Source organism: Larimichthys crocea, chromosome VII (genome assembly GCF_000972845.2).
Source record: "Larimichthys crocea isolate SSNF chromosome VII, L_crocea_2.0, whole genome shotgun sequence".
NCBI lineage: Eukaryota > Metazoa > Chordata > Actinopteri > Sciaenidae > Larimichthys > Larimichthys crocea.
In genome coordinates this window covers 7,020,769-7,078,839 of record NC_040017.1, presented here as the reverse complement: position 1 = coordinate 7,078,839, position 58,071 = coordinate 7,020,769, and the positions used below count along the sequence as shown (strand labels likewise).

At 41.5% G+C, this 58,071-nt stretch overlaps 1 protein-coding gene across 7 annotated transcripts; it reads left to right on the top strand.

The window, feature by feature from the left end:
• Positions 1 to 10,242: 10,242 nt before the first annotated feature.
• pax3b (paired box 3b) lies at positions 10,243 to 36,845 on the top strand. Of its 7 annotated transcripts, none has more exons than XM_019256278.2 (9): positions 10,243 to 10,752; positions 11,238 to 11,473; positions 11,704 to 11,758; positions 12,178 to 12,321; positions 25,505 to 25,704; positions 26,550 to 26,715; positions 27,373 to 27,587; positions 30,249 to 30,528; positions 35,056 to 36,845. In XM_019256278.2, the coding sequence occupies exons 1-9, from the start codon at positions 10,668 to 10,670 to the stop codon at positions 35,088 to 35,090; spliced, it is 1,416 nt and encodes a 471-aa protein (XP_019111823.1). In that variant the 5' UTR covers positions 10,243 to 10,667; the 3' UTR covers positions 35,091 to 36,845. The 7 variants fall into 7 exon arrangements, with proteins under 7 accessions (XP_019111823.1, XP_019111822.1, XP_010729688.1 ...); XM_019256277.2 differs by having other exon boundaries at positions 11,704 to 11,830; XM_010731386.3 differs by having other exon boundaries at positions 11,701 to 11,758.
• Positions 36,846 to 58,071: the final 21,226 nt, after the last annotated feature.

Below are 58,071 nucleotides of genomic sequence, written 5' to 3'. Positions count from 1 at the left end.
TCAGTCAGAGTCCTCAAAGCGGAGTCTTGGAGAAGGAAAAAATGGATAGCCACCTTTACCACCTTACACTATCATCATCAGATAGTACATAAGAACGACAATCCAAGATCCACTCTCACCACTGTGTCTGCCAGACAGTTATATCATCTGAAAGTCAAGTTTCATTGTCTGTGAGGCTTAATGTCCATCAAAGTGGACTGTGATAATGTGTGTGAATGTAAATGTTCATTAACCCCTCTCTAGGTGCTGACCATCCACTTTAGCACATAGATACATCAAGCAGGTGATAAAACCTGTAGGAAAATGAGCCACTGGACATATATCGTACGATAATTACAGCTGTCATGTGTCTTACGGCCTCAACTTCTTGTAAATAGGGACAAATGTGTTCATACTTGAAGTTCAAGTGCCAAATCACAACAGAATATTTCAGGACATTTTCTATATACAATAATAATGCTTTATAATATTATTTACACAGACTTAACAAAACCCACCATGAGCAAACACTTGGCGACGGTGGCAAGGAAAAACTTCCTTTAAGACCCAACCGGTTGAATTAAAAAATAATGATACCTACTGCATAACTAAACTTTAATGGAAATATGACTAATTGCAGTAACAATGATAATCATAATAATAGTATATGTAAGTCAAACCACGATCCACGGGGACCTGCGAGGTGAGAAAACAGAAGAACTCCTGGGAAGAAGCCAAGTTAGCAACATGCATGAACGAGTACAGATGAAGAGGGAAAGAAGAAGAGAGGGGCTCAGTGCATCATGGAAAGTCTCCAGGCATTCTAGTCCTATAGCAGCATAAACCGCTGTAACTATGGTTCAGGTCTCACCTGAGCCAGGACTAGCTCTATCAAAAAGGAACATCTTAAGCCTACTCTTAAACATGTAGTGGCCTCTTGAACACAGACTGGAAGCTTGTTCCACAGGATAGCTGAAGGCTCTGGCTCCAGGTCTACTTTTGGAAACTATAGGAACCACAAGGAAAGTTGAGTATCAGTGATTTAAATGTAATCAGTTTGATAGATATTCAGACTCACAAGATTTTTGTTTTGTATGAGTTTGAACATTTTATACAATTTATACAATGTACACTACCAACAATGTACACTTTGGAGTACATCTGTTTAATGAACTGAGTTAATTTACTGAGCTTTACAAGATTAGAAAAGAGGTCCTGGACAACCACCATGTTGTTGTTTACAGTGTACAAATAAGAGGCTCTACATGATAAAATGTGATTTTCTGGCACCATCCTGGAGCCTCCACACTCCAAACGATTCTGACATGATTTTGACTTTTAGAAGCATTTCCCTTATCAAATCTCTCGTTTTTTTTCTTCTTCTCTCTTATATGGATTGAATCATACACTCAGCTGCCACTGTTCCCCTCTGTCCCTTGTGATGTAAGACAACGCACGCCTGTGTTTGACAGGAAGTTTTGCAGGCGCATTGTGTGATTTCTTTTTAAGATGCAGTTTCTTACAGGAAACAGTGAATCGACGCCCCCCAGTTGACCAAATTAGCGCATCCTGTGGTCTGGCATGGTGTACGTAATTGGGATCAGAGCATTGGGCTGAACACTGAAAACAACAACAACAACACACACACTCACACACACACACACACACACACACACACACACACACACACACACACACACACATTGGACTTTAAGACGACACCCCCCTCCTCCTCTCTCCTCTCTCTCCTTCTTTCTCTCTGGTTTGTGGGATGCTCGGACTCTCCGGATGGATGAGCCCTCCTCGCATCGGAGTCATCACCATTACATCATCTATTCCCACACAGACCGACACTAAATGGGAGCTTTTTCTATTTATTTTTTTTCTATTTAAGCGGGATCCCGAGCAGCAAAGACGCGCACGCTTATCGTGAAAGGGATTATTGAGACACATCAACAATATGCGGGAATGATGATGATGATGATGATGAGGAGGAGGAGGAGGATGATAATGGTGGTGGCGTTTCAATGAACGGGGAGAAGGAGGAGGAGGAGGAGAGGAGGAGGAGAGGAGGAGAGACGTGCACCGTCATCAGCATCTGTCCGCCAGCTCCCTTTGTGTTCACCGGAGAATGTGAATGGCGAAAGATGACATGGCAGAGGTAGATTTGGCATCAAACGGAGCGGAACCCCCCGGTGAGGCCTCCTCGGCGTTTCCCTACGAGGAGTACGAATGCAAAATCTGCTACAATTATTTCGACCTTGACCGACGGGCTCCCAAGATCCTAGAGTGCCTGCACACGTTTTGCGAGGAGTGCCTGAACACGCTTCACCTCCGGGAGGAGCGGCCATGGCGCATCAGCTGCCCCGTCTGTCGCCACCGGACTCCGGTGCCGGATTATCGGATACAAAACCTGCCCAACAACACCAAGGTGACGGAGGATTTTCCCCTCTACATCGACTCAGACCCCCTGCCTCAGGACGCTTTGCCGCCGTACCCACCGCCTCTGCATCCAGCTCTCGTCGCCCTCCGACGGGAGGAGGCGTCGGGTACATCCAGCGCAAGCCAGGCGACCCCGTCCACCACCGTGTCCACGGCCACGACTCTCTCCCAGGACTCGGTTCGCTACGACAGCTGTCAGAGCTGCAAGAGAGTGGCGCTGACCACCGGCTGCGTCTGCGTGATCTTCTCCTTTCTGTCCATGCTGGTGTTGCTGTTCATGGGCCTGATCTTTGTGCACAGTCACAGCATTCCTCCCTCGCCGGCGGGACCAATTTGCCTGTCGGTGGCCAGCATCCTGGCTATGTTCTCGGTGGTCGTCACATGGCTCATCTGCTGGCTCAAATACAGACCGGATCATGAGACAGGCCGCTCCTCCGCCACCAGTAACTCCAGGAGAAACGCCTGATAGGATGCTGCCTCTGACTATTGATGGAGATGTTGTAACTGTGGGTGTTTGTTTATGTACATAATACTGGCAACTGATAACTCCTGCTCCCTTTACTTTTTTCTAGGAATCAATCTCGCCCAATATGGCCTTTTTATCAGTACAGCAAAACACCCAAAGGCCTTCATGTTGTTTGGAGCAATAGGCCAACATGATCCTTGATAATCTTTACCTTAAGTTATGCACTTGAATTAACAGCAGGCCCAGCTGAGTGGGCGTCTTGATGAGTGAACTTGTCCAACACTTAGACCCCTGGTGTTGGTCTAAGCTGTAGTGGGTTTGATGACTGAATGTGAAGTGCTTATTTCTAGGGTTTGACACCCCTCCACCCCAATCTTATCCTGACAAATAATATGCATATCCCACTATGCCACTCACTGTATGATAACTTTCCATAATGATTCACTCTTACAGTATATCTCAACAAAGCACTATTGCATTGTACAGGTATTCAGTGATGTTCACTTCTGAGTTTTCAGGGGACGGAGTTAGGTTTTTATGGGGGCCTGTTCACTATGTTTATGTGAGAGTCCTCTAAAATGTCATTCCGTTAGAAAGAGGGCCACAATCCAAACTGTATATAGTCCACAGAGAAGCGGTGAGTGGTACTGGATGTGTGTGATCAGCTTTTTTTTAAAGACCTTCCTGATCCTTGTGCTTTAACTTATCCTCCAGGATGGTCACCACAAAAAAAAAATGCACCTCTTCTAAGAGACAGCTCGTGATTTTCACCCCGCGTTTGGCTACTTTTTGTGCATGTCAGGCTCTCCCGAGAAAACAAAAAAAGGTTGTTTGAACTTGTTTTCTTTAAACAGAAGGGACAAGGTGTCTTCTGACTTGTGTGCCTGCACCTTGTTGGTGAATGAAGCAAAACTTTTCACTGTAATCATGATCAAAATCAATGCACGAACCCCTCCTCTCCCCTCCCCTCCTCCTGCCACAGACAGCATCCAGCTGGGGTTGTCGGCAGGGATTTCCTCTTTCTGTCACATCATTCACACATTGAAAGTTGAAAACAGGGTTTCCAGCATGGAGCTGCCTCCCACATTGGCACCTTTTCTTTTTTTTTTTTATACTTGTGAAAAATGTGGGTCTTTGCATCTGGCCTCGAAAAGAACGGTCAGAATATACAAGAGTGACTCTTGAGTATGTGTTAAACAGGTATAATCCAGGCTAAAGTGCACCCTCAGCTGCTTCCACGTTCAGGCTCTCTCCTCTTCTTCATTCAAAGCCACATGTGAGAATCTAAAGTGTCTGTTTCTTGTCCAGGCCAGACACGGTGAACAAGATGTAAAAGGATATATTCAGTGTCCCTCTGGTTCCTCTGAGATTGTCAGGAGTCGTAATTACCTCTAGAGCCTCATGAGCTGTGTGGCTGACATGAGAAAGAGGCATATAAGAAAGAAAACAAACAGTATGCGCCGAGAAAGTTTGTGTTCTTCAGTGCCTGCACTAACACAATGCAAATATTTAATTCACCTAAACTAAAACTTGATATAATTCTGAGACTTTCTTTTCCTCAGAAATACATTGCGGGTCTGTATCAAAGCAGGAACACTGAATTAACTTCAATCGAAACAAGCTGACTCCTTATTATGAATATTACTGTGAACCGGTGGTATATTCTGTGTATGTAATTGTTACAATCTATACCATTATTTATTTATGATTCTTGAATATGGCAAAAAAGTGATACCTTACTTGTGGTGCGGTGTAAGACCCTCATATTGACCAGCGTGTGACGGTCCATGAAGCATGTGTATTGCACATCTGTGTTACGTTCTGGCTCCCTGACCTTCCTGTCAGCATTTAGAATTTGACAATGACGATGATGCGGACTCCAAAGTGGTTTAATCTGAGCATTTATTGTCCCTACCTCACTGCACTTGGGGGGAAATAAAGCAAAAAAAAAAGAAGTCCAACATCTTAAAACCCCATCCACCCTATCTGACTCCCATGCTTGCTTCAATCATCCCGCTCAACCTTTATCCCAACTGTCAGATAATGCACTTTCACCCTCTTATTTGACACAAGTAATGGGGTCTACCTTTGACAAATGTAAGCATTATTGTGTTTATTTCAGAGGACCTAGAAGAAAAAGAAAAAAAAAAAACATTGTTGGTTTTTATCCAGAATCTGTGGTTGTCGTTAAAGTACCAAACGTATTTGCACAGAGAAATGTTCCTTATGTGCTGTTTTACATAACATAAACACATTTCAGTAATAAAGGAAACATGAATACCCATCGCACTCGTTCTTTGTCTTACAGTGAAGCCAGCAGCTGATACAATGTCCTGTTACCATGGCTGTGTTGTATCACGCTCAGTCTTACATAATGACTGGTAATGACTTGATGCATTTAGCATCCTGCTGTGCAAAGCCTGTAATCCCTGCAGGGTAACACCCCTCCAACTCCCAGTGTATGAAATATAGAAAACATGCCTCCAAAAGAAAAAAGAAGCAAATTCTCCCATCAATCTGTAGCGTGAACTCCAATACACACTGCTTGGATGGTCACTGAACACCTCTCTCTCCTCAACCAGGAACAGTGAACACAACAGCTGTTTGAGCCATAATTTTTCTATAGCAGCCTCATAACCTAATAATCTTTCCAGCTTCTGTCCTACTGAATATTGCCCTTCCTGCTGTGCATCAAATACGCCCCCTGCTGGAAGATAAAGAATGTTACATGCTATTAAAATTAAAAAAAAAGAAAAGAAAAAAGGAGTGAAGGAAGACCTCCCCCTCCTGTGTCAACTTTCATTTCTCATGTAGGTCTAGTTGTGTAAACTTCTGGTGGCTAAAACTTGATTAAAAGTAAATACATTTTTCAATACGGTCTGGATGCTGATGTGTCGTTCAGTATCACAGACTGTGTGTTTACCTGTTCACACAAGGCTCCCTTTAAAGCTCATATAAACCAAGCCATTCAGCAACAAGATTTCCCCCTCATATACAAACAGAATAGATAAAAGCCAGTGTTGGCTCATCACCATCTAATTAAAGGTTACTATTTAGGACATACGCACTTTACATCAGATATTAACCAAAAGCCCCATGCTCTATAAATCAAAGCTGTCACACACTTTATGGCCTTAAATAATCTTTTTCATCCTTTCTTTCATTAGCACCATGTCAACAAGTCCCTGTTTGCTGATTGGTCGAATTGGTGCAGCAGCACAACACTAAAGTGTATTGTATCCAGCCTATAGCTGTGTTTGTCAATCAGCTACAGTTACACTGATTACTGGGAAACACTTTGGGGCAAATGTTCACAAATTATCCATGAAACAAAATCAGACGATGAATGAGTTCTCATGCCTCTCAATACGTGTTTAGCCAACTATCTGTTCGTTGGACGTGACGCTGCAGTGCTTAACGGAAAACAATATAGTATACCTTACTGCTCTTGGCATAGCAGGCCTGTGTTAATTTATGTTTTATTTCACGTTTTATACTCCTCATTTGACACTAGACACAACTTTAATGTCGACATACACACTGTGCTTGTTCTGTTTTGAGTTTAGAAACGTTTGAGAAACGTTCATTTAAACACTCAACAAGACATTTAAAGTGTATCAGGAGACAGGAAATCAATGTTCTGACTTTAAAACAAATGCATTTTTAGTATTTTTAACAGTATAAAACATGTTAAGCTAAAAATGTTATGTAGTAGAACTGTTAGTACTGTTTTGAAGTACTGGTACTTGTAGTATTTCTATTTTATACTACTTTATAGGCTACTTCCACTACTCCAGAAGAAAATATTATATGTTACATTGCACAGCTATAGTTACTACTTTTTCTATCAAGATTTTAGTTTATAAAACATGTAGGCTATTCTTGTAGATTAAACCATACAGCAATGTATTATGTTGTTAAAATTAGCTCTACCTAAGTTTATGAATCCGTAAACAATAATATTCCAATGGGCCTATGTTATTAAAAATAAATGAACTGTGAAATGTGTCCATTTTACATAATGTCTTTTTCCCGCTTTTTACTTAAAGTACATTTTGCTCCTAATTCTTATGCAGTGCTTTTACTTCATACAAGTACATTTTGCTCCTAATTCTTATGCAGTGCTTTTACTTCATACAATATTTTTGTGTGTTATTGTTGAGTTTACATAATTAAAATATATTAATATGTCTACACGCCTGAATTAACTTATAGGAAAGTTAAATTTCACCATTGTAGATGAAGAATGCAAACTGATAAGCACACTGTAAACTATTATATTATATAAATATATCTATTAGATCATATCAGAGTGGTATAAATAAATGTAATAAAGTATATACTGGACTCTCCTTATGCTCATGGCATAAATCATTATACAATGATTTCATTGACTGGGACCTGTTTTAGCCCCTCTGTCTTTGTATGAATTATTACCGTGATAGGGTGCAATGGTAACTAATTGATTCGACAAATATGTGTTTGTGAATGGCCTCCACGCAGAGCATGTGATGCAACTAATTTATTTCTCATCAAGCCAGATTTCTGACTTTGAATTTCATCCTCCGGTAATGGATTGGACACGGAGATTCAGTGTCGCTTTAAAAGAAAGGGCCGGGGTATGCATCATGACTTTTTCTGTTTTCCATTTGCTCCCTCTGTTTTTTCTCTTTTTTTTTTCTTTTCCTGGCTGTAATATCTAATTTCAATACGATCAGTGACACTCCCAAATCGTCACGTTCTTAAGCGTAAAGAATGATGGTTTCTTCCTTTGAGGACTAAGACAATACAAATGCAAATATGAACTATAACTGCCTATAATATTTCATCTTCATATTCACTCTTTTGCACAAAGTGCTGAAAACATTTACAAGGTCCACGTGTTAACAGTAGCCTATTCATTTATTCGCCTAAAGCCTGTAAAAGCCCATAATAGCCTCATTTGATGATAATTCGGCCTACAGTATAATAAAGCCATTCTTCAACAGGCTGTCTGGTTTGTTACAAATCTAAAATCTGTCAAAAACAAACTCGCATTTCCACCTCTTCTCTTTGAGGCCATGTTATGACAACTTGCAGGATTCATTCATTTCCAAGAGTGATAATAATCTTCTGCCTGAAGATACTGACATCCTCCTTAGCAGGTGAAAGACCCCCCATTAGCCCTGCTTATTTTAACCCCAGCGTCCACCCCATTGTCCACGCGCGTTTTTTGACAGCAGTCAACATTTGAAGTGCGTTTTTTCCCCCCTCTAAAGCCATTAAAAGAGGCGAATGTTAATTGAAACCATCTTAGCCTGTGGGATATCTCTTCCCTGCGTACATTAAGGTGAAAGACAGGGACACCTGTGGGTCCCCCCCGTCGAGTTCTGTTATTGCTCCGTATAGCTCATAGGTGAGTGGGTTGAGACATGAAAGGTGCTGGGGTTTTTCAGCTTTTGCAGGAGTCACACGAAGATTTCAGAGATTTCATTACAGGCACCGATCAGAGGCTGTCACCCATGGACTCTTTCAGGCTCGGGCCTCATAATTGACCAGCTATTTACCAATTTGCCCTGATTGTCTTTGGATACTGTAACTTTTTTGCTTATAGATACATGAGGTAAAACACCTGATCTACGCGTGGAAAGGCTTACTGATCCATCTGCTGTTTTGCCATGTGTCCAAAAAAACAAAAAAAAACAAAACAAGAATTTAAGTTATTATTACGAAAAAATCTTGTCAAATTGTTTTTCTCGTGCATCAATGCAAATGATCAACGTTGATGCTCTAATGGTGAGGACGGAGTTGCCCTTTCTTCAGATGATGGACAGTGAAGGAGCTTCTTATTTCAAACTCAGGAGCGGAACCTTTGCTCTATAGTGATTGATTAGGGACTAAAGGATGCTGTGGCCCATCAGCGCCTGAAAAAAAAGAAGTGATAAGGCCCATAGCTGAACTCTTTTTTTCCTCCTTTTTTTTTTGGATAAGGTGATCATATTAATGATTAGACATTTGAGGATGAAAATAAACCCACTCGTCTTAGTGGCGCAGACTGCCTTTACGGCCTCCCTGGCGTCGTATCCTGCTGTGGCGCACGTCCCCCTTCAGACTGTTCTCGGCTGGCTGGTGCTCACTCTGAAAACCCACAATAAATTCCTTGAGGTGCACACACTTTAGCACCATTTGTATCATATATGAGGCCGCGGGGTGTAAACAAATTAGGGGTCGTGTACGATAACAGGCATTAAACAGTTTGCTTAAAATTACGCACTGACAAGAGAGACATCTCAGTGATTTTTTATTTTTTTTTATTGTCTATGAATTATGCGTAAAGATCTGCAAGATGCAAAAATCATGCGTTCAGGCTTTGACTTATTAGGCCGTTATATTGTTAAATATGCAGGTCTTATAATTAGGCTATATTTGAGGGATTAGATTAAACAAAATTCAGTAATAACTGTAGCCAAAACGAAGAAAATGTCAGGGAAATTGCATTATGTGCGTATATATGCAGTAAAATGACTTATATGTGTAATAAGGTGAGCAAATATGAAGAGCTTTTTGGTCATAATTGAAGGTTTAGGTGTCAAATCATAGATGGAAGAATAAGTAAAATGTAATGTGGCAAAATAATCATAATGCTACACAATACAGCAGTCCATTATTATTATTGTTTACTCTGTATTTTGTGTTTTTGATGGGATTGAGGCTGATTACTAATTGTTTTCTCATATCATTTTGAGGCTGTGCTTGCTGCTGTTGCTGTGCTGAGCTGAAAGTGTTTCATATTTTATCCACCTCCCTCAAATAAGTAATATCCCATAGAAATGCATCTGTTGCGTTAGATTACATTATGTAAATGTATTATGTTTGTCAATCCATGCCAACAGTAAACCACTTGCTTAGTGGCTTACATAACAATTTGATCCTTTGTTTAATAACATTATAAGAGATTAATTGACAGTGATTTAATGGAAAAATCTCACATCAGGACCAAACGCGTGCGTCTGTGCAAATTATTTTGCTGACCTACTATTAACTAAATACACGTCGTCAGTCACAGTTTGATTGCTTCACTTTCCTCCCAGTAGGTAGTTCACTCAACACATAGGCAGATTTGGGGTTGTTTTTTTGTTTTTTTGGTAGTTAAACAGTGCACGCAGTGACTCTGCCATCGTTGTGGATTTTGTGAATCGACTCCCCTGTTCTGTCCGAGCGGAACTGTGACAGCGTCTCTGATAGGACGAAAGTTTTCAGCCGCAGCCAATCCCCGCGCCCCGCTGAGCTCCGGGTGTACCCTCTCCACCAATCACGGCCGCGACGCGCTGACGGGGAGAGTGAAGAGCTCCGCTACTTTTGACTGTCTCCTCTCACTTTGAACCGGTGTCAACAAACAACAACAACAATATTTTCGTCCTAGCTACACCCGACTTGGCAACCACATTACCAAAGAACATCAACACTGGCGAATAAAGCCGAGGAGAGTGACAAACTAACTCTTACTAACACCCAAACGTCAAATTTTCTTCTTTTTTGTCCTCACTTTGGACTCCTCGGAGGGTTTTTTTGGCCGCCCCGGGACATTGGTGCCTGGCCGGTTGAGGCTAACCCTAAACCGAGGCTAACCGAGGCTTAGCCTTCCAGGAACACTTCGTCGCAGTCGGAGAAAAAAAAAAAAGAAGAAAAATAAAAAAGGCGACTTTCAACGACGTCCTCCGTCTGCGGACTCGGTGTCGGTACGGCAGCCTCCCCGTTAGGAGGGGGTTTCTGTTGTCACTGGGGTGGTGGTGGTGGAGGTATGACTGCGTTGGCGGGGTCAATACCCAGGATGATGCGACCCACGCTGGCTCAGAACTACCCCCGCAGCGGTTTCCCTCTGGAAGGTAAAGCACCACACTGACAGACGGGGAGCTTTCTGGATGTGGACGGGTTTCTGTGCTAGTTAGTTAAAAGTCACTGTTTTTTTTATGTAGCCGCAGTCCTGTGCCTAACCTCGGCTTAGAAACACACAGTTTCTGCAGCTATACGAGCTATATAAAGAATAATACGTGGTAACTAAAATGACACATTTCCTGACGTTTTATGTTTGTGTTGGTATTTTATTTGACCGCTCTTTTGCTCGCAAATGCTGGTGTACTTGTAGCAACTTTTTAAACTTATAATTAGGCTATTAACAACATCGTTTGTATTTGTTTTAATGTGATAATTCTCTAACTTTATAGCTGCAACTCATCGTCTAAAATGTTTATTGCCAGCTGTTTTTGAAATATGTTATGTTGTTGGTGGTGGTGTGTCGTTCGGAGTCGGTCTTAAACTTCTCCTCCTCACTTTGGTGACACACTCCTCTCGTTATTTTCATTAAATACAGTGTCTACCCCGCTGGGTCAAGGCCGAGTGAACCAGCTCGGAGGAGTTTTCATAAATGGCAGACCTTTGCCCAACCACATCCGACATAAAATCGTGGAGATGGCCCATCACGGCATCAGGCCGTGTGTCATCTCACGACAGCTCCGGGTCTCACACGGCTGCGTGTCCAAAATCCTGTGCCGGTACCAGGAGACGGGCTCCATCAGACCCGGGGCCATCGGTGGCAGCAAACCCAAGGTATGGAGCAAAGAGATCAGATCAGATCAGATCAGGAGATATCTGCATTGTTGTATAACACACAAATCATTTTTGATAGTGCACTCTATCAATATTCATATTGACAAGAAATAAATAAATAAAATAACCTGTTGATTTTTTTCAGCCTATAAAAGTCAATGTATGCATTGTGCCTCGAGGGCCACAACAAAGTGAATAAACACGGCCACTTTTCTGACCTTTTGAAGCAGGGAACAACGCCGGACGTAGACAAGAGAATAGAAGAATACAAGCGGGAAAACCCGGGTATGTTTAGCTGGGAGATTCGGGATAAATTACTGAAGGATGGGATATGTGACCGCAACAACGTCCCTTCAGGTAAAAAAGGGCAGAAAATTATTATTGTTATTTAATTTATTATTTTCTTGATCCTTTTATATTCTACTATTTTTAAATTTTTAACTAAGTAAAGTATTAAAACTTCACCCAACTTTAAACTGTAAACAAATCAGACAAATCTACCCTTCTTTAATTAATTTAATTTAATTTAATTAAAGTATACTTTTCTAGTCCTTATTTATTTTACATAAATATCCCACTTTTGTAGTGCCAATTGATACTCAATGAATATGATTGTTTTTTTTTTCTTTACACATATTATATATGACTTTTTCCTGTTGTGATTTCCACTCTTTGAGCGAACTTTCTTTTTTCTTTTTTAACAGTGAGCTCCATCAGTCGCATCATGCGGAGTAAGTTCGGTGGGAAAGGCGACGAGGAGGAGGATGAGGATGAAATCGAGAAGAAAGAGTTGGAGGACAACGACCGCAGGGCCAAACACAGCATCGAAGGCATCTTAGGAGACAGATGTGAGTAAGCTGCTCCAGTTCTTGTGGCTGATGTGGAAAGAAAAGAAAAAAAAAATAGTTGGCAGTTTATCTTTTAGCTTCTTTTTTTTTCATAACAGTGACCCACAAACACATCAGAGAAGTCCTGTTTGATGATATAATCTCAGTGAGTCCACATGGGGAGCTTGTTAATTTAGTATTTAATTGCTAAACTATTCAAGATACACTTTGGGAAATATTGTGAAAACCTAACCGGCTCTGTTCACATATATTCTCTAATTCATTTGCAGTGAATTAAATTATCGAGGAACACAACGCTGGTGTTGAGCCTTCACTCCTCCAACCTGTTGATTGCTTTTGAGCACTTTGTAAAGATGGCTTTTATTTAGTCGTATAACTCGCCTCCATGTGAAGTTTTAGCATGCTGTAAACTTGTTGGATGGGGGTGGAGAGTGCGTGTCGTTCTTTGTTAGGAATTCTTTATCGACCATATCTCTGAGGCTAATGCTTTTCCCATGAGGCCATACCGTAAATCAAACAGCAGGTGATGGCTCTGTGCGGGAAAAGAGTGTGTGCATTGTGTGTGTGTGTCTCTTTCTCTCTCTCTGTGTGTGTGTGTGTGTGTGTGTGTGTGTGTGTGTGTGTGTGTGTGTGTGTTGAGCAGTAGTGTGGATGAATAGCAATGTTACAACAAGTCTGCATGGATACTCATATTCCGAAAAGCACAGAGAGCGCATGTAAACAGCGTTATAAAGTCACTCTATTTAAAAGTAATTATAAAATGTAATGTCAAAATTATGGAAACATATTTAACATTTCTCTTGGCCAAGATTTTTGCTCGGCAGGCTGTTTGTTTATAGTTTGGCTACTATTTAATGCAACGAATATTTTTTTTTTTCAAATGGCAGCGCCCACTACAAAAAGTGACCACCTGCACCAGCTATTCAAGTTTAGATTTAGTCTACAGTTCATGTTTTCATTTTAAAAAGTGAAAATAAATAAGTTATTTTAGTTTTTTTTTTGTGGATTTAAATGAGGTAAAATAGCCTGAACTAACCAAATTTTTTTCCTAAGTGATTTGCATAGGAAACAATTATAAAGAAAGTTTATTCATAAACTTGTACGTTATAACTTATAAACTTAATACGTTTATTGCTATTTTTCATTCAGGAAAAAAAACCACTCTCGTTTAAAGACATTTTAAAGTGTTTTTGTGTGGTAAAATATATATAGATAAAATGGCACCGGATATGTTACAGGCCAAGGAATAAAACATGCCATATTTTCTTCATTTCCCTCATCGCAGTTCCGCAGACAGTAGCCTAATTGGAGATTTGGGAGCGGTTTTGGGGCTCATAGCTGTGTAGCTACATCAGGTCTAATTAGCCCGATTTAAATGTCATGACTTTACTTCTTTTTTTTTTTCCCTCGCCTGCGTCATTAGATTGGAAATAGGCCACGTTTGGCTGCTCCTTTAATCTGGCACTTTCCGAATTAATACAAGCCACCATTATGAATAGACATAATGTTTCCCCTTTAAAAGTCTGGATAACAGGCGTCTCTCGGGTGAGTTTGTAGGAAAGATGATGTGCTCTCCATCCTTTACTCGATGAAATATATTTAAATGTAATTATACCTCACGGGCTCAGTGTGTGCCAGCTAAATTGAAACGGCTACGGCTAATTACTGGAGAAAACACTGGCGGTGATGGTAGCTGTGGCAGTTCACTCTCATTTAGCAGATGTGGCGATGTTTGAACTAAATAAATGCATGCTAAATATGGTTTAACACTTAATAAGCTTGCCCATTGTCCACCTATAGCACCAGAGACTAAACGTCCCCCCAGAATGAGTCGTTCAAATGTGTGCTCAGCATCTTACCCTTCCGGTTTAAAACAGTTAAATGTCAACATTTAGCACTTCTGCCTCCTGCATCAGTGAAGCAGGGGAGGAGAGAGATAAAGGGACCTCTAGCTCCGAGGAGACAAAATGTCCCCCAGATGAGTTGATCAAACATTTGTTCAACGGTTTCCAACTCCTCACAAAGACACGCCTCGCGCGCACAACGGGACGCTCAGGGATGAACTTGGGAGACAAAGGCGCGAGAGTCTATTTGGGGCTCACGCTTGGGCTACGCGCGGACAAAAGGCCAGCTTGGAAACAGCTTTGGCCGCCCCGCTAAAGAAGAAGGCAACCTGTTTATAATTCAGCCCGAGAGGGGAAAAAAAAAGAAAGGGGAGAGGAGAGCTTCTCCACAGAAAAGCCCGACAAAACACACTATGAGGCCGCAATGAAGGATGAATTATTCAGGGAGCGCTCCAGCACGGTTTAGAGGGCTCGCTCACCGAGGGAAAATGGCCGTTTTCACCTACAAAATGTTTCCTTTTTGGGGTCGACTTGCCATTCAGAATGACAATTGAGGCCTCTGAAATCCACTCACGTATTGCCTAAGGATGCGTGCTCGCCCCCCTCAGAAACCTGTACACGCAGTTAAACGCGTGTACGCGCACACATACTTTTGCGTTTTTACACTTGCTCCCGCAATTTCAGATGCGCCATTTTTTTCAAAGAAAAAACACAGTGAGTGAGAGCTTGCGCACGTGTTAGACACTTTAAGTTGTAATTTAGAGATATCTGTTCGCGCTTTATGTGAGTTATATTTACATTTTTTGTGAATTTGTTATTTTTTATTGTGGACGTCAGTAATAACTTCCCCGCTGCCTCGTTGTGATTTATCATTTCAGTGCTTTAAAATAGAAACACTGTCCAATTCGGCAGCTTTTGATGAAGCCTCACTGCTGGGTGTGTCGTAATATTCAGACTGTAATTACTCATCAAAACCAAGTGGCTTTCCCCGCCTTGAAGGATGTCGCTAATAATACTGAGACCACTCCAGCTTGGAAACTCATGATCTATTGTTGATTCTTTGAACATTAATAATGTCTCCTAAATGATGTGGATATTGTGCTATGTCACATTTAATGACAGAGGGAGTGTATAAAAGAGTGTTTTCGGTGAATGGGGACCAATGTTCTCCCCGGAGAGCTCCGGTCTGGCCCGGAGCGCAGCTTCACAATGGGGGACCCGGCCACCCGTCAGTGCACGCAGCCCCAGCGCAGCGCACAACTCCAAAAAAACTCAGCCCCCTCTCTCTCTCTCTCATTCCTCCCCCACTCCTCCCCCCCTTCTTCACCACTTGCTCCCCAAATCTCTTCAAGCAGATTAAATCGACTCTTTTATTTCATGTCACTTTCATCTGGAGAGCAACACCGCCCCTCTCCCTCTGTTTCCTCCTCTTGTCTCTCTCAGCCTGCGGCGCACGGCTCGTCTCATATCTGGCCTGCATCCTCCGGAGCGCACAAAGGAAAGTCAGTCCACTTCCATAACGTTTCTAATTAAGTTCTTTATGAACCTTTTGATTGCGAATATATTTTGTTACAATTTCCAAAATGTCAGGACTAAAAATGGATTGCAGTAGCTCCGTCTGATTAGTGAAAGTAGTTTTTTTATTTAATTGAAATTGCATAAGTGAAGTTGGCACCACCTTTATTTTTATACTTGTGAAGCTGTCTGCTTTGGAACACATTTGTTGTAACTTCTCAATAAAAAAGTTAATTAATAATATTAGCAGATGAAATAACACCAAACTAACACATGAATAATAGAACATGTAAATCAAAACTTTTAAGCCACTTTCTGGCCAATTTTCTGATTAGGAGTAGTTTTCTTTAATGCTGGCTGTAAAGCATTGACACTTTATGGTCAATATATGATGGCATTTTATAGGTATTTTAAAAAAGGCACTACACCTTGCGTGCACAGCCTGTTCAGTCAATTAAATATCAGTAATAACTAAAAAATAATCTAACTTTAGACATTTTCTTTCAAATCCACGTGTAATAAGCAAATATGAGTTAAAACAGAAAGAAATTCATACTCAAAAATCCCCCCCACCCCTCTCCGTTTTCTATCAAATCTTTATATATTTGGCAGTAATGTTGACCCTCCAGGCCTGTTACTGGGCTGTACCAAACTCCCAGCGTCATAGTAATTAACCCTGGAGACAAAGTTAATGATTAAAACAGTCACGGTGTCCCCGCCTCCTCCCTCCTCCTGCTTCACATTTTCACAGTGTATCTTTTAGAGTCCATACTTCGTTAGGTGAAATTAGCCAGATAATACAGAGGAGCCTTGTTGAGGGCCGATACATTTCCATTTAGGCCAGCCGCGTGTACACACACACACACACACATGCGTACAACACACACACACACACATTCCACTCTGCAATGCAAACAGTCAAAGGGATAACTTTATTTGGTGAAAGGGGATCCTGGAAAGGGCTAATTGAATAAGCCCGGGATCTTTGAAAAACCCCTACCATGGTGAGCGCAGTCATCATGTCATAATTAGGTTTATTGAGGCGCATTCCTTCAATCTGCCTCCATTCCCCCGGGCTCATTGTATCCAGGGCCCAGGCCAATGGCCAGGGGACAAAAGGGAACCATGAGCAGACAATACATGAAAGAGCCATAAAGATTTAGCTGGCTTTGTCACAGAAACGGAGTGGGACTTTGTTTGTGTAAATAATGCGAGTGAATGAAGAACTTGGGTTGCTCTGCCACTCGGGGTGAAGGATGGCGTGCTGCAAATGTAATATGTGGGCACACACACTGGATCAGTGCCAGGGCAGAGCAGAGGAGGAGGAGGAGTAGGAGGAGGAAAGAGGAAGAGGAGAGGTGGAGGCAGAGAATGGGTTGAGAGCACAGAAGGTTCAGTGTGTTTACTCTAGCGTGTGTGATGAGCAGGGACTTTTTACATAAACTTTAGTCCGTCAGCTGTCATCTTAAACTTATAAAAATCATTTTTTCCTTTTACATAGTTTTCCAGCTGCCCACTATTCTATGTTTTTGCATCTTAAATGAATGCTCAGTTGTGAAATTTGACTTGTTTCCTCACGTATGGTGGCGTGTAAAGCAGCCACTGAAATGCTCAACTGTAGTCAGCAAAGTTAGCAATCACAAAAGACCATTTTTAAACACACAAAAGGAAGTATTGTTTGTGAAACATGATATTTCATTTGAATTATTTAAGTTTAATATAAAGCTAAAAGAGTTAGGTAATAGATTATTTGTTTGGGTAATTTTTTTAAGCAAAAAGAAATCTCTGGTTTTAGCTTCTCCAGTGTGAGGATTTTGTGGTTTATCTGTTAATCATTTTGGATTTTGAACTTGTGGTTGGACAAAACAAGACACATGGGGACACCTTTGTATTTTATTTTATTTCCTAACATGTTGTAGATCAAACAATTAATCGAATAATCAAGAAAATAATCTGCAGATTAGGTGATAATGAAAATAATCTCTAGTTGTAGCTCCAATAAACAGTTTCTGTCCCTGTCAGATCTCACAAAGACATAACCAATAAGCTCTTGATGGATCTTATAATAGCTATTGGCCAGTGGCCTGAGCCAAGTGTCTGGTGAAGAGGGCTCTGTGTGTCCGTTGAAAGAATGAATGTGTCACTCATTGAGTCCCTGGGCACGAGGGCAAAAGGGGGCACGAGGGCCAAGTGGCGAGCACCAAATCACTTTCCTCTTACCCCGGGGCTCTCTCTGCCCCGCTCTCATCCCGCACTCCTCCCTCTCTCGTGAGTTTTTTCTAATAAGCCCATGCACGATGACTATTCAAGCATGAAAACATAGTTATCTGCAAATGAATGGCTGCTCTATGCTTCATTAAAGCCTCTTTTTCCTTTCACACTCTTATTGTGACCCTCTGATATCAATTCAAAGGGCAATTAATGAATGCACACCAACTTTGAAGTCAGGGTGATTTCGCAGAGGAGTGGAGAGGGAGGGGGTGACTTGTGCGTTTGTGTGTGTGTGTATGTGCATGTGTGTGTAGGGGGTAGGGGGTATTTGGGGGTATTCCCCCTTCAAGACCCGCGGTAGCGCCCCGGCCTTCACCCGTGATGGACTAGCCACATTGAGCTGAGAGCGAGCAAGCCCCAAAGACGGTTTGAAGGGAGTGAAAGAGTGAAAAGGCCCCGCGAAGGTCAAGTAGAATGGCTCGCCTTAGAATAAGGCCCCTCTTTATCTGCTGCAAGTATGCACTATAGGCACAACAGCTGGGGGGGGGGGGGGAGAAAGAGGAGGGGTAGAGGTTGTTTTTTAATGTGCATGAGTGTGTTTGTGTGTGTTTCCTGAGAAAGTAAGGAAGAATGCAAGTCTGTGCATTTTCCTCTCACGTATCTGTCTGCGTGTTTGTGAGCATGCTTGTTTTTAACGTGCGTGTGTATGTGCGTGTATTGGGGTTAGGACCGAGTGTCAAAGTTTGCAGAGGCCAGCCAGAGGCCAGCAAACGCACCATCTACGCCACCGATGGGGGGGACAGGCAGCTGTCAATCACCTGACTGATGAAGCCTGACTTTCATTCAGCGCTTTGTTAACTAATTAGCCCAGTAGCTTTTGTGTCACGTCAGGAAAAGAGGCTTAAAATGTGTGTTTACGCTGTAGTAATGCCGCGTGGGAATATCTTTTGTAATAACCGCCGTGTGCAGACACAGATTGAGACTTGTGTTACGAATGTGTGCGATGAAGATGATCAATTTTGTTTAGGATTTTGGAATGAATGTAGCGCTCTGTAGAACATGATTACAGGTATTTCCTTGTTCAAATAGGGATTCACTGCCAAACCAGGAGTTCCTTAGTAATATTTACCATCTGAAAGTTGAGGTAAAAAGTAGGAAAGTCAGATCTAACCTCACATACCCATGTAACATGAATGCAGCATTATACAGTACATTACTGTTATTCTAAATGTCTCACTAGATCTCATTATACTAGCATTTTTGCATTAAGATTTCACAGATTAAATTCCACTGGATCAAATTCCTTACTTTGCAGGGGAAAGTACTTGACATATATCTATAGTCGTATGCGCTTATGGACTTTTTTGTGTTGCTGATGATAGCTTTACATTTTCTGGAAAATTCACATTAGGAAGATTAATAGCTGCTGTAGTCAGGAGGGGCAGCCCGACAGCAGAATTAAGAGAGATGAAACTGTCAAACATCCTCTTTGTCAACTCCAAAAACTGGGAATGACAGCTAACCTGCTAACAGCTCGCCTCCTCCGTTGGACTTCGACGAGTTCCCCACTGACTGGAGTTATGAGTCATTTTCAGAGTTAAAAGACAGAGAAGAACTGCAGGGTCGCAGGGCGATGGAGGGTCACTCTCCCCCAGCGCTACACAGGAAACAGGGTTAGAAACACATTTAGCTACAAATGACAGGTAACCATTTCCTCATCCACTCCCCCCCTCTACATCCTCAATGACTCCCATAACTCTTCATTGAGAGCATCAAGCGCCTTCACTCTTTTTCGTGCCTTTTTTTTTTGCAGCTTAACAAGGCTGTGATTGATGACATCATTGCTCGCATCATCTTTTTTGTGTAATCACAACCCCGTGCTTAAAAAAAAACGCAACAAATACACACACACAGCTCTGGCACACTCTTATTTACAGGGCAGCTGTGAAGGTTGAAACTCCTCCTTAGCAAGTCAAGTGAGTTCGTCCCTACAACCCCCCCTCACCTCCCACACATAAAATACACACACACACAGCATCTTTTTCTTAACCCACCAGAAAGAGTCACAGATGGGTCCATAAGCTGTCAGTAAAGCCATTATCCGGCCCAGCATCTGCCTGTCTTGACTTCTATATACTGTTTAATGCAGTCGGCCAGTCACTTAGTCCCCCAGCTCCTGAATAGGAGCAGCATGGTCGGCCCGCCCAAATAAATGCTGCGTTTGTCTCCTCTGCCTTTTGTTTTGTGTTTTCTGAGAAGGGGTAGGTGGAGAGAAGGGGGGCAACGTGTCAGAGGCTCAATTTACCCTCACTATTAACCAAAACCCCAGAAGAGTTACTGGGATGTCCGAAGAGGGGTGTAAATAGTCCACATATGGTCAATCAATTCCCCAAAGTCTCCAAAATCCAAGTTTGACACATCCCCTTTCACTCCCTTTCTATCTGTCTCTCTCTGTCTCTCTCTCTCTCTCTCTCTCTCTCACACACACACACACACACACACACACACACACACACACACACACACACGCTCAATGCGTACTGTCTCATGTCTCAGTGGACATATTTAAGCCTTTGTGTCCCCATCCGACTGCCACCCTCCCACCTCCTTTAAAAAAAAAAAAATCAGCAGCGCTGAAGTCTTTCCAACAGTCTGTTTCAGCTAAATCCTCTATTCTCCTCCCTCTTCTCCTCCTCGTTTTTCTCTGCTGTGGGATGGCGTTGCACGGTGGGATCCATTTTGGACTTTCTTGGCTCCGAAGAGGTTGTTTTGGCTTGAAGTCCCGTGCACTGTGTGCCTCTCAGAGCTTCAGTTTGGTTAAATTAAACAGTTTTCTTTTCTCCTCTAAACCCCCCAGCCCCCACCACCACCACCACCTCCCAACTGCTCCTCTCTTATTTTGTGGCTTAATGCTCCTCGCCTCCCGGGCGATCTCGTCGAGGCTGCTTTTCCAGGCCTTCTCCTACTCAGATAATTTTACCCTTTTAGGGCTCATATTTTCGCATATTTCGATGAACCGACAAGAGCCAGCACCACGTCTGCAACAAAAAAAACCCAAGACCCCCTCCTCCTTGCTCCTTTAAGCTGAGGTGGAGCAAAAGTATACAGAGAGAAGTCAAGTGTTTACAGGGGCTATAAATACCAGCGTTTTAAGATATAGCATATGTATACGGGCAGCGATATGACGGTTAGAGTGGATAATTTGATTGGCCAAGGCTATTTGACGGTGCCAAATCGATGTGATCAGATCTTAGGGATAGCGAGGCGATGACGGCAAACGGGGCACTCTGAAACCACAGGTTTACGAGGTTGGAAAAGATCCGGGGGAGCAAGGGGGAAAGGTTTCAACCTCTTCTCTCCCCATCTCCTCTTCCCTTTCCCCCTCTTGGTCTCAGTAGGAGAGGTAATATATATCCTGGTGCTGATTTGGCATTGTATTTCAGTGGTACACAGATCATTTTAGAAAGTATTGTGTGTGTGTGTGTGTGTGTGTGTGTGTTTGTGTGTGTGTGTGTGTATTTGCCCCTCACCACACTTAAAAGGCATGTGACCAACTGTTAATGGAGGCTGAAGTAGAGACGCCTCAGGGCTGACAAGCTCGATTAATGTAGCCTTAAAATGCATGTAGAATCAAGGGAAGCCCAGCGCTTGTGTGTACAAGGTCATGTGCTTGGAGCGCGGAAGTCTTTGTGTGTGTGTGTTTGTGTTTATGAGCATGTGTGTTTAAGGTGTGGGGAGTAGTGAGCTTCAGGGGGGTGGCTGCTCTCTGCTTCGTCTTGGCACAAGTTTGCCAACAAAACACCCTCAACGCTCCATGTGTCACCCCCATGAATCTTCATCACCTGACACTTTAATTTGCATTACATTATATTCTAGAGTTTTAGGCATGTGGACATGCGTGACGCTTCTCACACACTCACACAGATGATATTGCAACTGAAAAACCAAAACATCACCAAAACAACTTTTACTTTTTACTCATGTAGCCATCTTATGCATGTCTTTGTAATTTCCATATTTAAAACCAGCAGCAAATTTTCACACAGATTTTGTGTCTACATGAGTCCAAAAATTGATCATTTGGAACACTGGACATTTCAGCCTACAGTAAAAAAAAAAAAAAAAAAAAAAACTTTTTGTGATGAGGACTGCTCACAAAAGTGAAGTTTGTGTTCACTTTGTACAAAAATTCAGCCTAAGGTGTCGTGGTTTCAGTGATCTTAGCAAAAGAAGTGAATAAATACTCGTTACATCTTATTTTCAACCCTCACAGTAAACCGTATTTTCCTGGACAAGGCACAAACACACCTGATGGCTGCAGCCATCGCAGCACTGAAGACAAATTTATGAACTAAGAAAAGAGACAAACAGGTTAAGACAGTTAGCAAAGAGAGAAGACGGGGGAAATCAATGGGAGGGAGGTTTCACCACAACTAGTGTGTGTGCATTGAAGAGGGCCCACAAACCGTGGATGTACTACGCTTCTACCAACAATAACAACAACAAAAAACACAACACCGATGCCCAGTGAGACTATCCCCATGGGTACATTTACATCGGCAACAGCCCCTTGTTGCCACTGCCCTTCTCACCCCCTCAGGTGCTCTTACAGTTCCCTCTGGAGGGAAGGTTTTTTTTTTTTTTTTTTCTAGAATGCCCCCGGCTGTGCCCCCATCTACTCCCCCCTCCACACCACCTCCTCCTCCTCCTCCCAAGCCCTCTGCGGAGCCTCTTTATGTCCCCCCTCCAGCTCCCCCGTGGGGCAGGTGACAGCCCTCCACTGTGAAGGGCCGAGGGAGCCATGACGGATTCCACAGATGGAGCGTGGAAATCGCCGGCAAAGACCTCAGCTCTGTGGTGCAACAAAGAGCCAGAGAGCCCGAGAGAGAAATATGGGTGGAAAGGGGAAAGAGAGATGGGGAGAAGGGAGACAAAAGAGAGGCTGCTAGAGAGAGAGAGAGAGAGAGAGAGAGAGAGAGAGGGTGAGAAGGAGGGAGGATGACGGAGAGAGAAGAGGGAGGAGAAGGTGGTGCTTGTTTAAGGAAGGGCGGCGTGCCGAAGTGCAAAAAGTGTGTTTGTTGGGGGGAATTAGGACTTTGCTACTGTTTGAAGTAAAACACGTGCAAGCCTGGTGTTTTCTTCTTACTTTTTTTTGGCCATTTATATCACCTGTCGTTGTACGTGTCAGCCGTGTGCTGTTCCGTACGACACATTTGCTCTCATTATGTCGAAGTGACCCGGCTTCCCAGCAGACATCGTTATCATCTCGTCCAATCGTCTTATCTTCCGATGTAGCAAATTCAACCAAAGTGAAGGGAAACAAATGAGCCTGCTTGAGCCCTCTGTAAAGGATCTGATTCAGGATTGTGTCACGACTAGACTTCCCGAGACTTCAGAGGTGCCACTCTGTCGCTTCTTTTGAAAAGTTCTCGAAACCCTGGTAGCAGTCATAACTGATAGGTAATTCCAAAGTGATTAAGGATTTTCCCGGCCGCCTCAGCTTTCCCAGGGCCCAAATCCCTGTGAAATGCAGAGGAACGTGCATGCTAGTCCAGAGAGGGGAGGGTGAGGTTGGGGGGGGGGCATTCCTTGCGGCCCTCCTCCATGCAAGAACTGGAGGGGGAGGCTACAAAAGGCCTCATCTCTTGTTTTTCAGCCATCCTGTCCAAAACTCCAGAGCCCCCACCCTCCAGACCCCCGAATTCTTTCCCCCACCATCTATAACACAAGTCCTGTAACCCCTCATGAAATGTTGGCGAGTTTGTTGCAAAGTCGGACAAGTTGTGGTGGCCGCGCTGAAGACAAAAAGTTTGTAACCACAGTGTCCATTTTGATTTTCTTAATGTGGATCCATTTTAGCTAGCCTAAAATCGATCGTTCCGGTTAAAATTCTAAACATGCAGGTTACTGACGAGCTGTTAATCTACGAGTGCAAGATTGCAATATATTCAGCAGAGGCTTAAGCCAATGTCTCCATTTCTCCCACTCCCCCTTTGAAAATATTTTACTTATTGCCTCCCTCATGCTTGAATGTTTCTCCACCAATTTGCTCCTAATGCATGTTAAGTTGACTCCCACTGCTATTGGTGAAAATCGCCAAAGGGGGAGAGAGGATCAGTTTCACATGAGGGGCCCTGAGCTATTTGGATTCTCTTGTATTTTATTGTTGCTTCTGAGGGGGAACTAATACAGTGTTGCACACAAAACTTCCCCTATGCTGAGGGGGAATTAATTAAGTGTAACACAAAAAGTGGGCGCTCTGGCCTTGGTGAACTTAGAAGGGGAGCCAATGGAGTGTTTGAAGTAGTGAGTTAAAAACCCAGCAGCCGGCTCATGGCTCACAATAGTATTAATGCGGATCTGAGACAGAGATGAAAAGTGGAAAGACAAAAACTGTCAGGGCGCATGATGTCACTGCAGCTCAGTCAGGCTGATGATTGCACTTGTTGACGGGTGAAAAATATAGTTATGTATTTCTCAGATTTATGATTTCAATTCAGATAAAACAGAAAGATTTGCTCAATCAGTTCGTCGATTGATAGTAAAATTACAATAAAAATAACTAATAAAAGTTTATGTCATTTATCAAGAAAATGGGCCACAAATTCTGTTTACAACTTCTCAAAGGTGATGATTTGCTGTTTTTCTCCGTTTGACATAATTTATTACATTTGGGGGTTTCGACTATTGATCAAGACAAAAGAAGCAATGTGAAGACGTCGCATCCAACTCTGGGAATTTTTCACGGGGCATTTTTATTGACAAAACAATCCAAAAGAAATTTGATTTGATAATTAAAGCCATATATTCAGTTTCATTTCAACAGTTTTAATTAACTTTTTACCCCGAAAGCTTATTTTGTGTCAGTGTCAGACATGAGGGGAGATGGAGATCGGCCAGGAGGTGAAACACTAGAATGAACACTAGACTGCTTTGGTTCAAGTAACTTAAGACTTGACCTGAGTTATAATATTTTTTTGTTTATCATTGAACACATTTTTAATGCTCTTTAGAGCATCGACTTGATGACTGACTCACTGAGGTATCTGATTATCAGCTGCTACTGAAACCGTTGCAGTGTGCTGGTGAAGAGACAGAGAGATCGTATACTCAACAGTTTGAGCAACTGCTCCTGGCTGTCCAGGATACTGTCTACACACACATACACACACACACACACACACTCAAAGAATGCGCCCTGGATCCAAATTAGCCTTTTGTGTGGCTTTTAGTCCACCAGTCCCCCTGTGGTGCCCTGGGAATATTGTCCAGTGGGATTATTCCTCAGGCTCAGGATATTCCTTCTGAATGGAGGTCTGTTTGGTCACAAGACCATGAGGAAGACGGATGCCTGATGGTGCATGTGGTGTGTGTAAAGAAATGAAAATCCCCACCTTCTATAAGTAGTCATGTGAGCACTATAAGTAAACAACGACAAAGAGTGAAGCAGTTGATACCACAGAATTAATGAAAACCCATTTAAAGCACCTCCAAGACCAAGACTCCAAGTGGTGGTCTGTAGGTTTCAAAGGTCAGGCCAAGCTGAGTGTGTGTGTGTGCATGTGTGTCTATCGGGAAGAAACTTAACTGATATTTCTCTCACGTTTAAACAGCGAGTCACTCAGATGAGGGTTCGGACGTGGAGTCGGAGCCTGACCTGCCACTCAAGAGGAAGCAGCGGCGCAGTCGGACCACCTTCACGGCAGAGCAGCTGGAGGAGCTAGAGAGGGCCTTCGAGAGGACCCACTACCCCGACATCTACACCAGGGAGGAGCTCGCCCAGAGGGCCAAACTCACCGAGGCCAGGGTTCAGGTACGAGAGGGCACATGCACATGCTGTATATCCAGTGTGGAAAATGTGCTTTTTAAGAACTGAGGAGAGATAAAAACAGATTGTAGCTTGTTAAACACAGGAACTCATACAATGGATTTAAGCTTAAGGCTTATAAATTTTACCTCACAGAGAACCATGAAATCCTTCAACAGAAGTTAAAATATGAAAATGTTTACAAGATGGCAGCAACACACACTCACATCTGTCTGACCTAACACACCAATGTGCACTTGATGACTTGTCCTTACCCTAAACATCCCTCTGTCTCTCTCACACACACTTTTAAACATAAACCCTGTGGTTTTATACACTCCCTGGCCATTTAAAAGCAACCTGCAGATCTCTGTTTTTCTCCATACAAGAGCGCGCGCACACACACACACACACACACACACACACACACACACACACACACACACACACACACACACACACACGCAAACTCCCAGGGGCCCAATCTGGACTTTCCTATTTCTGATCTGGAGTCCAGTAAATTCTCCTCCATAGGCTCCATATGGGAAGTGTAAGCAAGCCCAGCATGAACCCTCGTCCATATGGACACGGCATGTCACTCACTCGCCACGATACCCATCCAACACACACACACACACACACACTCTCTCTCGTTCTGTTTCAGCTTCACACTCAGAGAAGTTATTGTTTTGTTTACAGTAAAAATGTGTTTGCTATTCAGACAAATGCAGCAACAGTGGTTCTTGTCAATAGCTGCGATTTATTTCATTTTTTACCACATGACACACACACACACACACACACACACACACACACACACACACTGATCAAACAGGTCTTTTTCCTTCTAGGTTTGGTTCAGCAACAGGCGGGCGAGGTGGAGGAAGCAAGCAGGAGCTAATCAACTGATGGCATTTAATCACCTGATCCCAGGGGCTTTCCCACCTTCAGCCATGTCCAGCATCCCCCCCTACCAGCTCTCTGACAGCACCTACCCCCCCTCATCTATAGCACAAGGTAAGATATCAGACTGACTCTTGTATATTGTGGAAAAGTGTTCACGTTTGAGCGTATGGTTAAACAAACTTTAGTTTAGGAAAATGGAAGACAGCTTTGTTCTTACATTAATTACTCTAATCTTACTCTGTTGATTATTTTAATTTGGTTTGAATCCAAAGCCCAATTTAGGTAGCAATAATTAACCAGACAAAGACATTTAATCATTCGACAGTTCTAAAATTGTACTTTTTATCTTCTCAGTGTCTGATTACTTTTTTAAATCAATCAGTATTATATTAAACAAAGTATATTTTGACAGAGGTATTATTTTTTATTGCACCACCACTGTGAGCCTGATCACTTTGGATTGTTTCATAAATTAAAACAACCATTTATTAGAAAGACTAATTAGAATTAATTGTATTAAAAAAAAAAAACAACTAAAATTTCCAGCTATTTACTCTTTGTACATTGTGAACAGACATGTTTTCAAATTGAAGTTTATTATTGAGTCCAGTGAAAATTTAGCACAGTAATAAAAGCTCCTCTACAGTGGGATGTTTTGCTTTTAATTGCACTTCCACTGATCCCAGCACCGACCACTCAGCAGTCATCTTTCACAACTTTTAACCGACAATCCTTAAAAGTGTGCGTTCTCCGCCATGCCTCCTGTAGTGTCGGAGCCCCCCAGCACGGTGCACCGGCCCCAGCCTCTCCCTCCTTCCTCAGGCCACCAAGCCTCCGGCGGTGGAGGGCAGGGAGAAGGAGGATCCGCCTACTGCCTCGCCTCCGGACGCCACACCTTCTCAGGCTACTCGGACAGCTTTGTGACCCCCGGGGGACCAACCAATCCCATGAACCCCGCCATAGGAAACGGACTCTCCCCGCAGGTGAGACTACGGCCTAAAAATACGTGTATCTGAGCTGCTGTCAGTCATATTCAATAGACTATGATAAAACAAATCAATTAGTGAGGTGAGGGAACTTGATTGGTTCCATAAAAACACTAATATTTCTTCATTCTCAGTTGAAAACCGATATTACATACAACTATAACTGTTGCAGTGTATTTATTTGACAGGTGTGTTTGAAGCTGTAAATGCTTCTAGACACAAAGATAGTTTTACTTGCATGGATAATACCCATAACACGCCACACCAGAGCTGCTGGGCAGAATTAGATCTGAACATGATTTCAAAGAGTTGAACCCAGGTGAGATACGCTTGATTTACCCTGTCAGACACAGGGCTTTAAAACGAAAACACCTCTTTTCACGCAATATATCTCACCAGGTGTGGAACACATAAAACGCAGACGATCATCCACTTGTCTGCTAGATGCCATAACCGGTGCGCTGTACAGCCACACTCCGCTGCAGCACTGAAGGGTGGGTCACTCGCTCTTGGAGGAAGAAAAATAAAAAAGTCAGATGACTCTACAAGGACAGAGGACAATTGAGTGTGTGACAGATAGGAAGTGAAAAGACAATTACAGCCAATTATCCAGGCATGAAGGCCCAATGTCTCTGCACCTAGACGGAGGGTACGACAGAGTCAGAGACCCTAACAGGCAGAAAATGAGATTTCAGCCTGACGCAGTCTGACTCCTCAGAGAAAAGCAGTGTGAAGACACTCGCAGCACTACACACACGCCCATGGTCCACGTAATTACAAGGACACACGCACACACACACAGTACACTACACACAGTGTAGATAATTGATCGACTCCATGACATTTTGAGGATCAGCTGAGGATTTTGCAACATCTTTTACACAAATATTACACGACATGGTTGAGCAGCATGGCTAAGTCTACTTCTCAACATTCTGTTCAGATCAGAAGATTGATTGCTGCATTTTTTTTATTATTATTATTTCAAAGACAGCAGGGAACACGCAGCTATTTTTATTCAAAATATGTTGGTGCTACCTAATTTTAGGCCATTTCTTTGTAAATGTTTGTGTGTGTTGTGAGAGGATCCCTCCCTCTGAGTCTGATGTTTTTACTTTTACACACTAAATAAGCCCCATACATGCTTTCAGACATGCAGAGCATGCATAAAACATGAACCTACTTTACAGACAATGCTGTCCTGCATCCTCATCGTCCTGTATATGCGCACAAACACTGCTACACACTCCTATCCTGTAGCCTCAAGGGAAGCTTCTCATGATTGCATTCTTAAAATGTTTGCCTCGACATTCCTCCATGTGAAAGCAAAGGTTCTAATTTATTTGTATATATTTCATACAGCAGGGAAGGAATGTCCCGTCTCAGATGTTTCCCCCAATCCCGACATTCTTCCCCAGCTAACTCCTGGACGCTCTGATTTAGGCCGCTGGCAACAGCAGCGTTCCGATATGAAATACCCCCGGATGGGCCAGCCAGCAGCCATGTCGTGAGGCAGGGAGAGGCTCAGGAGAGAGGGATGATGTGTAGGGGGTTTGGTTAAAAGAAATAAAAAGACCGAAGATAAAGTCACCAAACTAGAATCCATCAGTATAAAGTGCATGTGTCCTGGCTCCCTGTGGCTTGTTTAAGTCGAAGCGTATCCTTACTCTCTTTCTGTTTAAACCAAACTCTCTGAACGCAGGTTAATTTTTTAGGAAAATGTTAGCGGGCATGGGAGGAAACACAACTCCCCACTCCAAATCAACATGGACTCCTCCATTCACCTCCCCTACTTGGGAAATGATTTAAGCAGGACCATGTGTGTGTGTGGATGTAGAATAATATGTCACTTAGAGGGCCAAGAGGACCCAAAGAGCAGCGTACCTGCTTCTTATTAGGACAACTCGAAGAGCCTTGAGGCCTTTGCTCTGTTGAGAAGGAGGCGGTGGGATATGATACATTTAGAGGTAGCAGGTTCAGTTAGAGTTACTTTCATAAGTGATAAAGGCAGTCTCAATTTCTTATTAACGGTTTACTGAGCGCTTTGATGATGGACAGGTAAATCTAGCGAGTGTTGAAGGGGGGATGTCGGTGGTATCGGGTCTGTTTTGAAACCAGTTGAAACACTTTGCCCCACGGCTCTTTTCCGTCCTTTGCTGGCCAAGGAATATTCCCCCAGATTTGATTATCTGGTCGCTAATAAAGACCAGGTCAAGAGCAAACAGATTTCTCAAAACAGCAAATCTATTCTGAGGTCGAACAGAACAGAGCTCGCACAGACCTTTGCTTTTGTGTTATCTTTGTCTCCATATCTTTCTCGGAGATAAGTTGTTATCTCGTGCCATGGGTTTTTGGAGCAGTGTCAAAAAGGAATTTTAGAATAAGTGGAGCCGTGGATCTGAGACAAATTGCTTAATTCTTCCTTTCTGGTGCTATCTCTGTCTGGGACTGGCTTGCTGGGAGCCTTTTGATGTCCGCGACAGGGGGATTTCCTGTGTGTGTGTGTCTGAGTGTGTGTTTGTCTCGGTTTCCGTGTTGATATGTATTACACACACGCCTGTGCTTGTATGCTGGAAATTAGAGATATTTAATGCACTATAAAGTCCTCACGGAAACAAAAGAAAACACCAACATTTATTTAACTTTCCTTTCAATTAGGTGATGGGTCTGCTGAACCCGGGCGGCGTACCACATCAGCCCCAAAGCGACTACGCCATCTCCCCTCTGACGGGCGGCCTCGAGCCCCCCGCTGGCATGGCGGCCAGCTGCAGCCAGCGCATGGATCACATCAAAGGCCTGGAGGGTCTCACCAGCGTCCCCTCCATGTCGGCTCTGCCCTCCCTGCCTAGCTCTCAGTCCTACTGCACCCCCTCCTACAGCTCACCGGGCTATACCGTCGACCATGTGGCGTCCTACCAGTACGGCCAGTACGGACAAAGTAAGGTCAATAGACTTCACCTTTTTATCCTCATCTTTTCATTCCATACGCAGACAAATGAACAAATATCATACAGTACGTAGTAATAATAATCTTTGCCTCCACATTTAGTTATTATATAAAACTACAGGCAGCTTAACAGAGATAATAAAAAAACAGAAATCAGCAAAAGGAATCATAAAACTAAACACGAAAATATATAGGAAGCTCTTTTAACAGAATAAATATGACTCATGAGTATGTTTTCATTAGTATATATTCGCCAGGAAATAAGAATCATTATGTTTTTGTTGCCTTAGAATCAGTTTTTTGTATCTACAGAGGGAGGGGTTGCTTTCTACAGAGTCCGCCATGTCGAACAGCAAGAAAGGACAAATCAAACACATATTTTTCGTGAGTGTCACAGCAACCGTAGTTTCTCTTTCATGCTGGGATGGAAGGGTGAGGTGAGGTGATGTGTATTTAGTTGTAGCCGTGATCTACATGATTCACTGCCAGATGACACCAAATCCTACACACTGCTCCTTTAAAGCAAGCATATATATATGAATATATATAAAATTGTGTTTTATAAATATGCTGTATACATCATATAGCAGTCTAAGCTTCTCCATTTATAATATTTGTCTTTAAGCCTCCGACTGCAAGCCCTCAACTACTTGACATTTTCACATTTTCAGTGATGGAAGTGAGCAATAACAGACTACAAAAATACCCCAATGTCTTCAAAGTACAGACGTATTATCACCCCATTATGTACTTAAAGTATCAAAAGTAAGTACTTGCTATGCAGAACTACTTATATCAGTGTTATATCAGCTTAATATTATCATATTATCATATACCAGCTTATTATTATTTCATATTATTGTATCATTATTGTTGCATTAACATGTAAGCAGTACGCTCGACATGAGCTATAGAGGGAAATTAGCTTCTAGCTAGTGCAATAAATGTATTGTGCTTTGTAAATATTAAATTAACAATAAAATCAATATTTTTGTAGCTGGTTGAGGTGGAGCACATTTCACCTTGTATAGTTTAAGCTATAAAAATGTGTCATATTTCAAGTTTTTGTTTTGTACATAAAGTCTTCAAAGTAACTAGAAACTATAGCTGTCAAGTAAGTATAGTAATTCGTAGCATAAAACAGAGATACTCAAGTACCTCAAAGCTGAGATATCCTCATCCTGATGTTATTTCTTAAATCATATTGAATATCAAAGGGCTGGTTGAGAATCAAATCTGTCTGAGTAGATGCAGTCTGAACATGTTAGGGTCATAACTGTGATCAGATACATCACAACTGGTCTCACTGGGGTTTTTTTTGCAGTCTGATAGTTGTTCATGCAAAACTGAACAAACTCACCTTGCTTGTGTGTTAGAAAGCTAAATGGGCCAGAGCAGGAGAACGCATGACATATAAAGCTTACGATTGTTATGGTTAGCAGATTCTGATGCGTATCATCAAACTCAAAACTGTAAAAAAATCACGGCACCCAGGTAGCTCACCCCTGTACAAAGGCTCAGTCTTTGCTGTAGCGAAAATTTTCCCGTCATTCTTCAGCTGTGCACTTTAAAAAAGCTTTAAAAGTCCAAAAAATAGCTTTAAAAAACTGTATTTTAGAAATTATCGTCTCAGTGTTTAGAAAACATGTGACCAGAAAACAACAGGACTGTTTTTTTGATCCTTGATGACCTTTAGCAATTTGACAACTTTTCCAAGTACAAACCACTGACTGGTTTTCACAGTGGTCTTTCAATTATTTTCAGTGAAAGAATTAAAATTAAAACATCTGAACCAAGTCAGTCACACAGTCAGTATGAATATCGGGCATTCTGGTAGTCCAGCGGTCTAAGACACATAACTTGCAGCCCACAAATTCCATGCTTTGATTCGAGGGATGGAAAAAAAAAAAGCAGCAGACAACACACAGGTCACTGTAGCTGCTTGTTAAGGGCAGCTTACATTTTTACGGGTCCAATCATGCGGTCTCAAGTGTTGGGGTTAATTGTGCAGATCTGATTCCATCTATGAAGCGATCAGCCCGGCGCTGATACTGAAATCTGCGGTTAGGTGCACTGCAGAGTCAGCTCCCATCAGGGTTAAGTGTAGCTCCAGTAGTGTCTGATAGCCCTCCTCAGACTGTTTGCCCTCAGAGAATACCTATCTGTCCAGCAGTGAGAGGGTCTTTTCACTTCACATTACCGTTACCTGAAGGGTTAAAATCAACTTCAAACAAATCTCTGTCGAACTCTGGAAGGCAACGTCGTTTTTTCGTCACAGCATGATTACAGCGGCCGCCGTTTCCAATTTTGGGTCCACAGGGGGTTGACCAATCAGGTTCATCCACTGACCTTGTGGCAACCTCGATACAACCCGGGCCCTTCAAAGAGCGTGGCAACGGTCCAACGAGTCTGACTGCATGTAGCCCTGCGAGGCGGCAGGTATCAAATGAATATCTGACTTAATATCCGAGAGCAGCAAATGTCTAATGAAATATCTCGGTCAAATATCTTAAAGTGAACAGAATAAAGAATTAGGGCGACGCACGTGAAAAACCTCCAGCATGTGGCACGGTGCATGTACGCACACAAGCTCAAAGGCAAACCACCGGGACAGCATGCGCACCCGCATACACCTCCACAGCGTTACGGGCCCGAGCAGTCCATCTTGATGTGATTAATCAGTGCGACTGGATAGCCGGTGTGCGGTTGGGTTTGGAGCTGCGGAGGAAAGGTCCTTTCAGGGGGTGGACGGATCCTAATAGCCTCTGGCAGGGAGGCTATTAGAAACAGGTGCTAGGACTGAGGTCAGCTGGGGAAGCAGTGTTGAATAGTGCTGCTCCACGTTCCTTGTGTAAGAGGCCGGTCCACACTGCTGCACATTTTGACAACACGTAGCTCTTACTGGACTGCCTCACGGAAACTACGGTGGTAATCCATGAAATGCTTGTTTGTTTTTTATTTCGGTAATGTCTCCGTTGCTAAGCGGGAAAAGTTGCGGTGTTTTTTGAATGGCACTTTGCAGAACTCACCTGCCAGTCAGTTTACCCAATGCTGCGGTTTCTTCGATTCTTATGTTGATGAAGTTTCTTTACCATAAGCCATCAGCCATGGCGCCAAACGAAGCTTACACTAACAAGTCTTTCAGAAACAAGAGACATAAAACACATCAACCAAGATTAATGTTAGAGAGTAGCATAATGTGAATATTTAAAAAGCGTTTATTGTTTGGGGTCCTGGAGACCTTGGCCTGTCTTTAACAGCTCTAAGCTACACAACCTTTCCTAACTGCTTCCATGACTTTAAAGCGATGACGGCCACTACAGAAAATATGCAAACGCATTACTTCTGTTTTGGGTCTCCAGACTCCATCTGTAAAACATGATTACATAGAACGGATTTTCATCTACTCTGTGTCTGTGAATGTGTTGACTGGAGTTTTTACACAACACTACTCCTCCATAACCCAAAACACCTTTTCAATTTTCTTATTGGAGCTTTAAAAACAGTTTGACCTTCAGTTTGACCTCTCTGCATATTATGTAGAGTATCATACTTCCTGTCGTGTGATCAATATATATTCATGCACAGCCCATATAACATATAAAACATAGAATATTTTGGTTTATTTGGTGTAATCTCTTCATGGTCATTTTTAGATTTTGTCACCTTCATAAATTCACTGGCAAAGGAGTCATTACTTTTCTTCACATTAATATTTTCAGAAGAAGAAGAAAACAAATATTTTAACTAGCTAATTAATGAAGAGATTTTGCATTTATTATTGTTTACATCTTAATTTTATTCTTTGCATTGTTATTTTCGCACATACACCAGTGCAAATCATTGAGGCCCATGTCAACAAATACAGGGTTTAATCAGTGAAATGCATTTAAAATGAGGGTCTTAATTTTGAGCAGTTTGTAGAGTTACATTCTAATTTATTAGATTGCAGTATTTTTGGACTAAACAGTTAGAAATCTGCTCCCGTAAGGCCAATAAATAAATAAAATACAAATTATTCAGAACATTTTTGCATTGCTAGCAGTGTGGAGGAGTCTTAAAACCAGCATATGTGAACAGTTAACTGAATACATGAAGTATAACAAATCCACATAAATAAAACATTTTAAAGACTTTTTACAGTTACAATATTGCAGGGACGGTAACTTAAACACTATGTAGCATGTACATTAAATCATCCATTTCATATATCCTTCATCATTTCAGTATAATTTATGTTTTTTTTTTCTCCTTTGCTGCGAGTGTGACAAATCCTGTAGTTCTATTGATTTGAAGCATCCTCACGTCTGTTCACACAGCCCCCCCACCCCCAAAAAAATCCACTGTTAGCACATGCTATGCTAACAATAGCCACATGTTAGCATAATGGCACGCTAAAGCACATGTCCAAAATTTACTGCGGCCACATATCTCTTCTGTCAATCTTTCCACTTTATTTTTCAAAGCCCTTTTTGCAATGGTAATAATTTAACAAAATCTTTTTTTTTGTTGTTGAAGGTGCCCTTCCTTATCTGAGGCCTGAAATCACCTGATTACAAACTCCAGACGTCACAGAGGAACATTTGCGTGTACAGCAGCGGTGGAAATCTTTTTTAATAACTGGACCAAAATTGTGTTACCATTTACCAGGACACATTCTCTACTGCAGGATGTTACATTATTGATTCTTGATGGAAGAAATGGACAAAATAAAAAAGAAGGGACCACAAGAAGGAATACCAGACCAAAAACTGTTTGACTGTGAACGTTGCTGCATCAGTATTGCAGACGACTGGCAGAGATGTCAGCGCTTAATGTGGTTAGCTCAGTGGAGTTCTGCCTACAGTGCCGTGAAGAGGCACTTTCCACAGTGACCAAACACCATTTGTGGAGTCCAACCCAAATCTTATCGTCATGGACTACAATTCCTTCGAGCTGATGCTTAAAGGAGCATGTTTACATATCTTAGGGCCACATGAGTACATATGAAATTCCATGTATTTCCAAATTAATCCCCAAATTGTATCCGCTGAACGGGGGAAAAGAAAAGGGCTTTGTTGATTTTATTGCATTTATTTGAGATCTCTGCATCCCACACATGGAGAGAAATTCCAGAGGCAGAGAAAACAAACGTGAGCATACGAATCTGTGGATTTTATTCTATCAGAAACTCTAATGTACACCACAGCTGTACTGCAGAGAAAGGTCATTCAAACATTCCTCCTACCTCCCCCCTCTGTCTCTCTCCTCCAGCCTTTCTGTCTTACTCCCTCTGTCTCATTGATGTTTTGGACGGTGAGGCAGAGATCCCGAGCCTTTTGTAGTTTTAGAGAGGAACTCGGAGGAGGTCAGGAGGTGACTTTAGGGAAAGTGACAGATGAGAGAGCAGCAGAGGAGGGCGGCGGCAAAGTGGCTTTAGGAGAAGGGAGGGTGGAGGGGGGGAGAGTGGATAGGCAAGATCGATCACAGGGTTTAAAAAAAAAAAAAAAAAACTTTAAAGATCCTCTCCCTGCGAGAAAAAGCGACCAGGTCACAAGTCACGACCGAAAGACACTTGAGAAACCAAGAGACAGAGAGAGTTTAGACTAAAGACAGCCATTCTCCCAGCTGACCAGAAGTGCAATATCATGTATCTTAAGAGTCAACCTCATAATTAAAACAATAAAAAAGAAAATCAAATGTGCCTCTTAAAGTCTTACGAAACACTTTGGGTTCATACTCTGGATCTAGTTTGGGACTTTGTAAAGGAACAACACATGTGCCTTTGAAGGCTTTTGGGTCTACAACAAATTGAAACATTGCTAATATTGCTGTAACAGGATACTTAGGGGACCACATTTGTAAGGACTTAAGTCAGTGTAGCGTCATTAAGAAAAGAATGAATCAAGGGAATGCCAATGTAAACAGAAAATTACCAGGAATGACAAAGCCAAAACTGTATTTTACTTTATTTCATTTTTTCCTGTTGCTCGGGACCTGTTGTTTTATTTTTTATTTTTTTCATTCTTTTGTTTCCATTTTGCATACACAGGAAATATCGATGATAACACATTCCGGACATATTTATTGTCACAACTGTGTGTCAACAGCATCATTGTAAAACTTCCCACAATGTACAAGTGAGTGACAAAAACTTTATCCACGAAACTCCGGCTCAGAATAACAAGAGTGCCTTCAGAAAGCGCTCATGTTTTGTACATGTGTCTATGTTAGAATGAACCAGTCCTTTCATTCCTCTGATATATTTTTTTGTATTATTGGACAAAGCGATATGACGTAACGTCATGTGTACAAGCGCATTATCACTTCTATTTATAATAAAATAAAAAATTCTGAAAATAGCTTGCTGTCTTATTCCGTCTTTGTCCGAGCTGATGGTAATTTTAAATGGAGTCTTTGTGTTTATTTGTCGCCACAACTTGACGTGGGGAGTGGGGGGGAAGAAAGCAAGCGATTGTGATTGACTCTGTAGAAGAATACAAGTGCACTCGGAGACAAATGTGTACTTTTGAAGGCGCTCATGTGAACCCTCCAACCAAAATAGACTCGGCCAAATGGGGATCACCAGACATTAGATTTGACACTGAACACAACAGGCTTTCTCACGGATGGCCGTAAATGCTCAGACATCTGCATTGGTGTGTATTAATACCCCCGCTGCCTCACCCCCTTCCACCCCTCCACCCGCTACTGTAACAAACTGACTTTTGTTTAACAACCTTTCGGATGAAGAGAACAAGCCTTAAAGCATTTTTTTTTTCTCTTTTTTTGGACAAACAGCACACCCGGCTCCCCTCTAAAAACCTCTGCAACCCATCCACCCTGCTTACATACACACACAGGGCCCACTCTGTGTATGTGTGTGTGTGCCACATGCATTCATACATTATGTTCATGTTCACATATAGTGTTGTTTCTGTGTGTGTGTTCATGCAGCCTGAGGGTATTAAGCCTAATTATAACATTCTTCTGATTAATCGTGTCTGCTCTCAGACCTCGGAGGGGTGGCGCTGTGCGCAGCTTGTGCAGCGGGGAGACCACACACTCTATAAATAAAGTCTAAGTCAATAACAACGTTAAGAATCACTCATAGTCTTGTCAGCTCTGTTTGCTAAGCCTGAATAATTCAACCAATGAGAGGACACTGGGACGCATACGCGCCAACAAACACACACACACACACGCACGCACGTTCTGGAAAAGTACAAGCAGTGGCGCTCTAATCACCTGCGGATACACACTTTGGCGTACAGATGTGCGTACACTACATGTAGTGGGTACATTTGGGCGCATGCACACACACTGTTTGCTTTCTTAATCAGTCCATACCATTAAAGATGAAGACAAATCACACCTGCAAAATTCCAAAGCTAAGACATTACTTTTATTAATGAACTCTCCCCTGCACTGAAAAGGCTATTATTTCTTTAATACACCCCAGAGTGTAGTTAAATGGAACTATTTTAATGGTATTTCATACTGCCAGATAATGACAGATTTTCAGATTGCTGGACCTTTGCCCGGCAGCAGAACTGCAAACAGAACATTGCTCCACGTGTACAGCTAAATTGAAAAAAAAAAATCCAAATGAAATAAGCAGATTTTTTTTTTTTTTTTTACTAAAATTATTTTCCCCCTGTTTTAAAGTGGAAAACCCCCTCAGGGTTCCAAAAATATAAATATAAGCCACTTGCATTGGTCAGGTGTGCTTGTTAGCCTAAGTATTAAAAGATCCTTGTCCTGTTTTAATTTGTTTGTTTCATAGCAGTAAACAAAATATCCCTCATTTGTCTGTTGGCAGTGTTGCAGAGGAGTTGTCAGCTCTGAGCTACATTGCAGTTATTTACCAATGTGTTAATTAATTTTATGGTCTGCATAGTGTGAGTCGATGCTTTTTAAGACTCTCCTGCTGAGACAAATAAGCTCCCGCCGCGCTCCCTCAGACTTCTGAGTGAATTAAATGTAATAAAACAGAAGAAGAAGAAAAACTCATGTATAAAAACTCACTCTGTGTCTTTGTTGCTCTCTCTCTCTCTCTCTCTCTCACACACACACACACACACACATTGAGGGACATACTCATAGCCTTGTATAACCATGTGATTCAGTAACTCACATCTTAGACAACCCCCTGGGTTAAAGAATTTGTTTTTTTCCTCAGTGTTGTGATCTAACATGACCTCCAGATCACGCCGGCAGCTGCTTCTGTCATTCTCACGATGTTAAATGTGCATATGTGTGTGTGAACCCATTTTGATGTCTACGCCTCTACCATGTGTGCTGCCGCTCTTTTTTTTTTGAGTGGGCGCAGTAAATAATTTAAAAATAATTACATAATAAGAGAGAAACCTGTTCGCACGTCGAATCGGTGGTTTAGTACAGGAGGTTTTCAGTTTGAATCTGATGACCAGCTGGCTGATGTTTGCATGTTTCTCCCCGTGTCTGAGTGCCCCAGATGTGCTGGTTTCTTTCTAACGGTCCAAAGACATGCAGGGACTACAGTAGGTAAAATGGAAACTCCGTCCATATGTGAATGTGTTTGTCATGTGTTTAACGAGCAGTAAAAATGGATGAATGAACGTTTGAAAAGAGCCATTATCTATGATATAAATGAGCTTTTATTAAATTTGCTAAGGCAAAGAAAAAAATGTGACTTGAGCCTAACTAACGGGCCATGGTCTACTTGTATCCAGTCCAACCATAGTTGGCTGACAAATATGTAAATACTTACACAAATGTTTATTTAGAAATTATTTTCCCCTCTCTTAGAGTGACAGAACCACCAGTAAACCACTCAGAATTCACACAATACTACACTACACAGACAAACAAAAAAGCATTTAGAGATTTGAATTCATTGTTCAACACTTTAGTAACAGATACATTGCAGTCTTAAAATGTCCATTAATAGATTTTAAATTTTTTTCAGTGTTTGCCTTATTATTAATGTACATTAGCCCCAACAGTACATAACTATCAGCGCGTCACTCGTCGGAACATCCGATCTGTCCTGTTTGTTCTGCACAGGAGGTAACCAGGTGGAAGGAAATGTTTTTCGGGGTGTCTCCTACATACCCCCAGCCTGCCATACAACCCCTGTACACACACTTAACCCCTGACACTCCCCAGCGTTCACACACTCTGTCATCACAGGTCCTGGCTGCTGCTGACCTGAGCACTAACACATGCTGGGGACAACTTAACCTCTGGACCTCCAGACGGAAAAACACATCGACAGAGTAGAGGGAGGGCATCCGAGCGGGAGAGATGGAGGGGGGCGACAGGGGCAGACAGAGAAGGATGAGAGATGAGTGTGTGTGTGTGTGTGTGTATTTATGAGACTGTCAGATGAGACACGACTGTAAATTGATCCATTTCCAAATTACTGGACTCATTTGTTCACGTCTATACAATATATCTCTTTTGTCACGTGCAAAGCTTGAACATGCCAAATGCGGAGGTTAATATGTTTTCATGTCAACTCACATGGCTTTCTTTAGGCTGACTGTATTGCTGGGAAACTGGGAAACCTTTACTTGTAAGAGGAATAGAAAAATAGATGGTGGTTGGATTACAAACTTTTACACAGGACACCAAACTTTGTTTTAATTCTTGTACTTTTTCAAGACCAGCCAAGACCTGTTAGCTTGTTTTATCATAAAGACTGGAAACAGAGAGAAACAACTAGCCTAGCCTAGATATAGTCTGCCACGCGACAACACAGGAATTATCCTTTTTACAGTTTGTGTTTGTATGGTTCAAACTAGTGACCTAATGTGTTCATTTGAGAGATTTAGATGTGTTGGTAGGTGTATTATGTTATGGCTTATTTATTTATTTATTTTTATTAGAACTATACATTTAATTTAAAAATATAGACTATAGCAGCTTTAGAAACGCTGCCTTCTTGTTGTGCTGCTGGCCTTCTCAAACTTCTATTGTCAACTGTAAATTCAGCCATATTTTCTGGCTCAGTATTTGGAACATACTGAATATATGAATGGACAGTTCAGAAGTGATCCATGATGTAGGTATAGCTTGACAATTTTCTAAAGATGTTTTGGTACCTTTTTTTCCATCATGAAACCTCCACTGTTGGAATCCACCGCCACAAACTGAGTCCAGGCTGACCACAGTTGCTGCTCTATGCGAAGGAGGAAACTACAGACCTTTTACAGCCATGTTCAAGCCAACATGGGGTAAGTGTTTGATACTCAAATGACAGATCTTGTGCGGAGTATCACTTTAAGGGTAATCCAAGAGTCTGTTTTGACAGCGGTGGAGTCGAGCAAAAAATACCAACAGAAAAGCAGGACTGACTTAGTCCATTTTTTTTTTTTTTTTTTTTAATGGAATCACATGATGAGAGAGGAACGACGCGAGGGAAGGGCGAGAGCGCAGAGGACAACAATATGTACAGTGTTTTTTATGTGTGTCAGTGGAAGCGATATACAGAATGTGAGTTCAAGCTTGCATGTGTTTCTCTGTAAAAGCCAATTGGCATATAGATAGTGACGCAGATCAAAGGGAAAGGGCTGAAGGAATGAAGTCAGACTGTAGTTCCTAGGAAATGAGGGCTAGAAAAACAAGAGCAATGCACTGATGTGCAAAGCAGTGCAAAGCACTGCATCAATATAAGCGCTTTAGCACACTGGCACTTTACATTGGGGCCTTACTTTGCCTAGAGAAAATCACATGCCCTGTTTGTGAGTGTGTCAGTGCTTTGGGCACTGAAATTATCAGAGGCTAAACAGTGATTCAGGACCTCCCGTGTGCAGCACTATATTTGACTTAGAGGAAAAATATTAATATCATGATACAATAACATGCCACAAATAATTTTGATGCGACCAGGTGATGTTATTGAGCGTTGATTGCAAGCACAAACAGGAAAGCACTGAAAACACTAGAAGTTAAAACAGACTTCCTGGCAGCGCTTATTTCTTTCTTTCTAATCTCTCTCGACAGTCATCTGGACCAACATCCAGACATCTGTCGGCAAAAGCCTGCTCATGTGGATTTGCTATAAGACGACTTTACCCATGGCTTCTACTTATAGACTTTTCACTCATCCTAAAAGGAAAATATCTGTTATTCTACTCCATCCCCCACTGATAATAGCCATTCAATAATGTCTTTTGCTGTTAGTCAGACTCTGCTGGATATAAACGCTTCTAGGTCACAGGAAGTGATGCGTTTTATGTTTGAGATTTGTTGGGATTTCATGAACTGTAACAGTCTTCTTGCCAAGAGTTTAGATGGAAAGGTCGATAATGCATATGTAATTATAGTCAATAGCTGGTTAGCTTAGCTTGGCATGAAGATTGGAAACCGAGGGGCAACAGCTAGCTTGCCTCTGACCAAAGAAAGAACGCAAATTCCAGAAATTTTAAACTATTCCTTTAAAAGACCAGATTTTATAAGTACTGAAAGCTGTTAAACGGTCCGGAATGTTGCACTTACCTTCCACAAGAGTCAAAAATTTCATTATAAATTAATGCAAATAATTAACCAAATGCAGAGAAAAAAAATGCCAACTAAGAATTACACAAAATCCCTTATGCACACCATGCATGCACTTCTTCTGGGCTTTGTTGTTTGCAGGCAAATCAGCAGCAAAAACATTCCGGTTATCAATAGAAGCTGTTTTTTTTATTTCATTTTCATCCAAAAGTCTAATCACTTGACAGTTTTGTCTAAGTTTTTTTTTTTTAAAAGTTTGTCCAAATTACCGCTCACCACTTTGAATGTTCAGTTTGTTTAATGATGTTTTGATGATTTCCAGTTTAACTTGGGTTTATATTTGGTACTAGAAATGCAGGGCAAATCTGATCCCTTATGGGTTACCATATCAAATTGTCACTGGTTTTTGCTGGCAGCCACTTTCAGACTAGTATCTGTCCATATAACTATGACAATATGGCTTTATTGCCTAAAGGGTGTGGAGAGGGCTTGAAGTGCACGGATACCAGTCTTCTTTAGGACTCACATTGTGATTTTATTGAGAGAATCATCTGAGACACATGTATAAAAAGACAATAACAAACCTCCATCGTGTAACAGTCTTTAAATGAGAAAAACAAGGTTGTCTGGATCACTTTAACCCAAATACAATGCATACTGGGAAGCACAGTATATGATAATAATCTAACAAGTGAATCATCAGTTGGACAGTAAGTCTACTCATCACTTTAAGTTACAAAGTGAACTCACACTGAGATAATAATAAGGGAACAGTTTATTTGATAGGCTATAACTAATGCAATTTTACAGTGTAGAGGGATCTATTATAAAGATAACATGGAGTCAGCTTTGAAAGTTGATTTTCTTGAACTCCACAACAAAAGAGTGCAAGTTGGAAGAACTTTATGGCTTTGCAACTGATCGTAAACAACAGTGTTACCAAGACTCACTCTAGGACTAGTATGGATCATTTGTTTTGTCAAAATTTCTGCTTTCAATGCTGATTCACATCCTCATACCTTAATGATGGAATAGGTTGATTGCCAGTGACTCTTAAAAAGACATGTGACCACTGGAGAGCAGCAGCAACAGGCATACCGCACCCTAAAAAGCCCAACTTCACATTCGTTGTTCTAAAATTTGTTTCCAAACTGAGTGAACAAATTGTTTTGAAAAAAGTTGAGTTAACACTAAATTTCAAGTTTACGCATAAGTAGTGCAATCAACTGAATGCTTTGGGATGAGAAAACTTCAAAAAGTGCTTTGGGTATCTGCTGAGGCAACTAAGGCCACCGTGCCTTCGTTGATGGAATGGTTAATATAACAATCACAGGTTTGGCTAGATTCAGGCGACAAAACTACGTTAGGTTTTATTAGGGTTAGAGTTAGTATGCATTTTGTATACCATTTTCTGAAACATTCATATTTTGTGATATTTTCAAAATATATGTGAGATACTTCATGTAGTACTCTGCAGTACCTCCAGCATGGTAGAGGTTTAAATACTAGGGTGCGATTAAAAAACAGACATATTTAGGTCTCTTACTTGTGGGTACATATAGAATTCATTCTTAGCCAAACCATATATATCTTTAGTATTCTGAAAACTCTATATCTTCTCATCCTTCTTTTTTAATCTATGTTCATGTCAAAGAATATAAATTGGCATTTTTACAGTGTGGTCACTGCATCAGGAGAAAATTTAAATAAAAGCACAGTTTGACTGACGTAATTTGGGAAATGTAATCCTAAAAAACACAGCAAAACACATACAAAATTGTATCCTGTATAAATGAAGCTGTTGAGACATAGTACCTCTCTGTACAGCGTGTTACAGGCCACAGGTTGCCATGCTCTCACATCAGCAGAAAACATGAATCCAGTCCAGTTGTCACTCTCCATTCCTAATTAATGCATCATGTATGTGCCTTTGTCTTTTCATGGAGTCTGCGTTGTTGCTGTATGATTGACAGGGGAGAGCCCATGAGTGCATATCTGAGACTTTATGAATGTCTCGCGGCTGCAGATTGTGCAACAGAATCGCCTACAAGTTACACAGCCAATGCAGTGAGGTTTGGCCAGTAGTCTGAGGACAAACTGGCAACCATGTATTTGTGGTTACGTCATGCTGGCGAGTGTGAAAGCTGAAAAGACAAGGGAAAGAAAGTGAGTGATCACGATGCAGAGTGAATTAAGGGGAAGAGAAAGGAAAAAACAACACACAGGGGAAAGTTGGTTGTAGTTTGCACACACATCCTTCCATGAGGGCGTGGCACAGAGGGTTTGTGGAACTTGAGGTAAAATTGGCAATCCCTGAGAGAACGTGAAGGGAGAGAAAAAGACAAAGATGGCTTTGCAGGGTAACTTCCAGATCAAGAACAAGCAGGGATTTCATAATGCAGATGGACAGAGGCAGATGTAAATGATGGCCAACATTTTTTTTGAAGGATTGTACCTACTCAGAGAAATATAGCGTCTCTGCACAGCTTGTCTGTCGGTGGGAGAGCGCTGGGAGCTGGGAGGTATGCAGAGTGTTTTTTGGAGAGGTATGTGATGTAAAACGGTGGAAGTGGGATAGCAGCTGAGGCTGTCCAGTGCCCATGAATCAGACTGAGGCACCGTGAAGCAGCGGCCCTCATAGGAGCCAGATGGGCCCTTGGCTCAACACTGGCAGGGATGAAGGAACACACACACACACACACACACACACACACACACACACACACACACACACACACACACACACACACACACACAGGCATGGGAACAAACAGGCTCTTATATGCTGGAGATACAAACCTGGAAATGCAGTTGAAAGCAAATACATGCATATACGCATAAATGTTTTCATGGTAAAATAGAAAAATCATGGCATATAGAGGTCCAAAACTGCCAAAAAAAAACAGGCAAATATTATCAGATACGTCAAAAATATGATTAGTTTATTAGTTTAATAATTAAAACGGAGAGTAATATAAAGATTTATACTTTATACTTTAATGTTAAATCATTTGGTAAAACTGAAACAGTTTTTTATTAAATAAGTGGATCAAATTTTTACTTCGTTAAATTTATTTTATTTTAGGGTTAGTTTTAGTTTTGCATTTATTTTTCACTGGCTATATTTTTATTTCGGTCTTGGCAATTTAATAATTAATCGTTTTTGTTTGTTTGTTTGTTTTGTTACACACAAATAAATAAAGTAAATAAATGCTTATTACAACAAGATGGGTGTTAACACATATGGAAACATTTGGTCCAGTGTGTGTGTTATATCATTAATGAAACATGAACAATCAAGAGAGCTGTGTGACTAGCTAACTAGCTACAGCTAACCGTAACATATAACAACATCATAACAACAGCAGCAGCCAGCGCCTGTGATGTTATTCATCATCTGTGGAGTTTATAGCTTTCACTGTGCTAACAGAAGTCAAAGCATTTTAGCCGATGAGCTAAACACAAACAAAATTTGATTTATTGTGGTCAGGATCATGGTGTCTTAAGTTTTGTTCAACTTCTAGATTTTTATTTTGCATTAAGTTTACATTTTTTGTGTCTTTGAAAAAAAAAACTGAAATAACAAAAGCTTTAATTTTCCCGAGCAGCCATAAGTTGGTTCACATGAAAGAAAAAATAGGGACAAAGACAAAAGGAGGCGACGGTGAGGTAACTGCAACAGATACTCTGCCCTCAGATCATCTGAGCAGGTCAGTGTTTCAATGGGGCTTGAAAAGTGTGTGTTTGCTCCAATGAATGGTTTCCTAAAGCCCATCATCCCTGTCTGCTTGACTTAAGTTAGACAGACTGTGACTGATTTCAACCCATAGTGAACCCATATGATCCGAGTTTACAGGCCACAAAAGAGATGAGCCGAGGAAAAAGAGCTGTGTTTTATGGACTCGGATAATTATCGAGCTTTATGTGACGGTTCTGCTGAGCGATTCCTATAAAATATACACATTGTAATGCTTGTTTACTTCCTCATTTTTACACACTTATTTTTAATCTTTACAAAAAAAGTTTAAACCTTGAATACATAAAGACATAAATTCTTTGAATGGCTGTTAAAATAAAATAAAATCCATTTTCCCCAAATCAGCTCAAACAAATATGCATTGCAATAATATATACTGGATATCTACTGCATATATATTTGTTATTATTTGGAAGGTGTCAGTAAAAGTCTTTTTCTGTGAGGTCTTTCAGATTCCAAAATATCCATACATGCCGACCACAGTTTGTATGCAAGGAATAATCTCTCCATAAACATCTGTGGCTGCTTGTGATCATGTTCATAAACATTTCCATGATTTTATCCACTGACCAGGCCTCAGAAAAAAATCTATGGGCCAGTCCAGACTTTCATACACTGTGACTGACTGCTAATTATAATCTCCCAGAAGATAATCTGCTTTGAAATATTGCTGTATTGACATCTATCGAATGGCTGTGTTGGGACTTGGTTTTTGTGGTGTCATATATCCAATAAATCTAATCCTCATGAAGGCAGAACAAAGGGCGATAATTATGAACAGATAGAAAGCGAAACTTTCACATGGAAGAGGCCCAGTCACACTGAACAGAGGCTCAGCCTCCAAAACTGTCCACAATACATAAATCTAAAAGTCTACAAACAAATTTTAATCCCATGGCTTCATTAAGTTTGAGACAGAAACAGAAAGAAAATACAGGAAGGTTCAGCTCAGACATACCAAACAAGGATGTGTTACAGAAATTATGAACACGTGTTGAATGGAAACACACACGGCAACAACAACAGAATATTCAAACTCTTCCCTCACTGAGGTTTTTTCAGTTTAGATCAAAGTCTGTCTTTTCTCTCATTTCAAAAGGAGTTTCCATATTGTGCTGCCTTCAAGTACAGCTGTGTTCACTGTACACACATAACTAAAGGAAATCGAACCAGGACAAATGTTTCCTATGAGCTTTCATTATTGTCTCAATGAGTTTTTATGAGGAGATTATTTACAAGCTTCCATTTTTTTCTCTTTTTAAAAATTCAAAAATCAAAATCAAATCTTTAATCAAATTTATTTAACATGTACAGTTGTATTTTTGTTTTCACGATGTGCTGCATGTTCATCATACACATAGCTTCATAGCCTATACATCAGGAGCAACATGCAAGACAAGGAGGAATAAAGAGTTCCATTCGTTCTACTTTTTCCACCCAAATTTGTTCATTTAAAAAAAAAATGAAATTCCAATGTTTCATTCGTGCACGGTGGAAATGTAAAATAACAACAACAACAAATCTATATATATATTCACATGGCATCAAATATGAATTAAATGTTCATTTAGTGCCAGAATGTGAAACATACTGTATTCCCTTTAAAACTGTGCAATAGAAAACACATAAAGACCTTGAAGGCAGCATTATTCTCAGGCGCCTGTTTCCTGCTCTGGTGACTTTTCTGCGCTCAACAGCATACACTGCTGAACACAGACCTCTGCTGGCCACTAGTTGTAAACAACAGTCTGGTTCACTTGAATTACAATAACCAACACACACACTGTAGCTCTTCTAGGATTCAGATCAACACTGCACACAAATTACCGCAGACCAGCTACATGGACATCATGAGACAATAGTGGTGAAAACTGAAACTCATGCCTGAGTATCTTCCTGAGTGATTGACAGGTCATCTATATATATGGCACTATTGTTGAAGGGGTTACACAGTGATTTATTACACTTTTATAAAGTTATCAGCTCAAAATTGAGGAAGCAGAGACTGAAATATCTTGACTATCTATGCCAAAAACACCGGATCCTACAAGTCCTATAATGCAACCCTTTCCTGCCCAAAAGACAAGCCTGCCAGTCTAGCAGACTCCTCAGAGCCACAGAAGGCTCAGAAGAACTCCCCATGATAAGCAAACTGGCCTTTAATAACAATAATTTACTAACATGAAGTCATAATAGACTCAATACACAGAGGATGCCTCATGTTTCATATTAAGATTCTTTTACATCCTCTGATTCAGTGTATGGAATATATTAGGGGACACAACAGTGGAATCTTTGACCAGAGGAGCTATTTTTATAGCTTCTCCTGATGGAAAATCTGCACCGAATCAATGTTCTCAACACAGTTGGCCAATGCTTACGCCTCTGGGCAGAGCTCCATTTCTCTTCTGGAAAGTTGGACCTTTATGAATCCCATTCTATCATAATTCATAGTGTCTTTGTGATATTGGGGTGGCTAATTGTTTGTTAAACTTTCTAGCATCCAGTGTGAATATTAGAAAATCATAGAGATAAAAAAAATGTTCATCATAGATAATAACGGATGACATTTTAAGAGTAAAGTGTTGCCTCCAGGACAGTGTCAGTTGCTCCTCATCGTTCGGTTTGTTTTGAGATTGTGACATGCGATTTGATCATTTTTATTCCCAGTAAACCATTCAGTGAGCCCTCACTCCCTCTATGGAAATGCATTATTGAAATGCAATTCTGACTCCCTGGTTTAAATATTACATCACACCACCACACAGTATCTTTGTATAGCACTGTAAAACTTTACCCAGAAAGCCCAGCAGGTGGCAGTGGTAGCCTGCTGTTGAAGCTGAAGCTGATGAACCGATTAACCCCCAGCTTCCACCCCAGAGTGAGAGAATCCTCAGCCTCCCAGCATTGCAACAGAGATATGAGCATGTCTTATGCCGCTTTAACTCTGACATGGTATACTGCCTAACCGAGCTATGGGATGATTAAGTATCTATACGTGCATGTGGATGTGTGAATGTCTGTAGGATGAAGTAAGATGTCACGAGTCCTTCTTGGTTTCCTGTTCCCCCCTCCTGAATTCTTAAAGCATGCATGCATGCACTGCCTCTTTGCATATTGCTGCTTAGAGTTGGATGTATGTGTTTGTTGCCTTGGTCTCCTGGGCGCTGCCACCCTGCCCAGACTACTAATGCCATACCTGCTTCTCATTAGAATGTCCCATTTGAGTCTGGCCATCTGCACCAGCTGGTTGGCAAACCCTCTGCCAAACGTTTGATGCTGAGGAGGAGCTCAGCAACACGCTCATGACAGTATCCCAGCGCCAGACATAAAAAGGCCTTTTTGCTTTGTAGTTTTCTTTTTTTTTTGTGCGTGTGTGAAAAAACGCCAGTGAAAAGTCCTGATGTTTTCATCTAAGCTGACAACCCACCTAGGAGGGTTTGGATGGCATCAGGCTAAGGGTACTTCACCAAGTGTTTGCACAGTTTCAGCTGCCTTAGATGTGCTGGATTTGTCTTGGCAGATGCTTAAACAGAAAGTGGAAGAGGTGATGTAGTGGTAAACAGAGAGGGAGGGGAACTAGACTGAATGTACAAATGTCTCAGGTTTGAAGACTGTTTCTCAAAATCTTGCCCTAACTTGTCATCATCTCCCGTCGAGGTTTAAAGAAAATCAATAAAGAGTAAAATGGAATTATCTCTGCATACTTAATAGATGGATATTTTTCTGAGTAGGTCTGCTTCCACTGGTGTCATGTCGTCATATTTTATTTGGTCATTTGAGGTTTTAAGCAGCTGCTGCAGTAGTCTCAACATACTTCAGTGCCAACAAAATATAAATGGATATGTCTGGTATCAATATTGGTGTCTAATACAAAACTCTGGGTAGTACAAACACGTTTCAACTATTTTTAAACCAGCTTTTAAAGTTGCATAATCCATGAAATTTTCATGAAATCAAACCCCATTGAGGATACTTTTAAGAGTTAATATATTTTCTGCAATAGGTACGGATCATATTCACATTCTGTCATTACCTGCCTTATTGAGAAGCTTTTATTGTGACTGGCGGAGTCCGCCATTCCCATTAGTCACTGGTTTAAAATTGTCATCATGCGTAAACACTTACGCAGAGCTATTGATACATTTAGGTAGTCACAATGAGTTTCCATACGCAGCCATATGAAGGCTATGAATAGTATTTTACTGCCTGTTTTATTTCCCGTGAGGCGGAAACAGAATTCAGACCTTCGTGTTAAGTCATATAGGGGCAGAACATATAATTGAATAAATCATGAATCATCTGAAATGATCTGAAAAATCATTCAAAGGTGTGGGGGTGGAGGGAGGGGGGAAATTGGCATCAGACTGCGGAGATCACTGCCTCTGTCGTGTGCTCAGCACAGTGAAAAATTACATTTGAAAAATTCAGAAGCGATCGCTTTTTGAAAAAAGAAAAAAAAAAGTGCCAATGAAAACTGCTCAAACTGAAGAGTGTGGACTATTTAGAATAAAAATAATGGCGAACTGACCCTTTAAAACCAATAATTTTATCTCTCTCATGCTAACCACTACACCTTGAATAATAACATCACTAAATCCACCTGGATAACAAACCATGTTTTTCTATCACCTGTGTTTGTATCAGCGACTGCTCTGTCCAGAATAAAAAAACAGTCGGTGACTATTTTGGCCCGCTCTGATGTCACTCTGGCCTGTTAGGCATGCTGAGCCGTCTGAGGGAAATACGACGAGGTTGCCTCCGGATGTCTGCGAGGTGGGTAAACATGTGTTCAGAGATACTGGATACGGGTAAATACACCCACAGGCGCAGGCTGACACATGGCCGAGCTAATCCTGCTCTCGTTCTCTTCCTCTCCCCCGGCTCTCCTCCTTGATCGCTTCATTGTCTCCCACACTTTGAAAGCGAAACTGCTAAGAAAAAAACCCAAGGATCTAAATGAGGAGCGAGTGAGAGGGAGGATGATGAGAGGAGTGTTGGGAGGCAACTCTTTAAACATGGTAATGGCTGACTCTCCATCATGTGGAGCCTCTTAGGGCCTGCACCCGCCAGAGCCGAAACATAAAGATGAATTAATCATTGCCCTTTCTTCCATGCTCCTCTTCACTCCATATCCCTCCTCTCCTCCGTCCCTGCTCTTTCTCAAGCTCCTACAAATGCTCGCCTCCACCTCTTACTAATCATCGTCTAGGTGTAAACATCCAATATTCCTCACCCTTCTCTCTTTGCAGCAGCTTTTTCTGTTTGCGCTCCGTCTTTCCCATCCTTCCCCATCTATCTCTCTCACGGCTTAAATCCTCTCCTTCCTCCCCTCCAGCGTGTTGTACTGATGTGTAATGCTGACCCACTTTATCTGACAGGAAGCAGGGAAGGAGGAAGCAACGAGTGAGGCAGAGAAAGGATGGAAGGAATGAAGGAAGGACATTACAGCTCTCCTCCTCCTCTTCCTCCTTTCGCTCTCCCTCCCTTCCCGCTCATGTCCCACAGTGCTGTGTTTAAGGTAAATATTTTTACAGCACCACTCATCACAAGGACTTCTGGGACGGCCCTCCCCACCTCGCCAACCCCTTCTCACCGCGAGATCAAATATTCATATGCCCTCCCATCGTCTCCCTCCACATCTCTCCATTACCCGGTGTGTTTAACCTCCACATCATGTCATTTCTACTCCTGTCACTCCCACTCGTGCTTTTTCTACCCCCTCACATTTCACATCTCCATACTTCAACTCCCATACGTCTGTTCGCTCTCTGTATGGCATACTCTCAGGACCAGTGTAAAGGTATGTGTGTCATGTATGGGTCGCACTTCACATGCAGTTAACACATCAGGTGGGAGTGATATGTACAGCCCATTCTCTCATGTGTATTTCAGTATAGGTTCCTGGCTAAGATAACAAAGCAGCAGTGCAGTACTTAGACTCGTTCTAGCATGATGTGCACGTGATGTGTGATGACCAAACGAAACTCATGCATCTTAAAGCAGCACTGCGTAGAAATGAGAATTTTTGCAATTTAGTTTCAGAGTATAATACCACTGTCCTAAATATAAACAGTTGAACACATGTATTTGTTATAACTACCACCTACCATTAGTTATAACAGCTCACCTTTTCTCTTCTTAGCTTCCTCCGTCAGCCTCCTCTTCGATCTCTTCGCCATTAACTATGTCCATATAGGCTGTAGCGATATATGGTTGGTTCATGAGGTTAATGCAACGATACAACTTAACTGACAAAATTACAAAAATCTGATGGCTAAACTTTAGTGGCCAGTCATAGAAAGAAACTATATACATTTACTTAACTTTTGAGGTTTTTCCATTTATGTTACTTTGCACTTCTACTGCGCTACATTCATTTTACAGCTACTGCGATCAAGATCTTAAATATCAAACAATGATCAGATTACAAAATGTAGCAATATTAGAGGTTATTAATAATAATTATTAATATTAGACATTATCACCCATCCCCTCAGCATTTTAGTGTCTCTTAGCTCATTGTTTTGGTTCAGCCTCTCACCTACATTGTGTTTTCCAAAAAAAAAAAAAAAAAAAAGCTCCCATAAACTCATGAGCCCAACACCAAACGTGAAATAGTGGAGCAATTTGATGTGTCTGTCAGTCTTCCCATCAGCCTCAGCTAGATCAGTAGTGTGGTGCATATAAAGATATATTGATTATGGAGTTATCTGTGGCTAGAATTAATGGGCTCAAACTGAATGAGCTGGGGGACCAGGGAAGGAGAACTCGACAGCAAAATCTTTACTTTCATAATCCTTTCAAAAGTCTGAAATGGACATGTCAAGATTTGTATGTGTCAACTCCAACCTTGGGGTTGGATAGAGGGGCAGTTGGATGGGTGGCAAAGCAAAGGGCTGCATTTGTTTATATATGATATGATTCATATTCCAAGTTTGGTAAACTTGTTGATTTTCAGTTATTATGTCATTATTTCTTTATATTGTCTGTTCCATTTTTTAGGATATTATGACTGTAGCTGGTAGAGACCACAACAGATATATCTGTATACATGATGTCATGTAGCAGTAATTCAATTACACTCAAAACGGTATCCCTATAGGAATGTCTATAAGTGTTTTACTGGGAAGGACATGCAGGAGAAAGGGGCAGAGCCAGAGATTGAGGGAGATTTAAGTCAGGTGGGTGAAGAACTGATGAGCACGTGGCGAACCTGCCTCTCCTCGCTCCCCCTCTATGAATATTTGATGCAAAGGACTAAAATCGGCGCCCGTGAACTCTGAAAAAGTGTGACAGCTGAAAATGCTCGGAGGACAGCGGCTTACAACAGCCATGTAGAAGCAAAATGCAGGGAGGAGAGAGGGAGGAGAGACAGCACGTGAGTGTGTAGGAGCATGGCAGGTTCGACAGACCAGAAACTTTATAGTGTATAGACACACAAACATGTAATTCAGTTTAACCCATTTCTTATTACAGTGTATTACTACTCCCTTTGGCTTAAATCTACTTACTTTTATTCTTAAAATCTAATCTCTGCTTTAGAACTCCCACATTGTCCTCACACTTTGGATTCTGACATTTGGTCATTATCAAATGTCACACACACACACACACACACACACATGGACACACGGAGGCTTGCACACGCTGACACACTGTGGGCAGGCAGGGCCATTAAAATATTGATGGAGGCTCTCTCCTTGCCGTAATGAAAAATCGTCCTCCGATAAATGTTTCATCCCTCCAGATGCATCACCTACCCATTTTTAACAGATGAGGCAAGCCGCTGCAGAAACACAAACACTGGGGAAATGCATCTTACCGCAATTTGTTGCCCTCAGCATACAACTGAGAGGGACAAGGGGCTGGAGGAGATTTTAAAACAGAAAGAAAGGAAGGGACAGACAGGGGAGGAGGTAGCAGCGTCATGTTCTCTCACACTCTTTGCATAAGCAAGTTGTGGGCTATCAGCTATGCATTAGATGGAGTAATTACCATGTTTACAAGGCCAGGTATTGTTTACTGTGATAAGGTAACTTATTATTTACCTATCCAGATCCTCAGGTAACCATGACCCTGCAAGTTCTTGTTTGTTCCAGCTCGACTCTTCAATAATTCCAATCTATCTGTTGTAAAATGTAATAAAATTGTGAAAATCTCAAGGTGATCTATTTTGAAAGCTTGTTTTATTTGATCAACAGTCAAAAACTATATTCATATAACAGAAAAGAATAAGAAAAGCTGTAAATGCTGACATTTAACAAAGTTGAAAGCAGCAAATTTGTTTGGAATTGTAGCTTTAAAAATGTTCAGAATGATTAAATGATTATCAACATAGTTGCCGACTGATTTTCCACCAATTGACTACTTGATTAATCGTTGAAACTCGTTGAAAAGCTGAGGCTCGCATTTTGTCATACCCCAAAGTTTTGGGCAAATTGACATTTAGACCACATGATGGCGCTAGATGGAAAGAGATCACCTAAATTAATGCAATTACTCATTGAAGGCAGCAAAAGTGTCCCTATGGTGGATAAAACATGATAATTCCCTGTGCCTTTTAATCACAGATGTAGTTATACTAGCTGAGTTACATAATAAAACTATTCTCTACGGTTCCCCCTGGTGCCCCACCGCATGCAGCTCACCCCTGCCCCTCAGAAAGTCTGAGTCTGCCACTGTTGAGGGGAATATGGACATAAGGACTGAAATTACTGACAATCAATTCAGGAATTGTTGTTAAATTTCATTCAAAACCACATATGTGAACCTCATGGTTGATCTAGAGGAAATTCAGGGGATCACCCAATTAATAACAATCAGCATTTGGTGCCAGCCTCTTGAAATCAAAAAGAAAGGACTTTTTTTTTTTTATAAATCTCACCACTTCTCACAGATGTTGTGCAGTCACACAGGGTAATATTACACTGTATGTGAAGCAGAGATATCAATTTCTCCAACACAGATCATAATTCAGCCACAGACATGCTGTGTTTTGGGAGGTGTGGCTGCACAACAAGGAATTCAGGAACTGAAGTCAAAGTAACAAAACATGGCGTGACAGAAACAGTAAATTTCTCTCTATCACTTCATCCCAGACTAACCTATAAAATACACCAAATGTTCCAAGCTGGTAATTCCTAAGCGAATAAGAGCTCGTTTTGGTTGTGTGTTGTTCTGACCTCCCTGGCATGGAAGAAGTAAACTTTCCTCAGGTCTCAATCAAATGTCACACTCGCTGCTACTCCCGTTGCTTGCATCGCCCCTAAGCATGCATAGGAAGCTCCAGCTTACCGTACGTCCTTGCTGACGAGGCTTCAACACAGTGTGCTTGTCAGATGATTTGCCCCCACGGGTGAGTCAGCAAAAAGTCTTCTCCTTAAAAACCACAACAGCATCAGAGAAAGGCAAACTATCTATCTACGGAGAACCCACGAATAGGAGATTGTGAGTCATTTAACAAGGGGCAACACGTGTGTGATAATTTATGACTTTACTTTTTTGAAATACACTTTTATATTACACAAGCCCAAGCACAAAAACTCTCTTTTTTTTAGAGTTTGAATCCAACTTTAACTGCACTTCATATCTCTCCCACCATCGTGTGCAAATGTTGGCCCTTGGGGTCTTGTACGCTGACTCATCATCTAAAGTCTGAAGATAATAAAATCTATACGAGTAGCCAGCGTGTCTGAAGAGTATATGTTTCCTATCAGTGTGAGCCTCCGACCCACTAACCCACTTAAGACCCCACCGGCAGCCCATGGTTTGGCCATGCAATGCAACATCTGCTGTTTAGCTCACACCACCTGCTTGCCTATATTTGTACACGCTTCAGATACTATATATATATGTGTGTGTGTCTTGCATGCCACATGTCATAACTGCTAAAGTGCTCTGGGTTTGCACACAACCGTGGCCACATCAATAATTCAGTGTATAACAAAAGAGTGCATGAACAGTTTGATTTGAGTCCCAACAGTAATAGGCGCACTCCCCTCTGTAAACATTGATACATCGGGATGATTGATTATCTAAGGCATGATACGTTGTCCAAAGCATGAAAAATAACATGAATGTTCTGATTGTTCATGCATGGTGTAGCTGGGTGTGGCTGTACTGGGTTTGATTACAGCAGAGACTTGTTTAGGACATATTTTCCTCCTCAGCGACTGTAATTAGAAAAGCCTTTCTGCTGCCGCGCTACAGAAAACGTGTACTGTAACTCCTCTGGGCTATTTTCCCAAAGTCTTGCCAGACTGTAAATGACTGCAACTTGTTTGATTGGCAGTGCATGAAAACCCCGACATGGAAAGCAGGCTTGTGGCTGTATTAAAATGCATCCGTCCTTATTAAGATTCCGAAAGGATTGGCTGATTCTGTCTTTATGGTACTCTCTGTCTCTTCATTGTTATTGAGCGAAAACCCATTAAAGCTGGGCTAAGACTTGGCAAGCTTGCAGGATGCCGCCAATACAACTCTGCTGACATTGTCTGTACCCTTGATACCTCAGTCATTTGCTGGTCTAGCGCTGAATGATAGAAATATTGGAATTCAACTGATTTCCCCTGGCAAAGCCAAGACGCTTTCCCAGCTGCAGTTAAACACAATACAAGAGGTGAAACAGCTAAATTGAAATGATAAAACAGTTTCAGCAGGCACTTTTAGAGACAATGGTGCCAATCAGGAAAGGTCTTAAAGGCATGAATAAGGAAAGAGCAATGTCAATGAATTCTCCCACAGTATCCCTCTATGCCAGGAGGCCCGGAAGCTCCAGAATTGCTTAACAGCGTTCCTTTTAGCACTGCAGCCATGCTTATCCTAATAATCTCTGTCACTGTTGGAGGGTCAACATGACTAGAAGGAACACATGGGCCACTAATTTTTGCCTGGCTCAGAGGCCTTACTCTCTGTGCTGTGCTGTATTAGCGGTGTATTATAAAGCATATTGCTATTCTTGTACAGCTGCTTCATTTTTAATAGTTGAGTCAGTCACCTGCTCTTTGGCTGATCTCTGCAACGGTGTTCCAACCCAAATGCATACTGTATGTTGTAGTTCATTTAGGCCGGTGCTGGGCTGGCAACCAAGATAAATACACTAATCAATGATGGCAATGGTCCACTGTCAGCCAGGCTAATGGTCTGCTTATGCTAGTCCACTTTTGGCCATAGGCACAAAGTGCTGAAATACAAAGAGAACTGTCTGTAGCACCTGATCACGCAGAGAAATCCGACTAAATTAACCAAAAAAAGAAAAAAAAAAGAGTTTCAGACTATGTGGTTTCATTTACATTTTTACAGTAAGTTATGAGGTTCATGCAGTTTAGCAGTAAAACAATGTAAACATGGAACAAAAATTAGGACACAAATTAAAGCAACATTTAGAATAAAACATAGGAAATGCAGATGCTTCTATAGAGGGCACAAGGGGTCACTGACTGATTCAAAAAGCAGGGCAAAAAAGTTGTTGAAGCAACAACCAACCAACATACACACTTTTACCACCACCTGCAACTTTCTGTATTCCTTCTATATCTGAACCCTCTTTCATGCCTCCAGCTGGTTTGGATGCCCTTTGCCAGGCTTTTGCTGTAATGGGCATAAAAGAACAGCAAAAATACCCCAGAAATAATCTGGCATGGACTGGCTTCTTAAACATTTTACAAGTCATTTTCTTTGTATTACTGACTGACAGAATAAGCAATATATTTCTTAACACCCTATAAGTCTGATCAAGGTTCTCTGGATTAAAACAGTTACTTCTTGCTGTTCCCATCTCTAACTTATACGACCAGAGAGTCATGGTCCCCAAACTCTGGAATGCACTTCCTATGGAGGTAAGACCATTGATATTCATGACGACAATGACGATTTTTTAAAGATGGTATTCCTATCTATGTATGTAAGTATATAAGTATGTTATATAAGGATATAACATACTGTTTTGCTTTTCATTTCCTTGTTTGGTTTATTTACTTATTTTATGACTGTATCTTGTGATTTTATAACGTTGTCCCCTCATAGAAGTGATTATTTTGCTTAATTAATCTCTTTACTGCTCTGTGAAAGTCTTTACAACAAGTGTTAGCCAAGTGCAGTATAAATGAAGTACTGTACATCAGTTGGTATGGAGTATTAAAATAGTGTAAATTATTAGCTGTGGCCTTGGTTGCTACATCTCAACCCAACACCAAGACAGATTTAGGAGTGACGTCCTGGGTCACATCCAGAATCCTCAAAACACCAAATAAAGGATAATCTTTTAGAAAAATCTATAACAAGGAGCACTGAAGCAGCAACATCTTAAAACC

What these genes read in the sequence shown, in the direction of transcription:
- pax3b (XM_010731384.3), top strand. Translation starts at nt 10,668, where the DNA reads ATGACTGCGTTGGCGGGGTCAATACCCAGGATGATGCGACCCACGCTG. An exon ending in TCACCGAGGCCAGGGTTCAG is followed by an intron (nt 25,705 to 26,549) that starts GTACGAGAGGGC and finishes TTTTCCTTCTAG; the next exon opens with GTTTGGTTCAGCAACAGGCG. An exon ending in GTACGGCCAGTACGGACAAA is followed by an intron (nt 30,529 to 35,055) that starts GTAAGGTCAATA and finishes TTGTTGTTGAAG; the next exon opens with GTGCCCTTCCTTATCTGAGG.